This window comes from Pleurodeles waltl, chromosome 10 (genome assembly GCF_031143425.1).
Source record: "Pleurodeles waltl isolate 20211129_DDA chromosome 10, aPleWal1.hap1.20221129, whole genome shotgun sequence".
NCBI classification, from domain to species: domain Eukaryota; kingdom Metazoa; phylum Chordata; class Amphibia; order Caudata; family Salamandridae; genus Pleurodeles; species Pleurodeles waltl.
The window spans coordinates 160125527-160197615 of record NC_090449.1 but is presented as its reverse complement, the minus strand read 5'-3'; the positions used below and the strand labels follow the sequence as shown (position 1 = coordinate 160197615).

The 72089-nt window shown below is 42.1% G+C and overlaps 1 protein-coding gene across 1 annotated transcript; it reads right to left on the bottom strand.

Moving 5' to 3' along the window:
• Positions 1 to 23354: 23354 nt before the first annotated feature.
• Positions 23355 to 59867, bottom strand: SMCR8 (SMCR8-C9orf72 complex subunit). Its single transcript, XM_069210106.1, has 2 exons — positions 56850 to 59867; positions 23355 to 30504 (listed from the first exon to the last, which is right to left on the bottom strand). The coding sequence occupies exons 1-2, from the start codon at positions 59219 to 59221 to the stop codon at positions 30051 to 30053; spliced, it is 2826 nt and encodes a 941-aa protein (XP_069066207.1). The 5' UTR covers positions 59222 to 59867; the 3' UTR covers positions 23355 to 30050.
• Between the last annotated feature and the right edge of the window lie 12222 nt (positions 59868 to 72089).

The window sequence follows — 72089 nt, the reverse complement described above, 5'->3', positions numbered from 1 at the left end:
GAAAGAGATGAAACCTCTGCTTCCAGAGGGCAGGAGAACTTTGGTTCTAGCGGGCAAGCGCTGTCAGAGTGTTTACTTTTGCTTGGTGGGAGCAGTCAAAGCTTCCCTCCAAGCAAAAGCTAATAGTTATGTCCCAGGAGCCGGGCCGGGTGGGTTGAGATCCTTAGAGCCATGTATAGTTCCAGGTGGAGGGCTGTGTGGTCCCCTCCTACTTGCACGGGCTGCCCTGCCGAAGAGGTGATCTCTGGGGCAGAGAACGGCCGGGTGGGGTGGGGGGGTAGGGGGACATGCCCCAGGGAGGATGTGGTTTCCAGGGTGTGTGTGGGGAGTGGGAGGGTGGGGTCCACGCAGCCCACACTCTATATTTAGCTTGGCGCAGGGCATTGGGGGGGGGGGGGGGGTCTCGGGTCAGAGGGGGTCTGTGCTCCATGCACCCCCTCCAAGTCAAGTTATTTATAACGGAAGGCTGATTGCATGTGGTACTGTAACAAGAAGAGTGTGTGAGATCCTAGATTCTGTGCCAGGAGGCCCTGCACCTCTGGAACTGGCTGGATTGTCAGAACATCCCTGATTATACACCATCCGGCTGGTCTTTAAACACCACAGCAGATAATCTCTGCTGGAGACAACCAGTCGATCATGAATGGCAGCTACACTTGAATGCGGCACAGGTGTTTCTAGCAATGAGCAGAACCCTGGCTTTATCTCTTTACCACAAGGATGCCAATGTCAGCACTTTTTGCATGTGGGAGTTCCCAAGAAACCTCTCTCTCTGAGACTCACAACACCTATAGTGGGACATGGGACTCCTGTATGTCTTCACTGCCCCCACATTGATAAGAAGATCAGTAACAATTGGGCCCTATTCATCTTAGTGGCCCCACCTGGGCCAGGAGTGTGGAACCCAAAACCTTTAGGCATGAGCAGCAGTCCTACCATCAGCCTGCCATTTCAAGAGCATCTCCTGCCCCAGCATCAGAGCAGGGTTGGCATCCTGGCCTCAACAATCTACACCTTCATCTGTGGAGAAAGAATACAGTAAGCAGCAGCAGCAGCAGCTGCTCAATCTCCCAAATTACGTAGTGGATAGCAGCTAGGCGTCATACAAAATCTGTTTACACCGGATGCTGGGACATGTTTTTGGTGTGGCACCTATAATATGTAATCGTTCAAATCCACACTGACGGATGTCTTGCTGTTTGTTCTGTTGCTGGCCCAGCAAGGACTTTCAGTGGGCACTGTTAAAGGTTATTTGTTGGCCCTTTCAGCCTTTTTGCACTTGCTGGACCAGCCATTCTTGCTTAAATTACTGGTGTGATGCATTTTCTTAAGGGGTTGGCTCACAGGACCCCCCTTCAAAAACCTTTTATTTATTTTTCTGAACCTCAGGTGGACCTTAATCTGGTTCTTACTTTTCTTAATTGTACCCTGTTTGAACCATTGAACAACTTTCTCGTGATGCAGAAGACAGTTATTCTCAACACAATCAACTGAGGGATCTTCAAAAGAGGAAAAGAGGCGCCATTGCTTGGACCTCAATAAGGCGCTGAGCTTTTACATCAACGTCAAAAAACGTCAGGTGGAGTTCTCTGGGGGGGAAAAAAAGACATGGCATTACAGAAGAGGACGTTATCCCAGTGGATATTCCTCTGCATCAAGATATGTGATGCACTGATTAAGAAGTAGCCCCTCAGAGGGAATGGTAGGCTCACCTCGCCAGAGCTAAGGTTGCAACTACTATGCTGGCATTCTGGGTATCTGCTAAGCATCTATATAGGCATCAGAGCACATTGCCATAAAGTACTATTTTCTTGACAAGCAGCTCGACAGGAAGGGCATTTTGTATCCACCAGAAAGAGCATTACCAAGGTTGCGTTTCTTAATGTCCAGATGATGCACAAGAAGCCCTTAATACATTTGGAAAAGTTCCCTTTAGCAACTGATGAAGCACTAGGTGACAAGGCTATTTGTCCAATCAAGAACACCAGGGTAAAACATTAACTTGTCTTCTAGCTTCCTTAAATTGGGAAGACAAGTCTATGTCTGGTAACAATCATTACACTAGAATGGAGTCCATCACCAAAGGTGTACCATAACCTCACTTGCTGGCATTTGTCATGATGATCAAAGGAGATGCAGGCTCCAGCTTTGTCACTCAAGTAGGTCTTTGCAGAGTCACCACTACAGGGTGCCTCAGTGACTGACATCTCTGTGATCTGAACAGAATAGTTTATGAGCCAGGATCCCAGTAAATGAGCCAGATGAAACATGCAACCTTGCCAACATGAGTTTACTAGGTAATGTTGGAAACACTCAGAGTAAACTGACTGCCGTTGTCACTCAACAACAACCTCTCGGAAACAGAGTTCACAAACTTCACAATAGCTTAAACATCAGCCTTGTGCATCACTTCCATCGCTGGCCACTTAAAGAAATGGTCTACAATAGCTTTCAAATACTTCCCTTCTTCCTGAACTGGTCCCAGAACATCTATACCAATTCTTTCCCATGGTATGCTCAGATTGTTGACTAGGAGCAGCAGTGGTGAAAGGGTTGTCAAAATGATTGAATTCCACATAGTTTCAGATCTTCCTCTCCCTCATCCAAATCCAATCTGGGCCACAAGTACAAAGCCTTGATTCTGCAGTTTGTTTTAATTATACCCAAATGTTGCTCATGACAAATATCCAATATTCTCTGTAACATACACTCTGGGGAAATAGCACACCTACCCCTCAACAACCATCCACCCCCCCCACAGACAACTCATTCCACACTTTCCAAAACGCATTCAAATTCCTATCCACATCATTCCTTCCTGGCTAACAGCCTTACACAAAAATCAGTGACTCAATAGCACTTTGCCTTTTTCCAGTCCAGCCCGCCATTCTTCCTCACAAATTAGTTCAATTGTCACACCACCTCGAGACACAACAGCTATCCTACTCATTCTTTGAAATCTCAGTCACAGCCAAAGACATACAAAATAAGAAACGTTCCTTACTCTCAGTATGTATTGCACTACCTAAATGTAACTAAACAATCTCATTGACATGGAGGCAGTACACTGGTATGCCCCATGGAACACCTTTGTGGGGATCACTTTAGGTCATGGTCTAAGAACAATAGATGCAAACCCCTCACAAGCTAGTGAAAGTGTTCTAGACATCAAATTAATCCCAGAATAGCCCCTTCAGTGACAGATTACTTTTCATCCGCAGACGGAAAGCAACTTGCTGTTATGATTCTTTACCATCCTCATTCTAAGAAAGAACTGCTCAGAGAACTCTCACTGGCACTGGGCGTGATCACATTCAGGAACAAACACTGCAAGGCTAATAAAACAACAGATGTCTTCCATAATGCCATCAAACGTTGCCTGACAATCCTGCAATCAAACACATTTACAGCCATTCTTCAACAATTGCATAATGCAGCACTTTTTTTTCTTTCCAGAAAAGTAGTTTACAAGTTTTGATTAAAATTCTGTCAGTCCCATGAATACAAAAACATGATCTTAGTTCTCCTGGGCAGGTGCCTCTATGATGTCTTCTATCAAGTCCTTTTTAGGTCTGACCCTTTCAGAATTGACTTCATGTACATACCACTGTTTTTAGCAAACGTACCCTTTATGTATTCTGCTGCCAGTCCTTTCTTCTCCAGGACTTGCAAAACCTCTCTGAACTATGTGTTCCGACTTAATTCTTCCCATGACAAGATCACCCTCCTGGATAAACGTAACAGTCTTAATTTCTCAGAACACATTGTACATAGGCCTCGAGAATTATACTAACCAAAAGTGAACCCTCAAAAAGAAAATGTAAACACTGTAGTTACCATGCCAGAGTTACTTAAGGTAGGTTCTTTAGGTAGCAGCCCAGAGACGTCGTACAGGCACAGGACACTTCACAAAGCTCTCCCAACTGCCACCCATAAAATCCATAGCACCAGAGGTTCGAAGGTTACCTTATAACGCAAAGCTCTGCTAACCAATCACAATTTTCATTACACCACATTTTCCACTTTTACATGTTAAAAACTAAATAATAAACTTACATAAACTTGTATCTTATCACATATTTAAACTAATAAGTTACATTTTTATAAATGCATACAAATTCATAAATCTATAAAATATTAAAAAATAAAATAGATTACTTGTCTGTATGGTATTAAACTGTATTAACACACAAAATCATCAAACATCTTTGGTTAAGAAATAATCCTGCCAAACCTTCCAGTATTGATTTGGCAGTCATTGTTCATATTGTTTTGTAATCTTTGAGTACCAGATGTTCCACTGCCACACAGGGCATTCTGAACACACTTATCCATTTGTGCTTCGCAAGCATGCTCGCAGTCACGCCCCACCAATCTACCATATGAATTTACCTCCTCACATCTTCATCTTTTTCCAACCAATCAAAACTCTTGACATTCTCCCTTTCAGCGTGTCTATCATTCCTGCACTTGAAAACTCTGTCCGAATGCCACACTTTCCCATCATTTCATTTAACTGTCATACAGAACATTTCACACACAGAGTGGCTCTAAAAACCTGCTTTCTCCTTTCCAAACTTTTCTCTCTTTTCTTATACTAACCCAATTTCCACATTTCACATTAGACTCTCTAGTTCCGATTTTATTGTCATAGCACTCCTTATATGCTTGTTGGGCGTTATTGATTTTCATTCTCACCTAATCAGGAGACCGCTAAACTTGCTTTACAGACAATATCTAACCAAGATCCTTGCCGGGAGGTTCTCAACCTCTCATCAAGGAAAATGGGCTTCCTCCATGACGCTACTGGGAGTAATTCTGTAAGTATATATTAACTCAAATAACTCACATTCCCAATTCAAACACTACTTTTGGTCAAATGGATACTCCCTTTGATGACCCTGTTGGAGCGTTCCACCAAACTGGTGGTATTATGAATTATGCAATTTCTTTTAAAAAAACATTTTTTTTTTTTAATTTCTCAAAGATTAATTGAGGTCCATTGTTAGTAATCATAACCTTAGGTAGTGCTTCTCTCTCAAAAATTTGTTCTAAAAATGCAATAATCCTTTCACATTCTGCCTCATGCACTATTTTAATCTCTGGCCGCTTTGAAAAATAATCCATTGCAACCAGAATATATTTGTATACACCATCATCACATTCCCCTGGACCCACCACATCTAAACCTATCTTTTCCCTACACATATTGGGGCATGCAGTGGGCAATAAAGGTGGCCTAAATGTCTTCTTACACGTGTCAGACTTATTGCATTCCATGCAATCTCATATTTTTTTTCAATTTGTTTATCAAGTCCAGGCCAGCACTTGCTTTTGACTCTTGTTTAGTTGTGGTTACTCCAAGAAGCCCTTCATGACATAAATCTAGGATTTGTCTCCTATGAGACACTGGGGGTTACTGCTCTCCCACAACAGAGCATTGTATTATTATCTAAACATTGTTCATTTCTCACCTCCCAGAATATTTTTCATCTGTCCTTAGATTTTTCTTTTCTTTTTGGTTAGGCCGACCTTCATTTATATAACCAGCGATTCTTTTAAAACGGTCATCTTCATTCCACCCCTCAATTCCACTGTGTAATGTCAATACCTCTCATTCCCTCATCAAATAATCCACCCACACAGCTCTCCCCTCACATTAATAGGTAATGACCTTCTATTTAGAAAAACAGCCACTGTTCACGACTCCTGGCCGATACTGTTTGTCATCAGTAAAATCCAACAATTTTACCAACATCCTGCTTAATCTCTGAGATGCAATTTGTAAACCTGCAGTTGTTAAAATCCTTGTTAAAGGTTTATGGTCCGATCTTAACAAGACAAGAAGTCCCCATACAAATTGAAGAAAATGGCTCAATGTGCACACTCCGGCTACTGTCTCGCGTTATATAACACAGTATCTTTGTTCAGCTGGAGTTAAGGAACGTGATGCAAAGGCAGCTACCCATTTATTCTTCCCTTTATTACCTACATTGGTTGTCAATCTGGTTTTGCATTTAGTATCAAATCCCTTTAGAGATGCATTGCAAATATATATTTTTAAATTCTAAAATGCCCTTTGACACTCTTGACTACATAAATTTTGACTTCTTCTAGCGTAATGGTCGTATGTGATGTTTTTTTCAAGAAAGTTTAGAATGAACTTGGAACAGAATTCGATTAAACCTAGAAAAGCTCCTACATCTTCTTTTCCAGTCAGACACTGAGCATCTTTGATGGCTTCCAATAAAGCTTGTTTAGGTTTAATGCCATTCTTGCTGATACTATGTCCCCAGTATACCATTTACCCTTGAGCCATTTTGCACTTACTATATTCTATTGTCAAGCCTTTCCTTTGAAGAATTTCTAGAAACTGTTTCAACCCATTGTCATGCGCCTATCTATTTTTACTCATGACCAGGATGTCATCTTGGAGAAACATCACCTCAGCAATTCCACTTAAGATGTTACTCATAATCCCCTGGAACATCACTGCGGCTGATGCAAATTCCGAAAGGCACTCTGATAAAATGTTATGAACATTGTGTATTTCTTACTATCCTGGAGTACCAGCACCTGATAAGCAGATTTTACATCAGTGGTCAAAAACCAACACGTCTTTTGTTGCAGCAAACATTTCATTTATGCGTGGTAAGGGATACTGATCAACTACGATGTTTTTATTTAGTTCCCCAAGCTCCACACACATTCTTAACTTCCTGTTTGATCGCCTTACAACTATAAATAGAGAGACACACACACTCTGCTGACTCAACTTGCTCAATAAGGCCACCTTTCACCAGTTGTTTCAATTCATGATGAACTTCCTCCTTAATATAGAGAAGTATGTGACTAACCTTATAAACACAGGGATTCGGTGATGATTTTAATTCCATTTTGTTTACAAAATCATTCAGCAACCCACTTTACCCAAGAATACTTCAGGATAAGAATCTAATAATTGTTTCTTACATCAAGAGTATACTTTATTGTCAACACATGTTCTTGTCTGTTGGGGGTTCGAAAATATCAACTTGGTCAGTCCAACCTAAAACTGTAGGTCCCTTTTTGGATACCTACCATTGGCACTTGCATTCCTCTCTTTACAACTAAAATCCTAACTCCCGGAAACCCATGAATTTAATTCTGTTTCCCTTATAACTCTTAGCTACTACATCAGATTTGTCAAGATGTGTACCTAATTTTTCAAAAATGTACCTTTCCATACATCTTCATTCACTATGATAATGGGTGATCCCAAATCTGCAATTCACACACTGGTTTCTTTCTTTGAACTTAGAGTACACCTAAAATGTCATAATCAATCCAAAACATGTGATGTACATGTGTATTCTCTGAATCATCACTATTGGAGTCACTGTCCTCTCTAATACATTTAGCATTCATGTTGGTGTTGCTAGATTTCCTCCTGCAAACCTTTGCATAGTGACCCACAACGGAAACACTTGATTTCTTGCAGGGCACTTCTTGGAGAATGCCAAGCGGTCAGCACTCCCACACTTGTAACACTCTTTTGACCCACATTCAAAGGTTTAAATCTCCACCATCTTTACTTTTACGATCCTTGGTTTCTTATAATCCTTTTTTAGTTTCATCACCTTTCCTATTTTTTGTACTAGATATCTTGTTAAGTTCTTTTACCTCACCCCCAACTGCTTTGGCACATCTACCCGTAAGTTCTGCTTTCTTTACCAGAGTAATTACCTCCTTTAAGGGTGCCCCACCATTGACCTACAGTTTACCCTGAATATTTGGGTTGCTCGCATGCATAATGATTTGATCATGAATAAGTTCATTGTGAAGTGGTCCAAAACGACAAGTTAACGCCAGCACACACAGTGCAGCAACATAGTCATTAACACTTTCAGCTCTACCCCCATTTTCTCTGTAAAAAACGTGTAACTATGCACAGCAACACACACAATAGCTGAAAAATGCCTGCCAAGATCTTCCAGTGCATGTTTTAAGCCCCCCAGACCTAAACAATACAGTCATACTTTTTTTCGTATCAGTGAAAATCATCAAAAGTGCCGCTAAAATTACAAACGTACACTTTCCACGGCATAGTGGGCTCACCTTTCGAAGGTAAAAATGGATGGGGAATGGTTAAATTCAATGTGTTTAACACACACATGTATCACATCTTGTAATTGAGATGAAAGTAAACTAAGAGATTAAGCAGAAAAACTCTATGATTTGTCAGTTACTAAAATCAATCACAGCAGACCTGCATGGAAAATGTCACTTACCCAGTGTACATCTGTTCGTGGCATGAGACGCTGCAGATTCACATGCTGTGCATTATACTGCCATCTAGTGTTGGGCTCGGAGTGTTACAAGTTGTTTTTCTTCGAAAAAGTCTTTTCAAGTCACGAGACCGAGGGACTCCTCCCTTTCGGCTCCATTGCGCATGGGTGTCGACTCCACCTTAGATTGTTTTCCCCACAGAGGGTGAGGTAGGAGTTGTGAATATACTAAAAGTGCCCATGCAATGGAGTAAGTATGTATGTACAAAATGTGTATTAAATTAGTATTTATTTACAAATTTACAATTTTCATTCAACTTGTAATGGCTACAGGCTCCCGGGGAGGTGGGAGGGCGCATGTGAATCTGCAGCGTCTCATGCCACGAACAGATGTACACTGGGTAAGTGACATTTTCCGTTCAATGGCATGTGTAGCTGCAGATACACATGCTGTGCATAGACTAATAAGCAGTAATCTCCCCAAAAGCGGTGGCTTAGCCTGTAGGAGTTGAAGTTGTTTGAAATAATGTTCGTAATACAGCCTGTCCTACTGTGGCTTGTTGTGTTGTTAACACATCTACACAGTAATGTTTTGTGAATGTATGAGGCGTAGACCACGTGGCTGCCTTACAAATTTCTGTCATAGGTAGATTTCCTAGAAAAGCCATTGTGGTGCCTTTTTTCCTAGTGGAATACGTTCTTGGTGTAATAGGTAGATCTCTTTTTGCTTTAATATAGCAAGTTTGAATACATTTCACTATCCATCTGGCAATGCCTTGCTTGGATATAGGATTTCCTGCATGAGGTTTTTGGAAGGCTACAAACAATTGTTTTGTTTTGCGAAACTGTTTTGAACTGTCAGTGTAATACATTAGTGCTCTTTTTATATCTAATGTATGTAAGGCTCTTTCGGCTACTGAGTCTGGTTGTGGAAAGAAGACTGGGAGTTCCACTGTTTGGTTTAGGTGGAATGGTGATATAACCTTTGGTAAGAATTTGGGATTTGTACGTAGAACCACTTTATGTTTATGTATTTGTATAAAGGGTTCTTGTATAGTGAATGCTTGTATCTCAATTACTCTTCTAAGAGATGTGATAGCTATTAGGAAGGCTACCTTCCAAGTTAAGTATTGCATTTCATAAGAGTGCATGGGTTCAAATGGTGGTCCCATGAGTCGTGTTAATACAATATTAAGGTTCCACGAAGGAACTGGTGGTGTTCTCGGGGGTATGAGTCTCTTTAATCCCTCCATAAATTCTTTGATAACTGGGATTCTAAAAAGCGATGTTGAATGTGTAATCTGCAGATAGGCAGATATTGCTGTGAGATGTATTTTAATAGAAGAGAATGCTAGTTTAGACTTTAAGTGTACTTACAATGTTCTTTGCGGAAGCATGTAGCGGTTGAATTTGATTATTGTGGCAGTAGTAAACAAATCTTTTCCATTTGTTTGCATAACAATGTCTTGTAGTAGGTTTCCTAGCTTGTTTAATAACCTCCATACATTCTTGTGTAAGGTCTAAGTGTCCAAATTCTAAGACTTCAGGAGCCAGATTGCTAGATTGAGCGATGCTGGATTCGGGTGTCTGATCTGTTGTTTGTGTTGAGTTAACAGATCTGGCCTGTTTGGTAATTTGACGTGAGGTACTACTGATAAGTCCAGCAGTGTTGTGTACCACGGTTGGCGATCCCAAGTTGGTGCTATGAGTATTAGTTTGAATCTGTTTTGACTCAGTTTGTTTACCAGATAAGAAATGAGTGGGAGAGGGGGAAAAGCGTAAGCAAATATCCCTGACCAACTGATCCATAACGCATTGCCCTTGGACTGAGGGTGTGGGTACCTGGACGCGAAGTTTTGGCATTTTGTGTTTTCTTTTGTTGCGAATAGGTCTATTTTTGGTGTTCCCCAGCGTAGAAAGTAATCTTGTAGGATCTGGGGATGAATTTCCCATTTGTGTGTTTGTTGGTGATCTCAACTGAGATTGTCGGCTAAATGGTTTTGAATGCCTGGGATGTATTGTGCTATTAGGCGAATGTGATTGTGAATTGCCCAATGCCAAATTTTCTGTGCTAAGAGACACAGTTGTGACGAGTGTGTCCCTCCTTGTTTGTTGAGGTAATACATTGTCGTCATGTTGTCGGTTTTGACAAGAATGTGTTTGTGGGCTATCAGTGGTTGAAATGCTTTCAATGCTAAAAACACTGCCAACAGTTCTAAATGATTTATGTGCAGTTGTTTTTGTTGATTGTCCCATTGTCCCTGTATACTGCGCTGCTTGAGGTGTGCTCCCCACCCCATCATGGAAGCGTCGGTTGTGATCACATATTGAGGCACTGGGTCTTGGAATGGCCGCCCTTGGTTTAAATGTATATGGTTCCACCACTGAAGCGAGAAGTGTGTCTGGCGGTCTACCAACACTAGATCTTGGAGTTGACCCTGTGCTTGTGTCCATTGTTTTGCTAGGCACTGTTGTAAGGGCCGCATGTGTAATCTTGCATTTGGGACAATGGCTATGCATGAAGACATCATGCCCAGAAGTTTCATTACAACTCTCACTTGGTAGTGTTGTTTTGGCTGCATGTTTAATGCTATATTTTGGAACGCTTGTACCCTTTGCGGACTTGGAGTGGCAATCGATTTTTGTGTGTTGAGTGATGCTCCCAAGTATTGTTGTATCTGGGATGGCTGTAGATGTGATTTTTGGTAATTTATAGAAAACCCTAGTTTGTGTAGAGTTTCTATAACGTATTGCGTGTGAAGAAGACACTGCTGCTGAGTGCTGGTTTTTATTAACCAATCGTCTAAGTATGGGAATACGTGCATGTGCTGTCTCCTTATATGAGCGGCTACTACTGCAAGGCATTTTGTGAATACCCTTGGGGCTGTTGTTATTCCTAACGGTAACACCTTGAATTGATAATGCACGCCGTGGATTACAAACCTTAAGTATTTCCTGTGCGAAGGATTTATGGGTATGTGGAAATATGCATCCTTGAGATCTAACGTTGACATGTAGCCCTGTTTTTTGAGCAAGGGAATCGCGTCTTGAAGTGTTACCATGTGGAAGTGATCTGATTTGATGTAGAGATTCAGCGTTCTGAGGTCTAATATGGGTCTCAACGTTTTGTCTTTCTTTGGAATTAGGAAATATAGTGAGTAGACACCTGTTCCTTTTTGATGGTTGGGTACTAATTCTATTGCTTGTTTTTGTAACAATGCTTGGACTTCTAGTTGTAACAGGTCTAAGTGTTGTTTGGACATATTGTGTGCTCTTGGGGGCACATCTGGTGGGAAATTTATGAATTCTATGCAATAACCATGTTGGATAATGGCTAGGACCCATGCGTCCGTAGTTATGTTTGTCCAGTTTTTGTAGTATGCATTAAGTCTCCCCCCCCACTGGTGTTAAGTGTTGGGGTTTTGTGACATTGAAGTCACTGTTTGGTTTGACTTGTTTTAGGGCTTTGGAATTTTCCCCTTGCTCTTGGGAATTGTCCACCCCTGTATGAGCCTCGAAACCCTCCTCTCTGGTACTGCCCCTGATAGGTGGGTCTGGTTTGTGAGGTGGAAGGCTCTGGTGTTAGTGTACGAAACCCCCCTCTAAACTGTGGCTTTCTAAATGTGCCTCTGCTTTGTGGGGAGTAGCGCGCAATCATGGCTTTGGTCGTGTCTGTGTCCTTCTTTAATTTCTCAATTGCCGTGTCCACCTCCGGCCCAAACAATTGTTCCTGGTTAAAAGGCATGTTTAACACAGCTTGCTGGATTTCCGGTTTAAATCCTGAGCTCCGTAACCATGCATGCCTGCGAATGGTTACCGCATTATTGACTGTCCGTGCTGCTGTGTCTGCCGAGTCCAATGCGGACCTTATTTGGTTGTTGGAAATTGCTTGTCCTTCTTCAACAACCTGTTGGGCACGTTTCTGGTGTTCCTTGGGCAAGTGCTGTATAATGTGTTGCATCTCGTCCCAGTGTGCCCTGTCGTAGCGAGCCAGTACAGCTTGCGAGTTGGCGATCCGCCATTGATTGGCTGCCTGTGCTGCCACTCGTTTGCCCGCAGCATCGAACTCCCTACTCTCTTTGTCAGGCGGTGGTGTGTCCCCTGATGATTGAGAGTTTGCCCTCTTCCTTGCTGCTCCCACAACCACCGAATCTGGTGTCAGTTGCTGTGTTATAAACACAGGGTCCATAGGGGGGAGGTTTGTATTTTTTCTCCACCCTAGGCGTGATAGCCCTTCCTTTCACTGGCTCTTGGAAGACCTGCTTTGCGTGCTTGAGCATACCTGGGAGCATTGGCAGACTTTGGTAGGAACTGTGGGTGGATGCCAAGGTGTTAAATAGGAAATCGTCCTCTGTTGGCTCCAAATGCATTGCTACATTGTGGAATGTAACTGCCCTTGATAGTACCTGCGTGTATGCAGTACTGTCCTCTGGAGGTGACGGCCTTGCTGGGTAACAATCTGGACGGTTGTCGGAGACCGGTGCATCATATAAGTCCCATGCATCCGGGTCATCCTGTGTCATCCCCGTATGTGTAGGTGACTGCATTGGGGGTGTTGTTACCGGGAACAGCTGTGGTGAATGTAGTGGAGAAGGCTGTGGCGAAAACCTTGGTGGTGGTGTTTTGTCTCTTGCCACTTTAGCCTTTGGCTGCATTTCTGACTCCTGAAATGCCAGCTTTCTTTTGAGTTTAAGTGGAGGAAGAGTTTGAATTTTTCCAGTCTCTTTCTGGATATGCAGCCTCCTTTGGGTATGGTCTGGTTCCCCCATACTTATTTCCTGCTCAAATCTATGTTCATGCATTTGGCTGGAAAGTCCTTGCTCTTCCGTGTAAGAGCCTAATTTCGGCTCAGAGGCTGCTTTTTTCGGTACCAAAGGTTTCGAAAGAGTCTTTTTCGGTTCTGAGGTAACTTTTGTCACCTTCTGTGTATCGAACTCTCGGTGGCGAGATTGTTCGGAGACTGAATCTCGACCGGAGTCTGATGTCTTCGGCAGTTGTGTGGCCTTTTTCGGTGTCGATGGTTGGTCACCATGTTTTCGATGGGTTAAGCCATGGCCTGCTGGCGGTGGCATCCCCTTGGCCTTTACGATCTTGGAGTGAGTCTTGGACAGGGCAGTTTTACTCACAGTTTACTGCGTTGTCGTCGGTAGCTCACTTTCGGAGTCTTCTGAGTCCGTTCCTTGTATGGAGATTCTTTCCTCCTCTTCGACGTCGATCTGTTCTCTTGGTGTTGACGCCATTTGTAGTCTTCTGGCTCTTCGATCGCGTAGGGTCTTTTTCGATCGAAATGCCAGACAGACCTCGCAAGTATCCTCCCTGTGTTCGGGTGATAGACACAGATTACAGACCAAGTGTTGGTCCGTATAAGGATACTTCGCGCGGCACTCCGGACAGAAGCGGAAGGGGGTCCAGTCCATTAGTTTTGACGATGGACACGGTCGGGCCGACCAGGCCCCGCTAAAGAGTGGAAGCCCCGAAGGGCCGCCGGAGCGATTCTACTATTGGTGTCGATGTACTAATAATAATCCGGTACCGAGCGCGAACAATACTGTCGAATTTTCGATAATTAGCTAACTTTCCCGATTCGAAATACGGAGCGAAGAGGAACATGTCGGAACCCGATGGCGGAAAGAAAACAATCTAAGATGGGGTCGACGCCCATGCGCAATGGAGCCGAAAGGGAGGAGTCCCTCGGTCTCGTGGCTCAAAAAGACTTCTTAGAAGAAAAACAACTTGTAACACTCCGAGCCCAACACTAGATGGCAGGATAATGCACAGCATGTGTATCTGCAGCTACACATGCCATCTAGCATATTAATACATTTCCTTAGCTACAGGCCAGACAATTTCAAGTTCTTGATGTACAACACATACATCTGGTGCACCTAAATTCCCCAAAAGTCACACAGTTTGGTGCTCTTCTGCCCTGCTGTTATATTCTTTGTTCTAAATAAACCTGTTAAAGATATTGTGGGGAATGTACAACAACTTACCGCAAATTAGTGTTTCATGATAAAATCTGATGTACCCGATAAGGAAAGTTAACGCGTGGTATGCTGTTCGCGCTACTGCCACCTTTGTACGGGCAAAGGAACTTTCACTCATTAAGTCACAGCTGTCTGGACCGCAAACTACAATGGCGGCTCAAGTACAGCTGGTGTGTGCGTGCACCACAGCATATTGGGAGACTTGCCGCTCATGAACGTGTCACCTGAGGCTGCTGAAACACGTGTTACACATCACTGGAACACAAGCTTCAAATGGCAGCTCCTGGATATTGTTACTGGGGAAAATACTTCAAATATTCCCTTGGTTGCACAATGTCTTCACAATCTATCACTGTCGATAAGTCAGGCACAACACTCCTGCTGAACCCAACTCCACTACTGGGATGTGCCTTAATGCTTCATCACCGCTGCCGGATTTATGCCACTGCCTGACCATCACCACAGCTGGGGGTGTGACAACTCGTCACCAATTTTTCTGGTAACCACACCTGAGTTACTTAAGGTTGTTTCTTTATTTAGCAGTCCTAGACGCATCGTACAGGCACAGGACCCTTCGCACAACTCTCCCAACTGCCACCCAGGAAATCCCTCGAACCAGAGGTTCTAAGGTGCATAAATGTGGTTAACCTACTATCTGGATGCAGAGGGACCTTCAGGTGTCAGATTGACAGTAGTAAACCAACACATGCCTTTCATCATAGCTAAAACACCACTAATCTATGGTAGGGTGGGGAAGGGTGGCCAACCAAGATGGCCCGCAGGACACATCTTTAGTGCGCTCCGCCGTTTCGATTTCTTCTACAGGGATCCTGGGTGCCAGGCGGCAGTGCAACCCCACCCCCCACCCCCCGGCTATAGTGCGTGGAGGCCCCCGAAGAAGTCGGCGGGTCCTCCTGGTCTTTACACCCCGGTTGGAGCTCCCGGTCTGCTGAGGTGCGGGCCGGGCCTGGTCATGTGCTCGCAACTGGCACGCGATCGCTGAGTTTGTTGCATCCTTTGTCGGCGTGCATGGCTTTTTGACAGCCCCCAGTTCGAGTGGCTGAAGTCCACAGGGTGCTGGTTCGTACTGTGTCCCTCCCCCCACACCCTGGAGCTGGCAGAGAGGACACCCGGAATCAGGGCGGGCACTGGAGCTTGCTCGCCTTGCAACGGCGCACCAAGATGAAGGGGTTGGGGGGGGGGGGGGCTTGTTTGGCCCCCCAGCTCTGGATTGCCTGCACATGCATTGCTCTCCTGCATGCACAGAGGACTAGTTCTGCAGGATGTTTGTCTGCGGACCATGGGCGAAGGTGGTTTGGAGCCCCTGTTGGGTCTTGAGTGGGTGGACTGGCCTGGCGCACTTTTCTGCAGTGCCTGCTGGCGAGTGGTGACTGGGGAGGCCGATCTGGGGCCCGATTGATGGTTGTCCTTCAACGGTGGGGTGTTTGTTTTTCTGCTACTGGAGTGTGAGCAGAGGAGTAGAGGACTCAGACATGCGCAGTGTGCACACTTGACCCACGCTAGGCTGAAGTGGGCTGTGCAGGCGTCTGGGGCCCTTGCGGTGCACATTTGAGCTGAACAATGGATCTGCATACCTCTGGTGGTACCACACCCTGTTTTCCTTTGTGGTGGTAAGATGGGACGACAGCAGCAGACTGCGCCGTCGCAGGGCAACATAATGGTGCTATATACTACCTTTACTCCGCTTTCACAGAGGCAGACTCGCTTGGGAGTGACGGGAGAGGCATTGGAGGAACAGGCCAAGTGGAAAGAGGGTTGGGGGGGCAGGAGCCCACGCTTGCAGAGCTGTTGGCTGCCATACAGGGCTCCAGAGTGGCTCTGGAGGGAAAAATAGAGACTGTGGCTGTGGAGGTTAACCTTCTGCGAGCTGACCTTCGCAAGGTATCTGAAAAGGTCAAGGTGGCGGAGGGGTCTATTGTGGACTTGAAAACAGAAGTGGGCACATTGCGCAAGCAGATGGCTCAGGTCACATCTACTACCGGGACATTAGAGGCACGGCTGGAGGATTCAGAGGGCAGATCTCGGCGGAACAACGTGCGCCTCTTTGGCTTCCCGGAGCAGGTGGAAGGTTGCTCAGTGGAAAGCTTTGTTGAACAATGGATCGGAGATGTATTACAGCCGGAGGGGTTGTCCAGGGTGTTTGTAGTGGAGCGTGCTCATAGGGCGTTAGCTGCTCCTTCTCAGCCTGGGGCGCCGCCAAGGGCCATCATAGCGCGCCTCCTGAACTATAAAGACAGAGACTGTATCCTACAGACCGCCCGTGAGACCGATAGGGCTGTCTTTCAGAATAGCAAGATTTCCATTTTCCCAGACTAGATGAAAAAGGTCCAGCCTTCCCGAAAAGGATTTCTGAAGGTGAAGGCCAAGCTTCGTGCCATGAACATCAGATACATGTTACTGTACCCGGCACGGCTGAAGATGATCTCTGGAGGTAAAACCCAGTTCTTTGAGGAGCCTGAGGAAGTTAGGAGATGGCTGGAGATATGGGACAGGGTTGGCCCGGGTCCTTCTGGGAGGTCTGGACTCTCGCGGCAGAACTGAAATACAGCAGAATGCTATTATGGCGGTGGTGGATCCTGAGCAGGCGGCTGTGCTGGCTGGCCCTTCGGACATGGAGGATGGGGTGCTATCTGTTGCTTCTTGAATATGTGGACCTTTTCAGGGATACTGCTTGTGTGGCTTGGTTGGGGGCCGTGTGGACGGCATGTGGTCCGCGCCTTGCTTGACTGGGAGATATGAACCTCATCCGGAAGTTGTTTAAAGGGGCTTTATATGTCTGTGTACTATATTGTTGAGGGGGAAATGTGTATCCTAGATGATGTCTGGTTGGGGTGGAAGGCACCGTGTATGCTGGTGGGGACGGGGGTTGTTCACTTCCACAGTTGTGGGAGGCTTCTTGGGTGTTGGGGTTTGGGCTGTTGTCCAGGCAGCGGGCGTATATATAGATATACAGTATATTTTGATAAGCATGTCTTACTGTTCATCCTGGGTGGGTACAGGGGTTTGGGGGTGCAAAGTTTGCGCAAGTTCTCAACAGTTTGATGTTTATTATGGCAGTGCATTGATGTGTGTGAAATGGGTGGATGGGATTGGTCTTGCCTCCTTCTTTTGGGCGTGGGGCTGGAGGAGGGGCCCTAGTGGAAGGGGTGCATATGCAATCTTAACATGGGTCGACAGATTAATATACTGACATAGAATGTTAGGGGTCTGAAGAGCTACACTAGGCGTTACAGAGTACACTCCTTCCTGAGACGACATAGGGTTCATATTGCCTGTCTGAAGGAAACTCATTTGACAGTAGAGGAATCACAAAAGCTGGCTAGAAAGTGGCGGGTCAGGTGTTCTCTGCATCCTTTTCCTCCTATGCAAGGGGATTGTTGATCTGGATTACCCCTGGGATCTCGTTTAAACATATCTACAGCAAAGCTGACGTGGAAGGGAGATATATACATTTACATGGCACTTTGGATGGAATGCCCCTCACCATTCTAAATACTTACGCACATAATATAGATGATCCCTCATTTTATGACACCATACCTGAACTGTTGGGTGAGGGGGTAGTTTCCCCTCTGATATGGGCTGGAGATTATAATTGCATATTGGATGGCAAGGTAGATTGTTCTCCTAAATGGGGAACCAAACCATTAATGACAAGATATCTCACCTAGATTATGCATAATCTAGGATTCTGGGATGGATGGAGAGAACTGCAGTCGAAGATGAGGGAATACACCTGTCACTCTAAGACACACAATACATATAGCCAGTTGGATTGGTTCCTCTTGAGCGGACTGACTTATTCACAGGTATTGGATGTCAATCATTTAGGGAGGTTCTTGTCTGATCATGCACCAGTGCTGACGCAGGTGTTATGTGGATATGATGCTAATGTGTCTCGTGGGTGGCTTATGCCTCCCTCGTTTCTAATGGAGGCTGGCAGTCATAAGAAAATGGCAGCGGCCCTTAAGGACCATTTGGTTCTGAATTGGGGTACAAAAAATTCAAGAGGCATGGAATGGGATGCCATGAAGGCGGTCTTAAGGGGAGTGTGTGTTGGCACAGCATTTGGGGTAAACAAACAAATGGAACAGGAGCTCACAGGTTGGGAAAATTAACTGGAGGTAGCACAGCATTAGACACCGTTAACTTCAGAGGTTGAGCAAGAACAGCTTTGGGTGTTTAGGAAGGTTAGTGACTGCTGGGACACACTGGATAAGGTTACCCTTAGATCGTATAGACAGCATCTTCATAGGGAGGGTGACAAATCTGGTAAATTGTTGGCATGGCTCCTTAAGCAGGAGGTTGACTCTCCTCCCATCCTGCATGTTAGGAATGTGGAGAGGGTACAAGTCACTAATCACTGGGATGTTTTTCGGGTATTAGAAGAGCATTTGCAGGTTGTGTCCAGGTCTAGTCCTCCTGTTTCGGATATTAGATTAGGTGAGTTTATGGGCCGGATGAAACGTTCGCAGCTGGAGCCAGACCGCATGGATAGGCTAGAGGCTGAGATAACAGGTGAAGAGGTGGGTATGGCACCGGAGATGTTGTCGAAGTCTTAGTCGCCTGCTGGGGACAGTTTCGCGATCAAACTGCACCAAAAATTATTCCACTTCTACTGGGGGAGAGGTTGTTAGCGGTGTTTGAGGAAGCTCGGGATCGAAGTATTCTTCCTGAGACCATTCAACAGGGCGTTGTCGGTCTAATGCTTAAGCCTGGGGGGGGGACCCGATGACCCTTCTTCATATCGCACACTTACTATGCTCAATATGGATGTCAAGATTCTTCGCAAACTTTTTGACTACCCGACTGTGTGGAGTGATTCGGGGCCTGGTACACGAGGATCAATGCGGATTCATTCCCGGTCGCAGTACAACTTAAGCCATGTGGCTCATGTTTTACATGAAACAGCACGGGTATGGACGAATTGGCTTTATTATCACTGGATCTAGAGAAGGCTTTTGACACAGTGGAGTTGGAGTACTTATTGGCAGTTCTGCAGGGAATGGGATTTGGCCCTCAATTTTGTGCTTGGGTTCGTCTATTGTACACTACTCCCACTGAACGTGTTCAGGTGAGTGTTGAGCTATCGGATGTTTGGATGAGTAGGGGTACTAGGCAGGGGTGCCCATTGTCACCGCTTCTATTTGCTTTAGCGGTTGAGCAGCTAGCTGCCTGGCTGAGTGAGAAATTGGGGCCCTGGGGTATTCAGGTGGGATGGGCCACACGTTGTCTCCCATTATGCTGATGATACATTGCTGTACCTTCGAGAGCCAGGCATCTTGGTCCCTCGGTTATTGCAGTTGATGGAGGCTATATCTGGGCTCCAGGTAAATAGGAAGAAGTCACTGCTGTTTCCCCTAGGTTAGCTGTCTGATGCCCTGCCAGAGGCTCTGCCTGAGGTGGGGCTCCGGTGGGAACTTGAGTTTTCGATATCTGGGCATATGGGTTACACATACGGCGATGGCACATCTGAGGCAAAATATGGAAGGGGTGATGAAGTGTTTGGAGCGCTCTGTAATAAGCTGTCTCTATCCGTGATTGGAAGGGCAGCGGTGGCCAAGATGGCGTTCTTGCCACGGTGTGTTTACCTGGTTCAGAATTCTTTGTTTTGAAGGCTCAACTTTTTCGTCGCCTGGATAGCTTGTCGATTTCCTTGGTTTGGGCTGGCCATCGTAGGAGGGTGGCGTTGTCTACGTTGCCAAGGGATTTGGAAGATGGAGGCTTGGCACTCCCTAATATTAGACTCTGTTATTATGCTGGTCGTTTACAACATGCTGCTAAGTGGAAGACGCAGACTGATAATTGGAAGAAGCGGCTGTTTGCTGCATGTTTGGAGAGGAGGCATTGGTGCACGTATTAATGTCATGGCGACAGGTCTGTAACTCGTCCCCTACCTGGTTAAAAATACAGCTGGGATCTGGGAACAGGCAGTTAAGAGAATACTATGACATGTCCCCTTTGATAGGGAACTGAAAATCTTGAGTCTGGCCCCCTTTCGGGACATAATACTTGTATCTTGGAGAATGGGTGGCTGCTTGGTGGCAGGTGATTTATATCCCAATGTGAGTTTATTTCCTTTGGGGAGGCGTGAGTTACGTTTGCATTGAGCACTGGCCAGTTCTTGCAATATGCCAAGATTGAGAGTGTGGCCTAGGATGTCTGGTCTGGTTTCCCGGTGGTCCCTGTGGCGTCAAAGATGTTGAATGGGTTAATAAATTGCGGAGAGGATTTCCACCTCGTTACTCTGTTTTATAGAGTGATGCTCGGGGAGAGTGTGGGGATAGTGTGTGTGGCGAGTAGGGGGGGTGGGGGGGGGGGGGGGGGTGGGAGGGTGGAATTGTTTTTAGGCCATTTCTGCCCCCCTTGGGGGGAAGATTCGCCTATTTTGATTAGACCAATCTGCCCCAAGGGGGGACAGAAACCACTAGACGCCAGGGATTTTTTTTTTTTTAGGTCAGTTTCACGCAACGGGAGCGCCCCCTTAGGCAAGGGTCGTTCCCCTGGGGGGCAATTTTCTTTAAGGCCATTTCTGCCTGCCAATTTTTGTAAGACTCACAAACCCTCCAGGGGGGCCAAAACCCCACCAGACAAGATTTTTTCAAAAAGAGATTAAATGGGGACAAAGTTGTTCTGCCATGGGGCAATTACCTCTGATCCACTCCCCAGGAGCAGAAAGCCTATTTGATGTCAGGGAATAAAAAAAAAAATATATATATATATATATATATATATATATATATATATATATATATATATATATATCTATCTATCTATCTATCTCGTTGGCTGTTGTCTACCAACCAGTAGGGGCATGGTTATGCCCCCACCCCCAACTGAAGGGTTAACAGTCTTTCAGCTCTCCCCTGCACACTAAAACATGTTATCCCACAGAAAGCAAGCGGACATTTGATTATTTTGGTTTTACATTTGGACCATGAGCGCTTGGATAACTCTCAAAATCTTACCACTTGGAATGGTGAGGGTTGCACTTATTTGGACTTTGGGACGCTGCCATGTAGAAAAATCCAGAAGACCTAGATATATATGTAAACTAAACATCTGGGTGAGTCCAAGATGGTGTGCTTCACATGCACCCCACACTATTTTCTTACCCACAATGACCTTCAAACCTCCAATTTTGCTGGAAATCACATGTTTTTCCCACATTTTTGTGATGGGACCTTCCGGACTCTTCAGGAATCCACAAAATTCCTACCACCCAGCATTGTTGCATCTATACAGATAAAAATTCTGCTGCACTTGTCAGCCTAAATTTCTTTTTTTTTTTTTTTTTCAAACTGCCCTTTTGGATCCGCTTTGATTCCCCCTCCATTTCAGAAATGTTTGGGTTTGGTAGGTTTCCCTATATGGCTGCTGAGCCCAGGGCCAAAAATGCAGGTTAGTACCATTTTTATTGTGAGACCTGGGGGGAACACTGGGTGGAAGGAAATTTGTGGCTCCTCTTAGATTCCAGACCTTTCTGTCACTGAAATGTGAGGAAAAAGCGTTTTTTGGCCAAATATTGAGGTTTGCAAAGGATTCTGGGTAACAGAACCTTGTGAGAGCCCCACAAGTCACCCCATTTTGGATTCCCCTAGGTGTCTAGTTTTCAAAAGTGCACAGGTTTGGTAGGTATTCCTAGGTGGCGTCTGAGCTAGAGATCAAAATCCACAGCTAGGCACTTTCCAAAAAACACGTTAGTTTTCAATGTAAAAATGTGATGTCTCCATGTTGCACTTCCTGTCGCGGGCATTAGGCCTACCCATGCAAGTGAGGTACCATTTTTATCGGGAGACTTGGAGGAACACAGAATAGCAAAACAAGTGTTATTGACGCTTGTCTTGCTCTACATCTTTCCTTCCAAATGTAAGACATTGTGTAAAAAAGAAGTAAATTTGAGAAATGCCCTGTAATTCACATGCTAGTATGGGCACCCCAGAATTCAGAGTTGTGCAAATAACCACTTCTTCTCAACACCTTATCTTGTGCCCATTTTGGAATTACAAAGGTTTCCTTGATACCTATTTTTCAATCTTTATATTTCAGCAAATGAATTGCTGTATACCCGGTATACAATGAAAACCCATTGGAAGGTGCAGCTCATTTATTGGCTCAGGGTACCTATGGTTCTTGATGAACCTATGAGCCCTATATATCCCCACAACGAGAAGAGCCCAGCAGACATAACAGTATATTGCTTAAAAAAAATCTGACATCGCAGGAAAAGTTAGAAAAATGGCTGGCTTTTTTCACCTCAATTTCAATATTTTTTTATTTCAACTGTTATTTTCTGTAGAAAAACCTTGTAGGATCTACACAAATGACCCCTTGCTGAGTTCAGAATTTTGTCTACTTTTCAGAAATGGTTTGCTGTCCGGGATCCAGCATTGGTTTCACACCCATTTCTGTCACTAACTGGAAGGAGTCTGAAAGCACAAAAAATAGTAAAAATGGGTTATGTCCCAGTAAAATGCCAACATTGTGTTGAAAAATGTGGTTTTCTGATTCAAGTCTGCCTGTTCCTGAAAGCTGGGAAGATGGTGATTTTAGCACCACAAACACTTTGTTGATGCCATTTTTAGGGGAAAAAAAACACAAGCCTTCCTCTGCAGTCCTTTTTTCCCAAATAGCCAAAAAAGGTCTAGCACCTGAGGGGGGAAAAGCCTAGCAACGAAGGGGTTGATCTTCTTACCATAGACATTATTAATCCTGTATATTGAGCCCTCACATGAAGTACCCATAGTGACGAAAACAATGTGCAGAGGCACCATGTACAGCCTTCTCCATGCCTCGGCCTATTATACGCCCCTTTAAATGCACAATATTGTAAGAAAGTCCTCACCTTTAAAATGAGCTGGCCAGTGTAGGGAAAAAACAGATCTCCTTACCCAGCCCTGCAGCACCATCACCAACAACAGGCATTCTAGAATGTTGCCTTGTTTGATGATGTCAGCTGGGGTTTTGAGATGAATTGTGACATCATTCGCTCAATGAGTAATGTATATTTGCCCGTCTTCTACTCCATTTCTGTAGAAAGAATACATGCACTGGAGAGACAAGCTAAAATCAGTTGTAGTCAAATAAACTTTTATTGAAAACATTATAGTGCAAAAAAGAAATAACAAAGTCTTTTTATTATTTCCGTAAAATTAAGAATCTTAACAATAGCAGACATCTGAAAAAATATTCTTGGAAAATATGTCCTTTCTTTAATTTCAAAATTGATTTGAAATCAAATAAATGGTATTAAAATTACAATTTCATTAGTCATTTGGTGTCTCATATTTTGCCCTCAATTCTTATGTGGCAACATCTACAACAGTATATGCATGCTGACTTGTTGTCACTGTTCAGCCAAAAGACCTGTACACACAGATAAACAAGAAAATAAGCATGCAATACTACTGAATACTGAAATTAGATTCTTCACTGGCAACAGTAAGACCGAGAACTCATCGAAACCCATTGGTTTGGGATCTGCCACAAAGTCAGTATATTCACCCCTAACTTAAGTATCTCCGTGGTAGGTTTTAAAATAAACAGAAGATAATTTAAGTTTTTGCTATTCTCATCCTACAGGAATTCTACAGTTGTTTTCCTCCCATGTAGCACACTACTGAATAGCGAGTTCTAATCAATTTGTTAGTAGTGAGTAATGCAACAATTCCTTTTTTATTTCTTAATCTATCTAAGGCACCGCTTGAATGGTAGACATCACAGTTAAAAAGTAATTGTCAAGAAGCCAGTTTTATCTATAATGTCCTCTTTTCTTCTTTTAACTAAATTGCCCGGATGAAGCTACATTTTTGATTTTTTCTTTTTTTTAAATCACGTCTTAACAGTTAGTGTTACTACAGATCAATTATTATAACCCTAGTTTGTCTTTAACCAGCACAAGTGACGATAACCCTCAGTCAGGTTTGTGCTGATGGAAAAGCTTAACAGCCCTCCTCTCATTCAGACACAAGTAAGAATAAGTCTCCTCTAACTAGGAGCATGAGGGGTTATTTGCATACTTAAGTGGCCTGGAAGCCCTGCTCTGCAAGCAAATTTTAGATTTCTGTAGTATTAGCTGTGGTAAGCAGCAAGAGAGAAAATATGCAAGAAAAAAATGAGGTTCCGGCCTCTGAATCATTAGCCTGGAGTGACATGTGACATCCTCACTTTGTGAGGGTCATCTTGGAGCTACTGAAATGTCCATATTGCATGCACTCACTTAAGATGGCAAGAAGTGATGAAAGGAAGCAAATGCATAAAGCTCACAGAGCAGATATGGAGAAGGGCACACAAAGCCAGACAATGGTGATAGTTGAAAAATCAAGCTGAACGTAATCGTCAGTAAAGAACGTTCTCAAGTGCAACATATAAATTACAAAGGAAAAGGTGAAGTTTTATAACAATCAACATGATGCACAACACATAAAAGCTAGGACGCACTACAGTTTAGTGGACACCGTTTCTCATAATTCTGAGTCACTTCAGATCAGAGAAGTTTGAGGTGTCTAACTGGAACAGCTCCTGGCCCGCAAACATGCAGCTAGAGCATCTCTTCACAAATAATGGATGAAAGATATTCTACCATGACTTATGTCAGCAGATGCTAATGTTTTCCATTATATTGTTTGAGAAACAGTCTTCACGTACAGAAATACTTTTACAAAGGGGATAGAAACAGATCTCTACTATGCCATTAATCTCAGGCTTTTAATAGTGAATGCTTCAATATAAAATACTGTAAAACACAAATTATGGAGCATATTCGCATACTACCTTTAAGTTAGAGATACCTTTATAATTTCAGGTAAACACATTAAAATGTGGGACAATAAAAGTTTTTTTTATGTTTTTTGAAATGTCAACGGAAATAATTCAGCTTTGATGAATTCTCTTGTTTCCCTAAAAGCATCTTCTATATTTTAGACATTGAACCAGGCAACATAAAGAATCGGTTGACAGAGTTTTTTTTTTTTTTTTTTTTTTTTTACAAGTCATGCAATACTTTGTGCAATTTCATGAAGGTGAGAATCACATATGGGTAACGATGTACATGCACACAATTTAATGTGTATTTAAGTAACAAAGCAATACATTAATTCCATAGGATCTAGGTGGGACTTTCGGGTCAACCACCACAGCAAGGTGGCTTGTGAGGAGGAATCCATGTTAAATCAATCTAAAGGATCTACTTATATTGAAAACTAAACATTGGGCCTGTACATTTTATTCATAAATCAATATATTAAGATTTGTATTCCTAAATACTTTTCCAAGTCAGCGATTTGAATTTCCAGTTAGGCAAGCATCCCTTTTCTATTCAGACACATTTCTGGAATATTTTAGAATTCAGTCACAAAAGGATGGTCATTGTTTTTATTTTGGTGTCCCCACCTCCAATCATAAATGACATTTAGCAACATAGTGACCATGGTTCCAGTACAATCCTAGCCTATACTGGAGCGTGCAACAAACATTAAAATAGAGCAACACACTGAGGTACATTGATAAGACAGATTCCAGTTTTTGTCCTTCTTCAGAGTCCTTATGTAAACTATCAAAATCAATTTGAGCCAATTAGTCCACACATTTTTCCTGAACGTACAAATTCATCCAATTTTTTTTTTTTATCAAATAAGTTTTGTCAAGCTGTACTGTGGATGGTTGTACTGACAAATTTTGGATAGCATCACACAAGACAATGACGCAAATGTCACAATAACTTACAAACACAATGTTTTTGTTTTTCTACTGCGCTGAACCTGAATATATCTGATGAATGAGTCCAGGTATGGAATCCCTTCACCCAAAGAAATGGTAGCTTGTATAGTAGGATACAACTGTATAGGCACAGCATTGAAAAAGGGTAAGATATGCTACGGTTCCTTCAACCATAGGAATGTCATTGGGATGAAGGCAATCTGAACATCCTCCAGAAGAGGATCCAGCTGACAGACTGGCTTCTGTGGAACCTTTGAGATATGTCAAGCGTGTGATTAATGCAAACCCATGTTATGATGCAAGAGGCTAATAAAAACACCAATCTGTTACTTTCCAATTATGTGCCTAGGTTTTACAAAACCCTGCATACATGTTGCCTTTTGGTATTACACCTTTGAAAACATGACAGAACTTCTGATTCACAAAGGAAACTATGGCAAATACAATATGAAATTAAAAGTTCCTCCAGTAGAAATGTTTCAATGTGTTCCATTACAAAAGCCTGTGATGTTTTCGCCACACTTTAGTTCATTGAGCATGTTTGAAGAACACAGTTGCTAAATGTTAGGCGCACAAGGCTGGACTCTGAAAGCAGGGGGTTAGACACTTTGAAGGTCGGTATACACCTTCCCTGAAACAAGTTTTACCACAGCATTCAAGGCTGCAACCTTTAGATTTGAATGTGTGCAACACACAAAAAATAAAAACATCCCTCGAGCCCCTAATGTGTTGTGTCCCAGATAGTTCTATAACTTATCAGATGCTACTTCAAGCATTCTGTAGGATTCACTACTTTCTTTTCTCTACATACAAAATAAAATTTGTGGTATAGTGAAGATAGAAAAAAGTGCAAGCATGTTAGTGGTAACTGTATTTTGTAGTATAACAAAGTAATGTACAAGTAACAGGAGAAAGCAAGCTTTTACAGCGGATGTCGATTACTTCAAATCCTAGGGTACTCAATCTCATCCTATAAAAAGAAGATAGATCCAGATCTAGCGCGTAGAATTTTCAGAAGCCTATACATTTTTCTTCTTTTCTGCCCTTTTTTTAATCTAGGGAAATTGCAACGTTCATCTTTGATTTTGATCTTGGCTGGGGTTAAACTGCAACGTTCATCTTTGATCTGGGATTAAACAATCATTAAAAAAGTGGGCAGCATCTATGTATTAAGCATTTGTGATTATATAATGTTAGGATTAAGTATAAATTTGTTCCTAATGATATCAGTCAGAAACATGTCAATTATTTGCGTTTTTACGAGCATTTCCCCATATCTGTGTTTACTATGTGTGTGGGTGAAGAGAAAAGTATGTAAAACAAAAACAACAAAAAACACAGCATAATGGATAACATTCCATTTTCAAAATGAAACATTAAATTCGCATCTTTGAAATTCACAGGTTACAAACTACATGCAAATTGTTTTGATTGAGCTGGACAACTGGTCAACAAACTGTCACATGTTTAACAATGAAACAGGTGTATTCCTATACTCGAACAAATACATAAACCGTGGTTAAAGAGCTAAATTCACTTTCAATTACCTTTGGATTTTTTAAAATAAAACATTATAACCTGTGCAGCTTAAAATACCAGTTATGAACCTTAGTCATTAAGGAATGATCTGGTAGGCCATCACTTATGGCAAACAAGCTAGAGAGTTACAGAGAATTAGCCCAACAAATTTAAGAGCTACAAACAAAAGAAACATGAGAGACAAATGCAGAGAGGATAAAGCACATTTGCATTATCAAGGGACTTGGCATGAGTAAAGGGGAGGAGAGGACATAATTAGAAAATTCTGTCAGAGTTATTTTGTGGTGCTCAACTCTTTTCTTATTTAGCGATAATGGACCACAACATATACACTGACAAATCAACAACTGCGAAAGGGCACTGGCTTGCAAGTCCTGGCCAAAGGTGGCTTCATTGTAGAGCCATGTAGCAGACATCTATAAGTGCATGCTCCTTTAAGCTACTAGGTAAAGAACAAATTTCAAGCCATTTTAGATGCCATTCAACTTTCACCTATGGTGAGGTGAAGGGGGTATCTACACTGTGATAAAGGACAACTGATCAAAAACATTTCCATTTATGCCCATCAATACTACATCACTGGCATCATGCTACATGACCCTAATCCTCCTTTTCCCTTCCTGGACAACTAGTTAATGTAATTGGAGTAAACAAGTGTTTCAACCAAAAGCAAAGACCATGTTATCTGTAATTAGACAAATGTATTATTTTGTAAAGATATATTCTAAAGACTCACTGGTTTTTATTTCCATGTCTGAGAACTCCAGTGATGGTAACAACACTCACAAACACTAAATTCTAACCACTTTGTTTCATTTAACGGATTTCTTTGTATAAGTCAAGCCAATCAGTAAAATTAAAGCATGCATCTCACTATCACAGAAGGACACATTTAGATTCACGTAATGTCGAGCCTTAGGAAGGGAGGCAAGGGGAACAAAATCAAACGTTTTCCATAAGATAAATAGTGCAAATATAAATTCAAGAGGCGGGCACACAGTCCAGAAGCTAATTTACTACAAACGTGTACCCACTAAATCCAGTTAATGTAGCAAATAAAATATCACAATGGCAAAAAAAAAAAAAAAAAAAAAAAAAAAGAGCATAGCCACACCAAGATCAGGTATTAGAGTTCATGATGAATGTTGACATCGAGTTAAATTCGCAACATTGTTCAGACTAGCAAAAAGGTATATCTAAACACTGATTCAAAAGATGCAATGCAAATTGAACAAACATGACTTACAACACTAAAACCACAACACTCGCAATGTACGAGCATGGTTATCCAACCAATTCAATACATCAAATGGCAAGAACGTGGAAATCAACTTCAATAATGTTTAAAAAAACTAAATCACTGTTCTATAGGAGCATTTCATACAGATTTATACAGATGGAAACATTGCACAGGGTTAGGCGAATTCACCTGAATAATTTTACAATGAGAACAATGCACCGCTCAGTTCTGTAAACGTAAAGATCTTACAGAGGTAGTTGGTATGTTTTAAAGGCTCAAGATGCATGCAGAAAGGTACTCCGGCATGTTCAAATAAGCATACAGATTAACTTTCTCTACGGTCCTTAACTGCAGAAACTGCAAACATTTGCTTCTGGAGATAAACAGTTAATAAAATTAATATTTATTACTCCAAGTATTTGGTCTTGGAGCACTGAGCATGAAGCGAATATCTATGGCTTACATTCATAACCTATCTAATGAGGGCCTTTCATACACAATGCAGGTGCATTTCGCCTACATCTGTAATTAGGAACTTTACAAAACAAATGATAATGATATTTTCGAGTTCGCTAGTCATTTTGCATTAAAATTAATAAATAAAACCTTGTGCACGCCATCCTCCCTCAAAGGCATGCAGCATCCAGGCTAAGATAAGCAAAAGTGCAGCAATTACAACCAGTACGGTTCTTGATATTGACCTGAAGCTGGGGTGCACAAATCCACATTACATTCCAGTAGAAGTGAGAGCTTTTCACAAGCATTAACCAAGAGATAGGCTTCACATCTGCAGCTGACGGTCTTCAGCCTTACTCACCAGTAACAGCCTCTTAGGATCACTTAATATGATGATGGACAGGGGAGTGCTTGAAGCGGCTTATTGCTTGAGTGAAACATCTGACTTGGCAAGCCTTGGGAAAAGAGCTGGTCACTGCTGCCTTAAGGATAAACTGAAAAGTGTAGGGTCACAGACATTAGTTCTAGTAACTATTAGCGAGGAATTCTATACTGGCAGTAGGTTCGTTTTACAGACAAACATATAGAGATGTACAAATATAAAACAAACATTTTGTTCAAAATTAACCAGATTTAACATTTTGTTTTCTCCTGCACCAAATGAACAAAACAGTACAGGAAAAAGTCCAGTCCTCTTCTACAAAGCAGAAACAATACTCTTAGGAAGTGTGTATAACTGCTCACGTTCCCGTCAGTGCAAGCTTGACTTCCAAACCACATCGAAGGATGGCCTGTAGGAAACTGAGAAACTTCAGAACACATCTAGATTTTGTACAAAATGCTCGGAACATAGTCAAACCTGAGCAAAGGTTGAACATTTACCCCACATTCCTTGAGGTAATGAATTTTAAGCAGCTCTGCCAGATACTGTACCACCTTGACGTCTTCTGGGGCAAGTCCCAGTTGCAGCTGTAGGTAGTTCATTCTGCGAAAAGTGACATCTTCAGGGCTCTCCTTTTCACTCATGGGTATGTGCAAGCAATGACAAAAGCAGTAAAGAAATGCCTTGGAGTAGAGCTGGGTCAGCATGTTCTGGACATGCAGGTAGTAGGTACTCCCTCTTTTGATTTGCGTCCGGTGATCTGCCAGTTTGGAAAGCAGGGTTCCCTTGTACAGTGGGCAGCGTAGTGTTTTGCTGTCAGCATCAAGAACACTGGCATATCGGATGTACCGGTTTAGGAAGTGCAATGTGTTGGAACCAGATGAAGAAACCACTCTGCGATAGAAGAAAATATTTAAAAGAATAACATAATCCAGTTGCCATCATATAAAACAAGTTTCATCTGAAATATAATTTGTGTAAATTCACCTAACCATAGCACGGGTATGTGGATATACAGACAATTGGCCAACAGTGGAGTGTAACTCTTTTTCCACAAATAGAATTTAAAATTAGCCTCCAAGTCGGCGAAACCATTCCAATAAATTCGGATAGTCACAAAATTTACATAAAGAGAGAACTGGATGCATTCTTGAAAAAACACTAATTTGTCCAAAAGGATTATAAATTTATATAAATAACAGTCATGAGCTTTATTTGTGAACAATTCCTGGAACTGGACAAACCTTATCAAACTGATGTAAGCAAAATAGCTATGGGCTCAAATGCCATACTGCCCAACATTTGTAGTAGAGATATTGGATAAAGAACAACACGCTAACCCTACTGTACCAAATGCACTATAGGATTCAATGTCAGAGGATGCCAATTTTCCACTTCTAAGGTTTTGGTCAGTGGTCATACGGGTTCACTTCAAAATAACTGAATTGGTGGACAACAGTAGCTCAAAAATGAAAGCTCACGACTGACAACATGGCTACTGAGAAATCTAGTAATCTTAAATTTAACAAAATTTCTTCCCTCAAAAAAGTATTATGATTGAAACTCTACTCTTGAATCAACTTGCACCAAATGAATTATGGAAGAGGCCCTACAAAGCAAACAAAACCCAAATTGTATACAAAGTAGACAAATCTGACTCAATGGCCACCCCCCCCCCCCCCACCCAGCCCACAGATCATTGTACTTCAGCTTCTAACAGTTCTGCCCAAAAGTAATTTAGCACTTAGGCCATGAAGATCATGGAATGTTTTATCTGGAAACACTGTCATCACTGCATAAAGTACTGTTTCTTCTCTCCCCTTACACATTTTCTACTGTCTTAAGAAGCAACCTATGGTAGAAAATAAGTGCAAGCTTTTCAAGGGCCAAAGTTTCTATACTCAACTACTACACATCGATTCTAGGGTTGGAGGTCACGACCATACTCTCAAGAGAGCGTAGGAGACAAGGCTTTAGATTGCCACAATACACAGACATCAGGAATTATGATCTTGTGGCCTGGACTCATCTGATACAGGTGTCAATCTTAGTTTAGCTTAGCACAACAGAACTAATCTGTTGAAAGCATCAAAGCTTTATCCTGGACTGGCCCCAGTATCTCAGTCCCTGACTGCAGGCTTGAATCCCAGAAACGGGGACAGCACTGTAAGATGCAATTCACATGACTGTGACTGCTGGCCGGCTATCATATGTAAATATACCTGATTGTCACCCAACTTGCTACTCCGGGACCCAATGACCAGTGTAGGATGCGCTCATTTTTAAGTCTCCATCCGCTCTGCCAAGCGGTTATGGTTTGGCCCATGACACAGGCCAAGGAAAATAATAAAACCAAGCATTTGTAATATAATAGGTCTCACACATTTCGAACAATTGTCAGCTTTTGACAACAGCGTACTTGAGCAAAAAAAAAAAAAACACGAGTAGAAACTGAGAAAAGACGACAACCAAATAAAATAAAGTTAGCTTTAAAAAATAAAAAACACACCTTACAATTTTGTTTGTCCTGCGGGGCACATTTTTACCAGTCACAAGCCTTCTGTTTGCAGGGCTCTGGTTGTTAGAACAAAATAGTACCTCAATCACATCAGTAAGAGCGGATGGGCACTCAGTAAGTTGAAATCAATTAGTGCTTAATCCCTGCTCTACAAAGAGGAATGGAAATGATACCAGACATGCCTTGACGAATTACGAGGCTGTAAAGAAGGGTGCTACGCAAACCAACAAATGGTGAGCGACAGGCGAGCTCCAAGCCCTTTACTGGACACAACAGTGTCTCTCATGCGAGAGACGCAAGCATGTGCACTCGCAGGCTCAACCCTAAGAAAAATGAATAATAATGTTGTACCCAGAAACTGGAGATGCGAGTAGAACACCCACCAGGAGTCCTTGATCTTACTGGAGCACTCAGATTATGAGGCAAAGATACTTCCACTACATCTAACCATCTATTTAACCACCTGGGGCCAGTCCAGGATAAAGCTTTGATGCTTTCACCATGACACCAGGTCTCCTCACCATACCAGCTCTCCTCCCGGCCTAAATCATGGGTGGTGGCAGCAGTGTGTTTGGCAGAGACCAGCTGCATCTATCTAGTTAAAGTTTACTTCCACTGACCAACTCCCTTTAGATCTGCTACCAAGCTATGTGGCACCTGCTGCTTCTTAGAGAATGGCTAAACCTGCCATGTATTCTCTACACACCACAGATGCATGCCACACTAAATTCACATACAATCAAAACCTTTGAATTCTGTGCTGCAATAGGATTGGCTGAGGCCCCAGCAATGCTCTAATCGTAGGGGACTTTAAATGTTACGAGTCGTTCCCACTTCCAGAATATATCTTGCCACTGGAATGGCCATCAGTTGCATGCAGACTGAAATTCTGTACAAAATGTGTGTGTGTATGTGTGTATATATATATATATATGTATATATATATATATATCCTGCATTTACTGAAGGATTGTAAAGTTACCATCAAAGATGTGACCACATTAACCAGTAAGCGCAGATGAACAAGTTACACTCTCTACAGTACTCCATCTTAGATGGTCAATAGTAGTGCATGAGGTTGGAGGGTTTCCCCGGTATATGCCACAGTGTTGTAACGTTTCAGAGCAACGGTCACATTAGGTAAATCAAATGCTGTATTCAGATAACCAAGATCTGGGTGGAGACAAAGCTCCTCTCTCAAAAAAGTTATTCCTGAAGTGATTTTTGTTGATCATATTGGATGGGGCATCAACTGCGCTGTCAAGCCAGGCCAAAAAAAAAGCCAAGACAGAACGTCAGGCGAAAAATGCCTATCAATTCAGATCCTATGGTATATCCACCACCCACAGGCTACAGTTGTAATCAAGAACCCAACAGTGACAAGAGCCAAGCACGGATCTAGACAAAAAAGTGTAATTACTACTTTGGAACAGCAAAATAACCTGCTACACAAATTATTTCACTCTGCTCATCTGTTGTGCCTTTTAATTAACCATAATTACAAATCTTTGCAGAAGTGAAAGGTTTCATTCGGTATTCAGTAAATGATCAGGTTTAGCATTCTCTGAAAGCCCTGAAATTAAAAACTGATATCAGTCAGGTAATGCAATGATACACACATAATTTAATATAAAGAAATAGCAAAAGCCACATAAACATGAAGCAAACATCTAAAATACCATGTCATGCATGACATCTGAATAGCTCAGTTCATGCATGAAATACTTGATTAACCACTGCATACAGCAAACACAATTACCTTTTTAATCTAGCTCCTTAACATGTGATGGCAATTAGTAAGCCATCCCTAAAAACAAGCATTGCCAAAGCCATTAGGTCTCGCCTATGCATGAACTATTGGCTTTGCCAATATAATTTAGCCATGCTGTACACCTGCATGGCTACTTTTCAGCATTGCTAAAAGTTAGTGGGGTAAAGGAGAGTGGAGTAGAGTGGAGTGTTATGGAGTGGCGTAGAGTGGTGTAGACTAGAGTTCAGTGGCGTGAAGTGGAATGGAGTGAAGTGGAGTGTCATGGAGCAGTGTAGAGTGTTGTGAAGGGAATACAGAGTTGTAGAGTGGAAGGGCGTACAGAAGACTAAGTGGAGTAGACTGTCATAGAATGAAGTGTTGTGGCGTAGAGGGTGTTGTAAAATAGTGTGGTGTAGAGTGGAGAAGATTATCATAGTGAAGTGGCGTGTCGTAGAACACAGTGGAGTTAGGTGGCATGGAGTGGCAAAGAGGGAGTTTAGTAGAGTGTGGTAGAGTGAATTAGTATAGTAGAGCAACTGTGGAACAGAGCATTGTAGAGTGATGTGGCAGAGTGGTGTAGAAGTTAATGAGTAGTGTCATACAGTGGAGTATCATACAGTGGAGTGTTGTAGAGTGAAGTAGAGTTGCATAGAGTGAAGTGGCTTAAAGTATATTGGTGCAGAGTAGACTGCCGTATAGTGTATAGGTTTTGAGTAAAGTGGTGTAGAGTGCACTGGCGTAGAGTGCAGTGGTGTAGAGTAGAGAGGTGCAAAGACAACTACAGTGACAGTGTAGATTGTTTCTGTGTAGAGGGAAGTGGCGTAGACTGGAGTGATGCAGGGTAGAGTGCAGAGGTGTAGAGTGGCATAGAGTGCAGTGGTGTGGAGTGCAGCGTTGCATAATAGATTAGAGTGGAGTGATACAGAATGTAGTGGCGCAGAGTGCAGCAGAGTGGCATTAAGTGGTACAGACTAGAGTGAAGTGGCATAGAGTGGTGTAGAGTAGAATGCAGTGTTGCCGAGTAGAATACAGTGGTGTACAGTTCAGTGACAGAGCGCAATGGTGTAGAGTGGCGTAGCGTGCAGTGGCAGACTGCAGTCTTGCTCAGTAGTGTCAGAGCTCAGTGGTGCAGAGTAGAATGGTGCAAAGTAGAATTGTTTGATGTAGAGTGCAATGACAGTGCAATGGTATAGAGTGGCGTAGTGCGGAGAGGTCAGTATAGTGGAGTAGAGTTCAATGGAGCAGATTAGGTGGAACAGAGTGCACTGAATTTGAGTAAAGTGATGTTGAGTGCACTGACTGCAGTAGTTTAGAGGACAGTGGCGTACAGCGCAATGGCATAGAGAAGAGTTGCGTAGAGTGCTGCAGCATACAGTGCAGTGGTGTAGAGTGGAATCGTACAGAGTTGAATAGAGTGAAGTGGCATTGAGTAAATTGTTTCAGAGTAGAGTGACATGGAGTGGACTGGTACAGAGTAAAGTGGAGTGGACTGAAGTGGTGTAGAGAGGAAGAGTGCAGTGGTGCACAGTAGATTAGGGTGGTGTAGAGTGTAGTGGCGTAGAATACATTGCATAGAGTGCGCACAGTAGAGTGGCAGAAAGTGCAGTGATACAGAGTAGAGTGCAGTAGTGTAGAGCGCATTTGGTGTGGAGTGCAGTAGCATGGAGTGGTGCAGAGTAAAATGAAGTAGAATGCAGTAGTACACAGCAGATTGGCATAGAGTGCAGGGGTGTAGAATAGAGGAGCGGCACAGAGGAGATTGCAATACCGTAGAATGGAATGGCGCAGAGTGGAATAGAGTGGCATAGAGTCCAGTGGCAGAGTGCAGTAGCATAAAGAAGATTAAAGTGGCTTAGAGTTAGCTGACGTAGAGTGCAGTGGTGTGGAGCGATGCAGAGTAGAGTGGCTTACAAAGCACCGGCGTAGACAGCAATAGAGTGGCATAGAGTACAGTGGTGCAGACTAGAGTACAGTGGCATTGAGGTGCAGAAAAGAGTGAGGTAGAGTTCAGTGGTGGAGCGTGCAGTGTTGCAGAGTAAAGTGGTTCTGAGTTAAGTGCTGTGATACAGGGTAGAGTGCAGTGGCATAGAGTGAAGGGTTGCACAGTGCAGTGGTGTAGAGTGCATTGGCTTACAGTGTTATAGAGTAGAGTGGCGCAGAGCTCAGGGGTACACTGTGTAGTCGTAGAGTGCAGTGGTGTCTAACAGAGTGCAGTGGGGTGGAGTGCAGTGGTACAATGGCGCTCAATACAGTGACCTAGAGAGAAGTGGCGTAGAATAGAGTGGCCTAGAGAGAAGCTGTGTAGAAAAGAGTAGAATGGAGTGGCCTAGACAGCAGTGGTGTAGAATACAAAAAAAAAAAAACAGAGTGGCCTAGAGAATAGTGGCGTAGAATGCAGAGTAGAATAGAGTGGTGTAGAGTGCAGTGATACAGAGTACAATGACAGAGTGCAGAGGGGTAAATCGTGATAGAGTGTTGTAGCATAGAGTGCAGTGGTGCACAGTAGATTGGCATACAGTGCACCAAGTAAAGTGTTCTACACCCAATCCACACCAGAGTGGGCGCAGATTGGAGTGGGGTGGTGCACAGTGCAGTTGAGTGGAGTAGGCGGAAAGTGCAGTAACGAAGAGTAGAGTGGGGTAGAGTGCATTTGGTGTGGAATGCAGCAGTGTAGATTGGGGCAGAGTAAAGTAATGTAGAGTGAAGCAGTGCAGAGCCGTTTTTCACAGAGTACAGTGGCGTAGAATAGAGAAGCCGCAGAGAGGAGCTTGCAGTGGCGTAGAGTGGAATGGCGCAGAGTGGAATAGAGAGACAGAGTGCAGTGGCACAGCATAGAGTAGAACAGAGTGGCATAGAGTGCAGTGGTATAGCATACAGAGTAGAACAGAGTGGCATAGAGAGCACTGATGCAGAGTACAATGATTTAGAGTGCTGGGGGGCAAGGGGGGGTGTTGTAGAGTATAGTGCCATAGAGTGCAGTGGTGTAGAAGAGAGTGGCACAGAGTGCATTTGGTGTGGAGTGCAGCAGCTTAGAGTGGTGCAGAGTAAAGTGACGTAGAGTGCAGCAGTGCAGAGCAGATTTGTGTAGAGTGCAGTGGCGTAGAATAGAGAAACACCACAGAGAAGATTGCAGTGGCGTAGAGTGGAGTGGAATGGTGCAGTGTAGAATAGAGTGGCATAAAATACAGAGTAGAATAGAGTGGTGTAGAGTGCAGTGACAGAGTAAAATGGCTTAGAGTGCAGTAGGGTAAATTGTTGTAGAGTATAATAGCGTAGAGTGCAATGGTGCAGAGTAGATTGACACTGAGTAAAGTGGTGTAGAGTGCAGTGGCCCAGAGTGGAGTGGCGCAGAGCGGAGCATGGTAGAATACAGTGGCGTAGATTGCAGAGTACCTTGGAGTGACAGTGTGGATTGGCGTAGAATATACAGACGTGAAGTCGAGTGGCACTGAGTAAAGCATTGGCGTTGAGTGCAGTGTTGCAGGGTAGCGTGGTACTGAGTGCAGTTGCGAAGAGTACAGTGGTGCAGAGCAGTGTGGGTAGAGGGCATTGGTATAGAGTGGTTTGGAGTAGAGCGGCATAGAGTGAAGTGGTGTAGAGTGAAGTGGCGTGGCGTAGAGTGGAGTAGTGCAGAGTAGACTGCCGTTGTGATGAGAGGCTGAGTAGAGTGGAGCTGAATAGCGTTAAGAAAAGTATGGATAATGTGGTAGCATACTGCCATTATAAACACCACATCTTTAATTGAAATGAATGTTACATCTGCACAGAAATTTTTACTTTTAACTATCCACGCACACACAATAATGTGTAGAAATGTTAGCAGCTAGTGTACTGATTTGTTTTGATTGTGTTAAAGTGTTAGTTTGTCACTACATGATTACGGAAAATGAGCTTCATTTGTACTTTCCAAATTCAGATATAGTCTCAAATATCTGTACAGTTAATTCACAGACATTTAAAGTCAGTTGTACTAGGAAAAAATACATCATTGTACGGCCTTCCTCAGGCACACCTCCAGTAACCAACATGATTGTCACATAAAACCTCTCACTTTGAAGTCAGAAAAACATATGTAAACACTAAGTTTCCTTGGAAGACAGCCTAACATTTGACTTCTGTCTTTGAATACCCAGCAAATGTGACATGCTAAGAACAATATTTAAAGGCCTGTTTACAGAAATTGTACATTGGTGGAAGAATACAGTAAACAGGGTATGGGCAATGGAACGGACGAAGGCATGCTGAGTAGCCTAAAATGAAGAGACACCAAATAGAAAGTAAGCAAACCACAAAGCGATGGTAAGCAAAGACTGGAATGCATTTCCAGTGAAGCTTTTCCAATGTCCCCAAGATGTCCTTAGCAAACCAGACAGCTGTGCTGTCTGCTGGTAGGCTATGACCTATTAAAAAAAAAAAAAAAAGTGTAAAAATTAATTTTCACTATGATGAGTGCATTTAAATCCCGCACCAAGGCCAAAGGAATTCTGTGTAAGTGTCGTACATTTTGAGTGTTGGGTCAATATACTACACTACATGTTAAACAAAAAAAGAAAACGTCTGTTTAATGTGGCAGCAGAAATAATATCCTCAGTGTGACATTGTGGTAAATCATCTGAAAAAGGGCTGTCTGGTGCCGCTTATTAATTGAAAATTCTAATAGAAGACTGCAACGAAAGTGGTCTTATTCTATAAGATGCAAATAAAGTCGGACAACAGAAGGGCTTAACCTAGCACTAAGTGCTTTAGCTGCAGAAGAATGCCCTCTACTGATGTTAAAGGGAATGGTGGTCAAGGAAATCCTGCGTGATGGAGAACTTTTCAAAATGTAAAGAAAAGTAGGAAAAAAGGTTGGGGTTTTGTAGAATTCTTGACTTGGCTACTTTCGCAACATGAAAAGTACACAACAGAAACACCTTTCACTCTACACGAAATGTACATATAGCACATTCATATTCCTTGGTTGAGAAACTCTGTAGAGCTGAAACCCATTTGTAGGTCTGAAAGAACCCATCAACTGAGACCTCACCTTCCATTAATATAGGCACCAGGTATGCACTCCCCGTATGGCCTTCCTCTTTTGCAAGTGCCCTGTGAAAAGCAGAGGTCAAATTACTGCCTATTCTTAGAATTAAACCAATTCTCTACTGAGTGAAGTGCAAGCTCTTGCTTGTTTGTAGATGACACATACATATTCTTGCTTCCCTTCATCTGCACTCTCACTCGGAAGGAAAATATAGCAGACCCGGGGATTTGGAATTCCTATCACCCGACGCCCAGTACATATTGTTTGCAGTCTATGGAAACAAGTTTTCATGTTGATTTTGTCCTTGGGACAAGTAGGCCCAACCCATGCATCACAAACCCTTTGGCTGCCAGTTTACAGAGAAGGGAACTGTCTGAAGTTGAGGTAATTTGCGTGTCCATAAGTTAATGCTGTTCAAACTTGCATTTATGGTTCATTAATAAAAAGCCTTCATTATCAGGGGGGGTAGGGGGCACTGTAAATAAACTTTTTATGATCACACTGCACTAGTGACAGTGTGTCCAGAAAAAAAAAAAAAAAAAAGGAAAAAAGTGTACACACGTTTGAAAAGTTTAACAAATATGAGGCTAAGTTTAATGCTCTCTGATTAAATGCAAATGTTTGCAGAAGCTTGTAAGCAATAAAATGTTCATGAAAATATGCAGGTAGGAAAAAAAATAAAAAACACTTTTCACCACTATGAAATTTTAGGTGCTACTTCTTTGAAGCGTCATTTAGTAAAATGTGTTGATGCATGCTTGTATTTCTAAAAAATATTCCTAAAGACAAATCAGTGTAAGCATTTTCAACAAGATTATGGGAAGCATGAAAACAAACAAACACTGGCACAGCCAACCAATCCAAACATTTTTGTGACTCTCTTGGTTTCGTCAATGTGTGTCTTGTTTTGACATGCCTTTTGTAACACTTTATTGTTGTGGGAGCTGCCAGGCACTCACCATTGTAATAAACACTGGCAAAAAAGGAAAAAAAAAAAAAGAAAAAGTGTTTTAGGTCTCAAAAAGCACACATTGGCACCAGTGGCACAACAAAGGCCCTGCAGCCCCCCGCCGGGCCCCCCTCAGCACAGCACCTGCCCTGAGAGAGTATGGCAGGTGTGGGGGGGGGGGGGGGAGATTTAGGAGAGGCTCCATGCTCTTAGCAGGGGTGCCTCCTGTTTCATTATGTCACTGATTGCCACAGTAGTTCCTGGCACTGAAAAAAACTACTTTGTGTGCCAATATGCTCCTTGTGGGAGAGCAGAATGTGATCACTCACAGTAAAGCCAGCCAATAGACAGAGAGAGAGCACCAGAAATTTAATAAAAACAAAACGTCTTTGTTAATGCCAGACTTAATTAGGGATCCGATTCTTTAAAAAAAGTCACAAAAGTGAACCACTGGTTTATGTCTTTGAGTTAGTGGCTTTCATGAATTCACAAGAACTTACAGAAGTAGACCAGGAAATCATACTCCTAGAAAGTATCTGTGAATTGCATTTTAGCGCGAGCAAATATGCATGTGTAGATTTGGTCATGTGAAAATCTTTTGAGCGTTTATAAGTTCACTTTCCCTCCAACCATTTTTTTCCCCAACCCTGGAAGAACTCCTACTTCTGCCATTGTTAGGAGTAAATTTCCAACCTTTCTCATTATAGGAAAAGATTAGAGAAGAGCTGGTGAAAATCCTTAAAACATGCAAGTTATTAGGTTTGCAGACTCAAAGGCATTCCAACCCTGGATCTATTACTTACTGCTTCCTCTAGCCCCAGTATGTACATCTGCGGAATAGTGGTAACATAAGGAAATTGCTATAGTAGGGATTGAAATTGCAAGTATTCAAGCCCTACTGTAGTAGTAGCCCTGACATAATCAGAGAGGCTATAATCAGAGTTCTTACATAATGAGATTGCTTCCATAACTTGTCGCCACACTACATGGCACCAAAGGAACAAGTAGATTTATTTTTATTTATTTTTTACAGGACAAGTAGATTTAAGACGCAAGTATTTTACTAAATCCCACAACCCTGCAGACCACTTCAGAAACTGAAATATCACCATCTGTTTCAGTCAAGACTGCACGATCTCAAGCCCAACTCTCAAGCACTCACAGTCACTACTAGCTAGGAACAACCCTTGAACTAACACATTCAATGCAGTGGGTCAGACGATCTGTGAGAGTATAAGAATAGGTTCAGATTTAAGTTACAGGTATTATACTCCAAAGAAACTGAGGAAAATTGGGACAGTCCATCTCCAAATGACCTGAGATGCTGTGGGGTAGCCTTGACCTTTCTGCATAGAGTGGTTATGTCCTAAAACACAAATACACTGGCAAAGAATATATAACATACCCTATTAATAATCTTTCATGGCTCCCTAGAATTTAGGGCAGCCAGCAATTCCGGGACTCACCGAGGAAGATTGAGGATCCTGCACACTTATGAGGGTGGACCTCTTGATGGGTAAATGAGACCCTGCTCGACACTGGACAGAAAATAATGCCCATTCAGTGGGCAAGTGGCTGTGTGATATGGACTTTTGTTCTCATATTGAGGAGTAGTGTATAACTCTAGGAGGTGTCCCAGGAAACATAATAAACAAGCAATGGGAAAGCCAATAGGTCTGCTGTTGGCCCCCATATTTTAGGCTTTTTCAATGCATGTTTTGTTATGGTTTTTGCAAAACTGGGGAAAGTGTAGTACAATCATCAATCTTAAAAAAGGAAAAAAAAGGTTTTGAGTTTTAGGTCTCAAAAAGTATTCATAGTAGCCTTTGGTACTTAAGGGAACAACTTTTTACATGGATGTGCTCCTTAGGAAAGAGGAGGTAGCCAGTGCCTAAAGCCTGATGGGCCACTGCTGCATTCGGTATGCTGTGCGGGTGGAAAAAAAAAAAGTGAATACCGCAATAAAAGCTCAATGGGTGAAGAGGGATGGCAGAAAACCCCATTCGTATTTTATACAAATAGTTTGAGTAAAATCAAACTGTCTAGGCTTACACCGCACCTACAATAAGGACCATGGTGGCATCATTTTTGTGAATTTGATCCCTGGAGGGCATCATTTTCAAGAGACCCTTGTGTGTACAATGAACTTTTCATTCTCACTTTATGGAAACTTAATGACTAAATTATGTCATTAGTCAAACAGTTGTCCACCCCACTATTTTGGTGTAACAAAATCAGGCATCCTCTACAATCACAGGTTTGTTTCCACTAACCACCAAAGAAAGGGAAATGGATAAATTTTTTCCCAAAAAGATTCTAACTGTCATCAGAGGGGGCTAGGGGGGACCAATCCTTTCCTTCATGTTTTTAGGTTGCAAGCACTGTATGCAGAGAGTTCAAGCCTGGGGCCTAACTTCTTGGTTTACAAATAAAGACCAGGCGAAAGAAACCCATGGCTACAGGGAGTCCTTTAAATTTCCTAGGCCCTTGAGTCAAGTTGATGGAACATCTACCTGGAGAGGGTTAAGCCCTGTTCTACCAGAGGGCGCTGTTTGAAGAAATTAAATGAGGAAGAAGAGAACTATCTTCTTTGTAATGGCACAGTCCCAAATATAAGACTGATAAATTTACTGGTGACAAATAATGTCACACAACCAAGTGTAGGTGCACTTGCAAAATCTCAATGCTGTTGATCAAGTGAAGATAAGAGTTTCAATCAAGGAGTGTGAACACAGCAACAATAATTATGATTAGTGCCATTGAAAGAAAATGTAGATATTTAAACATAAATAAAAAACATAATTCAAAGCATGCTGATGCAAATTTCGGTGGTACATCAGCTGGTATGAGATGAAACAGATTTGAGGATAGTCTCTTACAGACAAAAGTCTTAGTTTTACATACAAACTTTTTTTTTCCACTCCTCCTCCTTTGCCTCTTTAGTCGTCTCCTTTATACCTAATTTTCTATATTCTTGAAAGTAGCAAGCTGTGCATTTAGAAATATCTTATTTGAATATTCAAGATCAATTATCTGTGCATCTGCACATGCCACCTTTTTTCTTTGCCTTCCACGCTCTGGTACTAATTTGTAACAAACCTCCCACTTCTTTTCATCTAGGTCTTCTTTATCAACGGACGATACACAGGAGTCTCTGGTTACATACGTCTGCCCCAAACCAGAGAGACGTGGGGCATGCACACCTCAGACATTCCCTTCATTTACTCCTTCTGAAAGGTAAGATTTAGTGATCCAGTGGGAATTTTCAGCATTTGAGATCCTATAGACTTTTATTTACATAATTTAATTATCTACTGAAGGGACCAATATGGCTCTGTGCTCCCTCCCATTAAGGGATTTTTCCCTGCTAAAACAGTGTTTTGTGGGTTTTTTTAGGAAAGGATTCTGCTCTCTCCTCAAATCTTCACGGAAAGAACTGTCTTAGGGTTTGCTGTCTCAAGTCTCTTGATGTATCAAGACCTACTAATATGGAAACAGCCAGTTTTATGGAGTAGAAAGACAAAAATCCTAAAGTACAATGATGCTTCATTTGATCATCTGGACAAGAGAGTACCTCCATACCATTCAAGTAAAAGTATCTAAACATACAGATAAATAAAATGAACATCGAGGCAAAGAGCAAAATTAGAATGTGCATCAGTTTAAGCTTAAGAAACAGGAGACTAAGGCGTATCAAGATTCAGTCAACAGAACCTATGCAGTTAGAATTTGTTTATTCTTCAGCTACAAAAAAAGAAATAACTAAAAAGATAAGCATAAAACCGGTCAGAAGCATTCCAATAGGTGCCCCCAAAAGCGTTTACATAGGTCGTGCAGTGCAGACTTTATTAAGTCAACTGTGCTTCAAATGGAATCAAGTAATGTATTTTCCTTACAATTCTGGCAATCTTGTGACAGTAATGCACCAGGCAAGGAAGCCACACATTTGTTAACATATTCAACACTTTGAAAGGCAACTAGAAGACTATAATGCATATTTGTATCTCATGAACATAACTATAAGCACAATTAATTTCCCACAAACAGTCGATCTTTTAATCTCAACACTTCATTATGGTAAAAAATGCTGGTACAATGGTAAGAGGTATGTTAGTGTAGGTGATAAGTTATTGCTTCCCATCTTGGAGTCATGTCATTAAGAAACCAAGTGGCTATATCAAATAAAAAAAGGCAATCTTCTCCACTCAATGTGGTAACATAAAATTCATATATTTTACTTGATTCCGGGGGAAACCAAGATCCCAAGTACTACCTCTGCATTATTGGTTGATAATATGTACACGGGTTCTAAAGCACAACGTTTTTAATTTGTATGGATTAGTGGCAGTAGGTGACTTGGAAGCAATATGCGGTCTACAATTGAACTAGCAGAATTACTCCACAATACACAACTATTAATAATGTCTACCCCAGGCCTTAATAGTACAGCACCAGCCCCACTCTTTTTACCTTACCGCTAAGTGACTTATTCTACCCTCCCCGCCCACCTCCTCCTACTACTGCTGCTGCTGCTTTCCTGTGCGGGGCACACTACTATCTCACGGGGCCTTACCTATTCCTTGAAACCAACACAACATTAATTTTTTTATTCTGTGGCTTCTCAAAACACTAACTCAGTAATAAAACCAGATCCTTGACATCTTTTCCTTTTTTACCAACATTATATGGACTACCTTTTCACTACTGATTACTATATGATTGCAGAATACCCAATTTCTTCCAAATCCCATAAATCTATATTTCCTAACTACTCAAGGTAACTTCACTTTACACACAGCAAACTTAAAATGGAGGACAAAGCTAGAAGTCTTGAGCGCCTGTCCCACATCGTAAGTAGCCCTTGCATTTACCCAAAGTATATATAGACTTTAATTCCTTCAAGTTCAGCAGCGGTCTTGCCAAAGTCTCATTATCTGCAATGTCACTCTTATCCAATTTGCAAACAACAGAGCAATTGGCAAGTCTAGTTGGACAGTGCAACCGTCTGTTAGCACTTCTTTAAAATATACAAAGTAGAATTTAGTTTAATCCAGAGTCATTTTCGTTCACCTCCTATGGAGAGCATGCATTACCACACAAAATACTATTTCACATGTCAAAAGTAAACAAAAATTATATTCTACATCTTATTGATAAATTGAATACAGAGAAGTATCAATTTTGTTTTGTACTTTTACTGTAACAGTGCTTTTTTAACTGCCTTAGTCAAGACTCAAAATGCAAGCCAGGCCTACAAGCTTTGCCTATGCTTGTTATGAATGGCACTTTTCTGAACTTCCATTTTCACAGTACATGTGCATGTACCATAAATAGAACGGATTACTTGTGTCCCCATTACAAACCTAGTAGTTAGTTTCCAAAACACTGAGCACTCTAATATTAAGTAAAAGAATGTTGCTCTGTTGCAACTTTTTGTATCAGCTCCCTGAAAAAGTAGTATGCATACCACAAAGTCTTTCTGGTATTGTGCAATAGTTAGCTTGGAATCAAGACTTAGGAATCAGTAACTAAAGCTGCTAACACAAATAACAAGGGTTACACGTATTCTAGAGGCAATGCATGTTAGCTTGTTAATGCTTAAACATAAGGAATGACAATTTCTAACTAAGGTGAACTTCAACCCTTCTATTTTAATTTAGTTTACTATCTCATAAATATATGCCCTATATCATTATTTGAATTAAAAATGTGTATGTGTTTTATTTTGTAGATTTTGAAAAGCCATACAATTGTCAGTTTAAAAAAAGTTAAGTATTGATACAGTGCTTTTCATGAGAAATCATACAGTTTCTGATTTAAAAAAACACTCACTTCTTCAACATAATTCCAAATTTGCCAGGTCCGAAGAAATAGCTTCTCAGGTTCATCTATGAAACAATAATCCTATCAACATGTGTTAGTGAAATCCATTCTTCTCAAATACTCTCTGATTAACACAAAATACTCAATTGCATCACCCACCCTCAATCAAGAAATTAACGGCTTGCCACGGACAGAAAAATCCCAAGCGCCCACTGGAAGTAGAGTACAAACATTCCAACTATTGACCCAATCACAACTTCAACTAAGAACAAGCATTGTAAATGCAATAGGTCTTGCATTTACTTGAGCTGGAGCTATTGGCATTGTAAATGCATAACTTGACTTTTTTTGCCACATTAACTGATCAACCCTGCTGCATATTTTGGTCCTTTCCTCACATAATTCCAAATTCCCTTCATATAATTAAAGGGCTAGTAGGCGTACTGGAATATATTTTTAAACAAGGCCCTTAAAACAAAAACTACTCTGAGGTGCAAAACATATTTACTTGGCAGTTGGTACAGGCAACACTGCCTGCGGGTAATGAATAAATAATTGTACTCCAAGAATGCGTGCTTACTGGATCCGTGTCCCTTTACTGCAGTCTGAAGAGGCAAACAAAACGCCCATGATTTTTCACACTGTTAAGGAGTGCCACCTCACATTGATATTAATGATCCTCACTCAGTCTTGAACTGAAATATTAGTTATAAAATATTGAACATTGTACAGCATAATCAACTGTATGCTCTCCTCTAGGTTAGTTTTATAAATACACTCACACACAGCTGAAGTTTCACAGACTCAAACGTGTGTAGTTCATCTAGTCAGGTATTTGCTTTGTAATCACAGCTTGTATCACTTTAGAAAAATAAAACTACACATCCCAGAATGCAAAGCTGAAACAAACGAAATGAGCAAATCGGGCATAGAACTAGGGAGCTGGACAACTCTAGGAATACTACTCCAAGGGCTGGTTTCCAGCTTGTATCATGATATAAAAATAAAACTACAAGTCACAAAATGAATATGTGCTTCAAAGAACGTGTACTAAGCAGATCAGAGTGCATATAATGTAAAAATATCAAAATAACTCTGGTGATTAAATGTTCTTTTTGGAGAGAGAACATACTTTTATCTAGTGGAAGCTTGAACTCATTATAAGGTAGCTCAGAGGGTTAATGTGCCTGCTGCAAAGAACGTTTGCTAGGCAAATCACAAAGTCCATATAATGTCAAAATAACTCTGGCGATTTATGTACTTTTTTGGAGAGAGAAGGTATTTTTGTCTAGTGGAAGGCTTGGCGACATCATAATGAAGCCCACAGCATTAATATGCCTGCTGCAAAGAACGTGTACTAAGCAGATTAGAGAGCATATAATGTAAAACTATATCCAAGCCCTTTTCTAACTACTACAGCGTCTCGCAAGCGATACGCATTCGCAGACTCGACCCTAAAAATTACTCATCATAGCGAGGGGTCGAGTAGATTTTTCGAGCCCTGATTTACATTTAGGGATATTCCATTAATCATGGCTCCCTTATATCCCTCTTGCTTTACCACTACTAGACGATACTCACAGAATTTAAAACAATTTATGCAAATATTGACCCCACAGGACCCTTACTGCTGAAAACTAATCCTAAAAATCCTCTATTCTGCCAAACTACTGGAACACACGATCTAGGACCAACTTGAACACACCTCTAAAATTTAACAATAAACATGTGTTTCAAACAGTCTACAACATCAGTTCCCAAACTGTGGACACATTCCCAGGGAGTCGCAGGCCTGGACCTGGCGGAGGGCACTTCTCCAGCTGAGGCCTCTGACAAACACATGTGTGTTTTTGAATGTATTACTTCCTTTGTGCAGCAGTTTTAAAAGCACTACAAAGTTCCTTGTACAACCAGCAGCTTCCGGGCAAAAAAAAAAAAAAACACAATATAACTCTAGTGATTCATGTACCTGCTGGAGAGAGATGGGAGTTTTGACTAGTGGCAGTTTTGACTCAAAGGTAGAGCAGATAGTTAGGATGCAAGAACATGTATCATGTAAAGAACAGTATTTTATGTGCACTGCCAGAGGGTTACTGTTTTTGTCACAGAAATACTTTTGTTACTGTGCAGTTTATAAGTCACAATTGTTATCTAGCACAGTGAGCTATGAACTGCCATTAAAGATCTGCATGTAAACTGCACAGCACAAATTAGAAAGTTGTTTTTCCCGTGTTTCATTTACCCTATATTGGTAAAAAGGTTTGCTTGCGTAGAAATACATTCTTGTGATTAAAGTCAACGCTAACCACTGTGTTGCATTCTGCATCCTGAGTTTGTCCTTATCCTGACCAAGCACTCTTAGAAAATGCCTACAAGTGTGGATGACATGATATGTGAATCATACACCTTGTAGTCCCCTGGAAAGTACTCCAACACCCTACACTGGTATGAGAGGTCCCTGAAAACAAATTAATTACATATGACAGAGAGGTTATGGAGCTATGAGGCCCTTATGGTTTTACTTCCTTTCCCCACCACATTTTTGTGAAAATCCTCTCTCAGACCTTTTCTACCTAAAAAAATAAAACAGAAATCGCTTGGGAAATGTAGAATGTGACCGGAGGCTTCAACTTTCCTAATTAAAACCAAACATTGAAAAGTTAGTCGCTGAGATGCAGTGCCAACCTTCCTATTAAAATGTTTCGATTTTTGCATATTTTTTCAATATAAAACAATTATATCTTTAATAATTCGAGTATTTGTTTGGTGTGTGCTTGTTTGTGTATTTTTGGCGAATTACTTTTTTAATGTTTGAAACGTAAAATCATACAAAATTGCTTTGGGGTCCTTGGCTTCCAGTAATGATTTAGAGTCAAGGGTTGGGGAACCACTGCCCTAGAAGCTTCAGAAAAGCCTGAATCTCCATGAAGAAGGTAGCCAAGAAACATAAATAGAATCCATAAATCTCTAAACTAAATACTTTATTTTCTAATGATCATATCATTTAATACCTTATAGGCCCATATTTAGACACTAGGAGTCGCATAGCTTCATTGTTTCACCTCCAGTATTCAACATCTACACCCGTCCTATAGCCTTAAGTATACAGTACCTTGGACACAAGCTGATTATTTTCAAATCATATCTGTGGGTAAAAGAAAAATCCAGCTTAGACTCCAGCTATATAATTTACCTTCCAGGAGAAGAGGTAAGATGTAATTAAACTATCTCACACTGAACCACGACAAACCTGAGACTGCCATGCAGTGAAAGGTTGCTCATCTCTGCCCGCAGGCCATGTAAACCTGAACTCTACCCCCATTCCCTAACCCTAAAGCAAGAAAAGATCTGGGAAGCCACGTGAATGCAGAACTCTTAACAATACCCCAAGTAAACAAAAAGTTCTCAAGCCTCCTATTTCTCACTAGAGATTGAAAATCCATCCAATTCCCTGAAAGAGATCTTTCAGATCCTTAAAGAGATCACAGAGTCTAAACTAGCCAGCTCTACTACAGAAGCCCCCGTAGAGCATAGTAACAACCTGGCACTCTTCTTCCAGAAGATGATTCACATATACTCCTCCTTCCCTGAAAAAAATCTGAACTCACTGGTGTCAAAATATATTGAGTGCTAGAAATTTCACAACCTCTTCTGGGACAAGCGTCAGTAGGTCTTCAATATTCAGTATGCTTCATCAGGCTCTTTTGTCCTTTATTGCATCTGGAAATACTCAGTAACAATCTCTCTAACATTTGAGAGCATATGGAACTTTCAGGCCTACTATAAAACAAATATTTTAATGAGAAATGTATCCTCATCCCATAGTTCTTCAACCTCCAGCAGGTCTTATCACCCATATGTTGCTTCTGAAGGGACCCCTCCCCCCCTTAGGAACTAGAGGTTCTAACATCTGAGCTTTATCAATCACACAGGAAACATAAAATTGTAGTGCTCTCAAAGTGCCTTCTTTCTCTGCTGTTTCAAAGACTTAAGCAGAGAATTTCAGTAGGTATGCCTGGAGACATTTATGTCCAACTCAACTAAATTTTACTTTAGGAGTGATAGGCATATCAATTTTCATCTGTCAGGTGTTTTGTTGAGCGGGTCCCTTCATTTGTTTGTCCCAACATCTTTCTTGCCTTGTAGCTGTGGCCTGCTTATGTTTGAGGAAGCTTCATTCTACAACATATAGCCCATACTAACGTTTTTTTAATTATTATCTATTCTTTCTTTTAGATGTAATGTTTTCTTATAAAAGAGAGCTGCGGTTTGCGTAATTGGTTAACATTGTGGAGTTAAGTTACACAAACCCCAGCTCATCCTTAAAAAAAAAAAAAAAAAAAAAAAAAATGAAAATGAGCTTGCACATTTTTTCATTTAAAAAAAAGAAGAAAAAAAAAAAACATTAACAACTGCGGCTTTAATATGCATTGTGATCACTTGTATGAGTTTTTGTTTTTTACTACAGCCGCTTAATGTTTTGAGCATATCATAAGGACGATGTGCATATACAAGTGCAAATACAGAAATCGTGTTTTAACTTTATTCTGCTAATTTTGTAATTAAATAACTATATTCTGATTACTTTTATTGAACATTCCTTGTTTGCCAGGCCATCTACCAGAGATGAAAGCAGTATGTGAAAACAGAAAGAAATAATATTGGAATAGTGATACAAATGACCTAGAAAATTACAAGTACCTGTGTACGATACGGCCTTCTTTTCATGATTTGTAACCAAGAAGGGACTCTCCTCTTAATATATAACTTTGTTAAAGTCTGAGATTGTTTACTATTCTCTGCAGATAACTGAAAATCTCTACTTCCTTCGGCTCCTCTAACCTCTTGCAGATACACAATGTGTTCTGTTATTTACGGACAACTTATAGTTCATTAATCATGCACTTAATCAGTTATCAGGAGCTGTATTATAGAAAGTGCCAGGGGGCGCAACAGACATATGCACCAGTTTTCTATGCTCCGAGGCACTGTGGTATTATGCAAGGGACTGCAGATGTTTGTGCAGCCCTTTCTGTAATGCTGAGAGCACTGGCACATGTACCACCAGTACTATCTTGAGAGTGTGGTCACTCATTTGCATGGGGGAGCGGTCCCATTCAATAAAGGAATCACTTTCCACTGAACCTGTGTCGTTTATGGACGCAGGTTCAGAGGCAAAAGTGGCCATCAGGAGGCTTCTTGACTGTGCACTACAAAAGATGTGATGCACATTCAGTGTGTTCCCCGAAGGCAGCCGTGTGGAGGGGTTAAAGGGATCTCACTGACCCACCCAGACATTCCCCTGTGGGCAGATACAGTCACTCACTGCACATGCCTGTAGGGGAATTTCTGGCCCCTCTCTGTAGTGTATGTGGTAGTCGTCTGTGCTAAGAAAGGCAGAAAGGCTGTTTTAAACAGCTGCTTAATCTTTCACCCCAGAGAAGTGCAAGATTATGACTGCTGAATGGGCAGTGCACATTATTTGTAATAGGAGTACTCTCCTTGTTTGTGCCCACCGCATATTTTTAAAGGTGCGCCATGGTGCAAATAGTGACAGTGTGCCATGTCTATAATACAGGGCCTGATTTGTACACATTCTCAGAAGTTAACTAACCGGTTCAATGGAGTTGAGAAAAGGACTGAGATGCATCCTCAGGTTGACGTGTTACGTACAGTGCCTAGGAGCTTTGCAAGGCCTCCTCACACAGGTGTGAAATAACTCAGGTTCGTCCTCAACATAACAGGGTGCTCATTCAGGACTAGCAGATTGCTTTGCCATTTCTCCACCCCCCGCACAGGCTTATTTTAGAAACCTTGTGTGCTTTATACTCATGGCTTGTGCTTAGAGATATTGTACCAAGCAGCTGAGGCAAAAGGCTTCCGCACTGAGAGCCAGCATTCTCTTCTACTGGCACCTTTCCGAAAAGCCAAGATCCGGAATATCTGGCAGCACACGCTGCCTCTGCAGTTCCTCTCGCTCCTCTCTGCCAGAAGGTCGAAACGTTTACAGAGGGCTTTTCGTCGTCAATCTATTTTCTTATAGTTTGAAAAAGGCATTTATCTTTGCTAATGTGATACTTCCATGGTTTCAGGACAGCAGGGGGGTTAATGGTGCTTCGGTTATATGCACTGTGCAGAATAGGAAATTGGATATTTCTGTGTATGCACATTTCAGGTCAAAAAGGTGACGTGTAATGATCGTTTACATAGAAAGGGGGGGGCAAATGTATCTCACAATCAGATAGGGACGTGTATGGGTGGGGGGGAAGTGGAGTGAGACAGGAAAGATTTAGAAGAGGACATTTGTTTTAATGTACTCCAAGCACCACATAGGCAACTGTATTGTTGAAACTATGTGTAATCCTTTTCTAAGTTTTCTTCTCTTCAAATCAAGCCTCATCCTAGAAACCACGCTTGTGATGCATGTTGAAAAACGACTGGTCATTGGAGTATCATCCTATCAATCAGTCACGACACTGTTGGTACACATACAGTCCTTGACAATTACACAATGGTGCTCTTTAGGCTATATGCAACAGTCAACCTATGGGAAGACACTGCAACCGTAATAAAACCACTAAAATAGAGTTCATTGTTATCTGGGTAAATACAATACTGGCTTGAAACAACTCTGAAATGATTAGAGATTCAAATGATTTGAGGAGAGAGGAGAGCACCTCCTCACCACTTTTGGTGCTGCTGTTTAACCAGTTCTTTGGGATTCTGACTTTCAAAGCCAATGACACAACTCTAAAGCAAATTAAGTACAATCGAAACCAAATAATAAACACTAAAGTATAGCAGTAAAAAAAGAAGATTCAACACAAATTAGATACAAGCTAATTCTGTTTAAGATATCTACTCATGCCGCTCTCTTTTGGCTGCTGATGGAAGGAAAATGGATGTCAAGTATTAAGATCTGAAAAGAGTTAAATGTTTACCTCCACGAAGCAAGTACTGCAGGTTCCTAATATAGACAACAGGGATCAATATAGGTCAATCACTGCCTACTCCCCGACAGAGATGCAGTTATGTTAAAAAAAAGTTGTGTAATTACTTCACTGTCTTTATGAACCAGGTCATCTTTTGACTGCAACTTTACACAATTCTTCCCCTCTTTCTTCAACCTCACTCAATGGAGGGACTCTTCTATTCAAGTCCATTTTGGATTATGTAAATTTCATCTGTCTCCAAATCCAGATTAACATTATTTTACTTCTACTGAAAGTTCAGAATGTAACTATATACTTTATATTCAGAATTAAAACAAGTAAACACTTCTGTCAACAGGCCAGTCGTTGTTTGAAGGTTGTGAAAACAAGCACAGACTTTACAGCCTTTGCCTCATACAAAAGACCGCTCATAACAATCTCAGAACAACAACATGACCAAAATGCAGAAACAGGCAACCACTCCACACACAGCTTTCCAAACTATATAACAGTCAGAACTGTAAAAATGCATGTATCACTAGAAAGGAACCAGCAGTCATCCATGTTAACAGCCTGCCCTCCGAATTGTAATGATGCTGGTTGTTTGTAGAACTCCTTAAGTCCACTTTAAAACGTTCGGAAAGGAGATAATCAAAGTTCAAGGAGGAGAGAGTGGAGGTGGAAAGAATGGTACAGGAGAGAGGGGAAGAAGGAAGGAAAGGAGAACGAAGGAGAACTGTGAATCAAATTACATTCCCAGAATTTTGTATTCACCCGACTGAACTCATTCATGTTCATTTTTACAGACAATTGAAAGACACCAGTGCAATTAGGCAAAGAGTCGTATGCACGCATCATTAACCTTGCTCTTTAAAAATGCAACTTGTTATGTACATCGTTACCATATAGCTCAGCTCCCACATGTTTTATCACTTCCTGAAACTACATAATCCCTACTCTAGGATGGTCAGCACTCACAAGAATAGTGAACACTGCACAGTGGGTTGTAGGCAGCTTTGAATAAAGATTTTGTTACAGTATCCAACACTGTTCATCCGTAAATTGGAAAATAATTAAAGGTGAAAAGGTTAGTATGCTTATATTTTAGGTGGAGGTCTACCAAACAGCACAGGTGTCTTGTTTGCCAAAGACATCTTGGGGATATTTGGAAAGCTGATCTAGAATGCCTTCGGCCCATTGCTTACCACATGCTTTATGGTTTGTAACTCACATTTGCTTATTTTTTATTTTCTGGCTTTATTTGTTTTAACCTGTCTGGCTTGAATTAGTTCATCCCATGGATCACATCCTGGTTACAGAAAGGGAGCACTGTGGTATAATACAGTAAACAGGCCTTTACATGTTGTTCTTATCTTGTAACATTTACCGTGCATTCAAAGACAGAGGTAAAATGTCAGGCTCTATCTTCCAAGGGAGCTTGAAGTTTACTTTTCTTTCTCGGACTTCAAAGTGACAGTGTTTATCTGACAATCTGGCAATGTGAAAGAAGTCCGTCCCCCTCCCCCCGCTTTGATTCTGTGTAGGGTTTTCTAGTGTGTTTCATTTGCTCTCCCTGTCTCCACTTCTGGGTTTTGCTAGCACTGCAACACCTTTTGATACTGTGCGCTCTTCAAATGTATTTTATTCACTTATTAAAGGTCTTTTTCTATCACACAACAAAATGTAAATGTCTGTAAACAAACTGTATAGATTTCTCGGAATGTATCAGAATTAGGAAAGCACAAATGAAGCACAGTTTTTGAATTTTTAAAGTGTGCTGGAAACAAATATTTGAATATGAGCAAACCAATTCAATACACTAGGTGATGCCATTTCTGCACATTGTTTGTGTGCTGTATAGTTTTATCAGTAAATCTGTATGTCTGTGCAAATGTAATGGTCATTTCAATTAAAAATATGTTGTCTGTAATGACAGTCCACTACTGCATCATGCATATTTCACTCTACAAAACTCTAGTCTATGCCCCCCCACAGCACTCTATTCCATGCCCCTCTATGGCACTTCATTTTAGGCCTTGCTCCTACACTCTACGCCTCTACACTACTCCATGCAATAACCGTCTACTCTAAGCCTCTCTACACCTTTCCAATCTACTGTACACCCCTCTACGACACTTCATGCCACTCTCCTCTCTGCCACTAATATTTAGCCACGCAGAACAGTAGCCACGCTGATGTACAATATGGCTAAAACACATTGGCAGTCAATAGCTCTTGCAGAGGGGAGAAGAAAATTGGCTTTGCCAATGCTTCTTTAAATCTAACAGTTGTATATAGTGGTGCTTTACCGCAGAAGGTACTAAGCTCTTTTACAATAAAAGATCAGAAAAAGCGAAATGCCCAATTTATAGTCAGGATGACTGTGAGAGGGGGGTCATACTCAGGAAAAAAAAAAAAAAACATTGGCTTGTGGAAAACGTATACAACATATATCCTAGAATAAAAGTGGAAAATACAGGTTAAGCTTAACTCCTAACAGCATACAAAGCGGACTTAGCCAATCCCCTTGATGTAATGGGTCACAAGTTATCACAAAACAATCTGTTTAAGCGCAGAATGGGTACAGGTGCCTAGCTACACCATACACAACTCATGTTAATCATTTGTGTCAACGAGGTTTCCATAGAACCAGACCAAATACGAACAGTGGCTGTCTTAACTCCTAGCCAGCAGCAGCATTTGACCACTTTGGTATCTCTAATATTTCCATAGTCCCTGCAGGTTGAGAACTGCTCCGGACTTCAACGCCTGAGGCCCACGGAGTTACTGGTTTGCTGACACTGGAAATCCAGTACTGTGTAATATAAAAGTCAGCATTTCCGGTATGAAAACCCACAAAATGTCAAAGAATATGCTTGTACTTTTACTCTAACCTCGAATTAAAAACAGCAGCATAGGGAAAAAAAATCTGCAAAGGCATCCTACATACATGACACCGGATGTTAGGGTGACAGACGTGCTATGGTACACAGGAAGTGCACAACGTGCATCCTAAGATCTAAAATCACTACAACTACATGCAACGAGGTTGCAGCAAGTCATATGGGAGTTCTACAACCGTATAAGGGGACTCAGTCTGCGAACACATGCAATGTGTTTATTCAATTCCTCAGCGTTTTGCAACTCCCAAATATTTAAGGTAGAGAGTTCTTAATGCCAAAGATTCAACCACCGTTCCTTTTCACAGCCAAGCGGTTAAACTCCTTTCGTAAATTCTCCCTAGACCGTACATTAAATCACATTGCTATCTGGAACCCGGTCTGTTGTCAATCATAAATCAGGACAACAACAGATTAATTTCAGGATTTCAAACGACCCAATGAAAGCAGTCGCTTGTACTTTGAGGAGCTGCTTTAAGGGACACTTCACTGTCCAACGATCTCAAGAATGTAAATATAACCAATAGAGAAAACAACACCACTTAAAAATCCACCAACTGTTTGAAGTGAGGCTCAAGGTTTTAGGCCTTCAACAAGACATGCTCTGTTCAGGCAAACGTATCCATACACATGCTAATTCTACATACAATAATGGCATCTGAATTTGAAGAACAAATTCTTATATTGAATAATATATGAAAACTTGACCCTCTGACAGTGCAACACACTACTGTGGCAAGGTTATTTTATATGTGCGCACCTACAGATATGTGAAAGATTATAAATTATGGTGTAATGGATACAAACCCCTAAAACCCCATGCGTCTTCACCGTAAAGTTAGGAGTGAGTAACAAATAAGGACAGGCTATTCGCAATTTAGAAAACAGTGGAACTAAACCTCTGGAGCACAACATTCGGACAAGAGAAAAAAAGCTATTCGTATTTATAAGTGACAAAAACAACTGGATACAAATGAACAAAGAAGAACAGCTCTAAAACAAGTGCTCGTTATTGTTCAGACATTAGCTCACATTCTGGCCTGCTTTGAGCGTAGTACATTTTAAGGAAATTGTCTATTGCATTATGTTGAGCTCTAGCTGTATTCAGGTGTTTAGTAGAGTAAATGAAACCAGGCGAATTTTTTTTTTTTTTTTTTTTTACTTATCCAAATACCCTGGCTCGTCCAGGTCTGAATCATATCAGTTTATGGTCTGGCTTTTTTTTTAAAGTTATACCCAAGAGCTTATAATGTCCCTGAACGCTCAATGAGACTGTCGGGTTTACATTAATTAATTTAACAATAATATCTACACAAGTACATCTTGATTTTGAAACTAATTTACCTCTGTAATCCGATAAGTTTCCATCTCTGAAAGTCCATGATTTGCAGAGGAGGCTCTGCCCAGTGTTTCACAGGTTTTGCGTAAGTGTCGTAATTTGGAACAAAGATTGACAATGCAGTCACGAGCTTCTTTACTATCAATTCTTCCTCTCCTAGTACTACCAGCGTCCTCCCACTAAGCAGCGAGTATATTGCAGGTTGGGCAAATGGATATTGTCTTATAAATCTCAATGCATTCTGGCCCGCCTTCCTCTTCTGTCTTTCTGACAGGTGGCTAACAGAACGAGCAGGTGAAGGAGTCTGGTCTGTACTTGCAGATGCGCTACTCATAAAACTTGTGGAATCTGAATGTTCATCCACACTTGTCCTACAGGCTTCACTGCTGCTTAAAAGGTTTGGATCAAATACATTAACTGAGGTAGCTCCCGAGACAAACACGGATGGATTTTCTCCATCTTCCACGGAGAAGTTCACATGACACCCATGGTCTACCTGTCTAAATGGCTGTGGTGGAACACTGACCACATTATCCTCTCCAGTAAGGCTTTGCTCATAGTCGGATTGTGGCCCTAGAAAGTGTGGGCTTTCTTTCCCAATACAACAGGCAGAATCCGATGCTAATGTGATCTCATTTTCAGAACCACAATATTCCTCTACAGTGCTTGTCTTTAAACTGAAATTTGTATCAAGTTGCAAGCCCTCATCCTCTTCGTCGTCTACATGTTCTTCTTCATTGATAGCACTTGGGTAACTTGCTTTAAAGTCTTCGGGAATCAAAGTATCAGAGGTACACGTACTAAGAACTTCAATACTGTCTTCGCTGACAGTCCTTTTGCTCACTGTCTTTCGTTTCAGCACTTGTGGACTTGAATGCATCGGCAAACATGGCTGGCTCTCAGAGTGAGTTAGAACTGAAGCAGACTTTTCAGTTCGCAAAATCTCAATACTTTCACCACTGCTTATACTGCCTTTCAGATCAACATCAAGAGCTTCAGAGTTCTCCTGGTTGTCATAAGCACTAGATTCAGTCACCTCAGTCTCCTGTGAATCGTCTTCAACAACATCTGGATCCATCTTAATGGGGACGGATTCTACACTAGATTTGTATGATTCCAAGCTTGCCGATACTTTTAAACTCTCAGGCTCTTCAAGTGATTTAGGGACATGATTGTCCAGCATGCTTTCTAGGTTAGGGTCATACTGGTTTTCAAGATTACGTTCATCACAAAGTGAGGAATCTTCAAAGAGAAAATTAGTAACATGCAGCTGTTTCAAAAGCGTTTTCTCAATTTGATTTTCAATGAGGTAACAAATATCACCTCTGTATGTCTTTTCAATTTGAGTCAACTGATCAACAGTTACAGTAAAAAAATAAAGATCACAGAGCTCTTCAAGAGTCTTCAGCTTCTTATCAAAGCACTTTGCCGACTTTGCCTTAATGAACTTGGGAGTGTAAGATGGTCTCCGTGGGAAAATACCTGTTTCACAATGATCTTCAGGCTGCTCATCAGATTCAAGAGTAACTGGTATTGAGTCCAAGACGGTATGGTCATGTGAACCATCTGGCTCATAAGGGTAGAAATCAGTCTCTTCACGTTTTCTGTATGGATAAGACTGGATTTGTTTCAAAAGGTCTTGATGCTCAATTATGGATTTTTCAACATTGGCCAATTCATTGGCCTTTTCAATAGCCTGAGTTGTATAAAATCCTTTGTCATTAGTTCTGATTTGCAATTCCATTTCATTGTGAAGTACAGCCCTGGTGTAGGCGAGATCTTTCAGTTTTTTTTCAAGTTCGTTGGCAAAAGCCTTTCTGTTACCAGTCTTCAGGCACTCTGAAGCTTTGGAGAACTCCGCAGAAATTTCCAAGAACTGCTGCATAATCTTATCTTCATCTGTCGTAATGTAAGCAATGCAGAAAGGTCGTACAAATCCCCTGGCTTCTAGATCGTAAAGGGTTAGATGGTGTACATAGGCGAAGGCACCTTCCTTGGAGTCCCCCAAGACCACTTTTGAGTCTTCGACGAAATTTAGTTTCGGGTATGCAGAGCCAGGAGGGTGCCCCACAAAGGAAGCCTGGTAGTCCACGGACATAATCCTTAATGAAAAGTAATTAAGATCAAAATTCTCATATACCTTGCCGTCATCCGGGATGGTGAGCAACGGCTGGGGCCCCACCTGCTCTGAAAATTCTGAAATGAGTATGAAATCTCTGGTGAACTTTGGAGCAGATAGCTTAGACCATGGGGAGGCATCATTGGCGAATGGAAAGAGTGGTATGGAGTATTCCTCAGGCAGTGAGGGGAAATCGATGCAGCTTTCCTGAAGAGGCTCCTCTTTGGTTAAAGCCACCACATCTGGGGCGCCGATCATATTGTCAGAAGGGTGAGGTGGGCATGGGCACAGAAAACCGGAACCCAGCAACTAAAAACAAAAGCAATACCGAGTCTGTGATTACGGGCTTTCAACCGAGAAACGGAAAACTAGGTAGGCTGTTAAAATGCTAGAGACGTGAACACGCAGAGAGAAAAAACAAAAGGATGGTAGTTAAGGACGGTGGGGTCGCCAGGGTTTTTAACTACATCGGTAGAGCCTGCGGTCAGGGAAGGATCGCGCCTGTATCAAAAGGAGGCAGGGACGGGTCCTTTCCGCCAAGGAGTAGAGTACTCTCCGGGGATATACGTGGACTTATCTGGAGTCCGCGGCAACACGCCACTGGGAAGCCCGGGTGAGGACGTGGGCAAGGATCAACGAGCTCTCTGGGGCAGTGTTAGGGGGTCCTCCGGTACATGGTTGGGACATCTGTAGGACAGGTATAAATAAGGGCCCATTCATGCCGGCCGTCACGAATCAGGAGGAAAGATAGAGATTGTGGCCCTACCTCCACCGACGGAGGTTTTTTTTAAAAAACAAATCCTACCGCTTGAGCCCTGCTTTCGAGTCTAAACCACTTCAAAAAAGTCAAGGCAGACGAAGCAATCGGAAAGCCAGTTTAAGGTGATTGGCAGGCTTGGTGACTGCAATAGTGGGGAGGGGCCGAGTGGCGAAGCGTTTCCGTAATATGCTGCTATTGGCTACAAAAACTCCCGCCCCGGATTAAACAGACTGTTTGCGCCGGAAGAGGCTTCCCCGCTCTCTTGGAACAAACAAGCTCGGCTGATCCGGAAGTAATCACTGCAGTGTGACCACCGGATTGTGAAAAATTACTGATGTGTTGTTCTTAATGCCGCTGTTCTCCAGCTGTCAGTTATTTTTGTGACTAAGGGTTTCTATTGTACATGCTCTGATTATGCCCAGTTCATTTGCAGAGATTTTGAGTTTTAAAGGCCATGACGAATGATGCCTTCTCTCCGTTAGAAAAATGCTTCCCATCGGTTGAACTTTAAAATTCTTCTGTGGCTGGATTCGTTAGAAGAACTTGTTCGTATTCAATTTTAATGTAGCCCTTCTGTTTTTGTTTACTTTAATTATCAGTCTGGGGGGCAATGAGGTAGCTCTATAACAAATGTTAGAAGTGTTTTCTTCTTACATTTACTGTTTAGAGTATGTACTGCCTGGGGGGGGGGGGGGGGGGGGGGGAAATACCGGCTTTAGGTGATTTTTCTATTTTCTGTACCAGCTAAGTAAGGCATTACAATTTGGGAGTTTTTTGTTGCCTTTATGGCTTGTGTCCCGTCGCCGGTGTTCGGAACACCGGCACAGAGACTCCGGGAGTGCCACTGTCTCGCTATTTGGTGGTGTTCCAATTTTAATCTGCTGAAAGAACATTCATCTTGCTCTCTTTTAGCTATTTTGTTCTGTGAAAGAGATACCAAGAGCGGAGGTGCCGCACAGGAGTAGACCTACTTCATGGTGCAGCTTCAGGAGCTGGTTCATTTATTGAGACGTAAATCCTACCACTTGCAATTAAACGTCCCTGAATGTGTTAATTAATACCATGCTGGGGCCCTGACCTTGGAGTATGCCCTTTGTGTTTATTTTTTCCCAATAATGTGTTTAATAGTGCTGACGTAACTGTCACTGCTGCTTGTTAAGAAGGATATACATTTAGCAACGTATTTTATTTTGATAAATATACCATTAGACTGGGCGCTTTTCCCCTCACTCAGATACTATCCAGTCCATTTTTCTAACCACACGCTTACTAGGAGCTATTACATTGAGCCTGTTACCCTGTCTTGCCAAAAATAGAGCAGAGGAATTCGTTCAAAAAGTGATTGACCAAGAGCACACAATTAGCCAAATCGGAGGCAGGCGTTAAAAACTCTGTCTTGTGATTCGACGCGTCCAACTAGTCCAATACACCACAACTGGGGTGGCAACTATTTTGCTAGCAAGACCAATGGTCTGCCTTTCCCAGGGATATGTCACTGTGTTTGGTGCTCTGTTCAGCCTTACATTACAGTGTTTAGTCCCAGAATGTTTAAGTGAAGTGGTAAAACGGAGGTTAGATGTCAAATATTCAATTCCATGGTTACAGCGTACCTTCTGGAGCAGGTCCTGTTGCAGTGGGTGGTTACTGGGTAGAATGCGTTTAAATACTGCTACTTACCAGTGGTGTTTTAAAGGTTGAGACTGTCATCCTATTGCATACCAAAGTTGATCATTTTTTTCAAATTGTGTATCAGAAGTTGCAATAGTGAGCAGCCAAGGGTTACTCTAGGAGGCGGAAAAAGGGAATAAAACTCAAATATGGTATGAATAATATTCAATATGACCAACCCACTGCCGAGTTGTATATTTCAAGATGGCCATATTAAGAGGAAGTTGATTCAGGGTGAAACCTCAAAAAGGCGCTACGTGACTCATAGTCCCGCTGCTTCCCACCAAAGGTGCTATGACGTCAATGTGCAAGCAAAGTGTCCTGTGAAGTCACAGTGCAGAGTTGGCCATCCTAATTTGAGCTCCAATCTATATACCGGTTACTGCACTAAGTTTCAACTCTTCACTGTTACCCCCTTTGGCAAGAAAAGTTTATAAATAAACAACTTTGTTATGCAAATAGAATGAACTAGTTTTCCCTGAAATGCAATTCGTAGGCAACAGTATTCATAGTGGATACTGCCAAGTAACCATCTACGGATCCAGGACCGAAGAGAGAGGTCTCACAATCTACTACTGCCTTTTTTCGCACAACATGAAAATATTGGGTGAGGTGAGAAATGTGCTCAATACTGGTAAACAGTACTTGTTAAAACGCCTTGATCACAGCCTCACCAAGCTGGGCAATTCACTGGAACAGGGTTGACACACCACTACATGTGGTCCAGTGGGTGCTTTCAACGCATGGAACTAAATGACTTGACATCTAATCCCAGCTTTACCTCTTTACTTAAATATACTGGAAGTAAGCACTGTATTATAAATCTGGACAGGGCTCTTAACACTGTGACATTTCCCTACGAAGGGTAATCCCTTACCATCAGAATCTCTGCCACCACAGCAGTAGGCTCATTGGAATCCGGAACCAGGAGACCATGTTTTTAATCCCGACTTCTCCAATTTTGTCTGAATAGTGGTCTCATAGGCAATCATTTTTTAAACATATTCCCCATTCTCATTCTTATACTAAGCTTGTCAGTTTTTATAAATAATCTAAAAGTCCCTATTGTGTGATTAAAAAAACTGGACTGGATAGTACTGCGGGGTGGGAGAGCTTGACAGGCCCCAGTTTCATGGTCTGTTCACCAAAACTCACCAAAATATAATATGTTGGTAAAGTTATTTCCTTTCTAGCAAGTAGTACTGAATTGCTGTTTTGGATCTCCTAGTTCACTAAAACGTTTGGTCTTGGGCAAATCATACTCTCTCTGTGCCCTAATCTGACAATATGTGAGCACTTTGAAAGAGGCTGAATGATTAAACGACAAGGGCATATTCCCAGGACAGGCCTACAGTATGGTTTTCAAACACACATTCAAGGCTGTTTACCTGTAAATGCTCATTTTCCTTATTAGCATCTCTAAGGCAAATATGTCCTTGAAGCTCAGTTGTGCTGGACACCTCTAGACTGCAAAGTCGTTCTCCGGTCACATAGTATGCAAATGTTTGCTACAGTCAGATACCTATTAACAGCTCATACAATGCTGAAAGAAGAGGATGCAATATCCTGCCACCCAAGCAGTTTGTGGGATACCACTAGTAGCTAAAATCCTCCTGATCAGCTCTTGTCTTGCTTGTCCTGCATCCAGCAAAAATAGGATATTTGGCGCTCCACACCAGTTATCTGTGGGCAACTGGTCAAACTACCCAAATGTGGGGAAGACCTGCAGAAAACAATAGGGTTAGCCATTGTAACCTGCTGTGAAGAACCAGCTACTGTTCCATAGGCCTACAGTAGATCTAGTGTCTAGTTTTCATATATGTTTGTATTTGATAAGCTTCACTGGATGGGACTGAGATAGGGCCAATTTCCTCAGCTACTACTTTGTTTAAAAAAAAGCTTGTTTTGGGGGAAAATTAAAATCTGACAATATTGTGCTTTGGCACATTCCTGTCGCGGATGTTGGGCCCATACACAAAAGTGGAGTTTCGGTTTTAGCAGGACAAGTATGGAAATGCAGAATCATAACAAATTTGCGCACCCCCACAGATTCTCAATCTTTCCGTCTCAGAAATGTCAGGAAAATTATTATTTCCTATGTTTGAAGGGTATTGTTGATGACAAAAGTAAGTGGGATCCACACTAGGCACATCACCCTGGACTCCCACGAGTGTGTAGTTTTCAGAAATGTCTGGATTGTGTGGCTGTCCCTGAGTAGCATCTGAGCTAGAGCCCAAATTCCACACCTACCCACATTGTAACTCAAGCATTGGCAAACCCAAAAGGTTTCGCCTAAGCAAAAAATCAATAGGCTTTGTCAATTTTTTTTACATGTTGCACAGCAGTTGACCTGCTGTGCAACATGACAAAGTAAAAAAATAAAAGCAACATGACATGGCCTGAATTGATTGCGTCATAGCAATTTTTGTTTAACTTTATGTTGCACAGCCGCTCAACTACTGTGCAAAATGTAAGAAAACACGGCCAAAGCCAGTGCATTTCACATAAGCGAAACCTATTGGCTTAGCCAATGCTTGTTTAATACAAAAAAATCACACCCAGTAGGGATTATGTGCAGCACATTTTTTGACTGCGTTATATTTTCATGAGTGAGTTAATGCACCTGTTGTGGAGATCTTTGTAACCTGCAAGGTAAAGCTTTCTAGCTGAGTCAGAGAGCTTTATGGATGTTTGTACCTGCATGCCACAGATTTAAATTCCAGTGTGACCTAATTGTATTAGAATGAAAACTGACATTTAGGTTAGCTGGTCACAGCTAGTTCATTGACGTATTCGGATAAAGGTACAGAGGAATACATTTCTTTAACTGTACACTTTTCCATGGCAAATAGGCAAATGCACACGTTAGCTCATCTTAAAAGTACACATTTTGTGTCACTGCTCAGAAAATCAAGCATGATGCCAAATTGTCTCTATTTCACCTTTCAAGCCCCGTTTGGAGGCCCCGGCTCATATGTTTGAGCACTACGAGGCTACACATTGGACAGCAACATGCTATAGAAATGTCAAGTAACAAATTATATTTCACAGGTCCCAAGCTCAATGCGTTAATGAACCTGCTAGAGATGTGTTTGTAGGCTCAAAATCAAGTTTTCAACTCCAGCTGACATAGCTCTGTGGGCTGAGCTTATGCATAGGTTTCAGGTTAAAATTTCAACTGGGCCAGCTCAATGTTATCCTTCCTAGGTTAACTACATGAGCCCACGTCTTATGGGTGATAGTGTCTCTCATTATTTATAGGTAAGACGAGTTTGAAAGTGTTATATTAAACACACAGTTATCTGGCATATCCTATCACATGATTGTTGTATTTTTTTGCATCACCCTTGTATCTTCGGAATGTTGGGAGTTAACAAATTGAGGTCAGTGAGAGGAAAATGAGGTAAGCATGGTGCTGGCCGGAGGTCATTAAACAGAAATCAACCATCACAAGGAGCTATGGGCGAGATGTACAAAGGCTCTTACCAGTCGCAAATGGCCCACCGGGCTGTTTGCTACTGGTTAAATGCCTTTTGGCATGTACCATCCCCATTTTGCAAGTCACTAACTGATTACTTACTCGCAAAATGTGTTTGCGACTCACTGTTTATGGAGGGGCGTGCCAAGGGCGTCCCTTCCTAATTGCGACTCGCAGGGAGATGTAAGAGTGTTTTGCGATCAGAAATGCAGGCGTATTCGCACTTACCACCAATTTCAAGTTGGTGGTAACCCATTTGCAAACGGGAAGGGGACCCCAAAGGACCCCTTGCCCTTTATGAATGGGGTGCAAACATTTTTTAGGAGTAGACAACGGAAACATTTCATTCTTGTTTTTGAAACTCATAAGGAAACGGGCTGCATTTACAATCATGCTTTATTCTAAAGCTGTCACAGACATGGTGGTCTGCTGACGCCAGCAGACCACCATCCCTGTGTGTGCATCCATTCCTAAATGGGTCGCAATTTGCTACCTGCCTCATTAATATTAATGAGGAAGTTCCTTTGGGAACCACTAACTGTGTAGAGGACACTGTTGTGCAGTTTGAATTGCAACTCGCAATTTGCGATTCACAAGAATTTTGCAAATTGTGAGCCGCGTTACAAAATGATAGTACATCCGGCCCCAAATTTAGTGGGGAAAAACAAAGGAGCTATCACATTCATGACAGTGTAAGTCACTATTACTTGTTCAAGTTCAGAGAGCTGCTTCTGTGTTGATCCTTTCAGTCTCTGAACCTGCTGCCTCTCCCCATGTACTTGTAGAAGTCATTCCTGTCCCTTGGGAAGCCATAAGCCACCTTGAGCCAGTGCTGTGCCCCCACTGTCTTCTTCACAACACCACCACTGGTGCTCACAATGCCCGCTGCCATTACGACTCCACTAGCAAGCTAATTTGCCAGACACGTAAGGAGACCTGATGACCTTAAAAGCATAACTAGAGTGGAGACTTGGAAGGGGGATTTTACCGATTCCTAGAACGCCCGATTTTAATTGCCCAGGAGTGTCTCAAGAAGTACTACAAAATCTGAGTGGGATGGGGGAATATCGCAGGATAATGCTAGAGCCATGTCCCCTGAAGAAGGGGTCTTTGGAAACAGAAATTAGAGCATTCACATCTTGAGCTGGTTCTTGTAGGAGGAAGCGGCCCATGTGTTGCAAGGTGTGGAATGCTTGCTTTTCCTTTATCTTATAATCACCTAAGTGGGTGTCGCTACCAATAGATGTTTTGTTACTTATCTTGTTGTGTTTGGTATTTTCATTACATTGTGGTCAGTTCCTGGCATACAGCATTTGTGAAGACTACCCTTCTAGCCCAAGTATGTGTGAGACTTGTCGATTATGCCAACTGATGGCAATACCTAATCAAAATAGTATCGGGAAAAAAAACATGACTAAAGAAACAAGTATGTCGTCCATGGAAATAAAATATGGCTGGCACGTACCACACAGTATATTATGGGATGGCCATATTAAGCAGGAATGAATTTAAGAGTGAATGAGCAACCTGAGACAACGGCTGTGACTGGAGCATGATGGGGGCAGTTTAAACGCGTGTTAAGAGGGCAGGCAAGTGGCAAAGTATTGTCATACTTTTGAATAGATATTTTTTTTATTCATTCAACGCTTTCATAACATGAAATCGATTTCAAATTATTCAATGACACTTTGTAAAAAGTGAAGCTTTGGGAATGCTTGTGTAATTAGTCGTGCCAGTAAACAATCATGGTGTTGTATGCTTTTTAGGGGAGGTAGGCTGTCTGAGGGCTCTCTACAAAACTGACCAATCCAAGATGACTCCCAGGGCATCTTCTAATATGCAACCAACTCTTCTGCCGCTTTCATCCACTAACTAGCTCACAAATACCACAACCATCTTTGAAAAGGTCTCTCTCTGTCGCATGCTGGCTACCATTTAATGATAAGTGATCTCCCCTAGGTGTGACACTGCACTGAGTGGTAGCTGTCATAGCTGGAATCACGAGGCCCGGTTTGGAGTTATAGAAGGAGACAAAAATCAGTTGTTATAATCGTATAACTATCCCTTTAACACTAATTGGATTCATCCAGCTTCCACCACCACTAGAATGTTTGCACTCGTGGACTACTACAACAGTTATTTATTTTAAAAAGTACCTTCATAAGCATGCAGCCAGTAGAAGGATACTGGCCACTGGAAGCAGTACTTACTCCAGGCTCCACAGCACAACAACAGAGGTGAGGAGGAGACGCTGCCCAGCAAGGAAAAAAAAGTGATGGTAAATGAAGTCACGTGCGAGCCAGTCAATGGTAAAGAAAGTGACATGGGAGCCATGTAGGGGCCAATAAATGGTATGTAACGCTAAGTAATGGGCAGGGTCTAAGCCCCTTTTAAGGTTTATTTTTTTAAATACAAGAGATTTTGAAGCATAGTCCAAATGTTGTGCAGCCAAAACCTAAACAAGCCTTTGCAATGCAATAGGTCTCACATTTGCTTGAGTTAGAGCTATTGGCATTGTAAATTAATAACTGGACTTTGCTAGCCACACAAATTGGTCAAGCTTGCCTCATAATTTCGTCTTTCCCTGCCATATAATTCTAGTGGCCCTGCATATAACCTAAATCACTTCCATTTACCTTCTTCCTCTAACTGCTGCAAAAATGAAAATGTTGCAATTTAGCATCTTAATTTAAATCTGCTATGCTAATTCCAATAGAATTCCACGTTCCCCACCCCATCATCAGAATTTTTGGCTGGTTAACACAATTCCTCAAAAAAAGACACAAGCCAGCTACAGAGGAGAAATAAACTAGAAGGGTCACCCAAACATTTCAAGAGTGTTCAGACAGTAATAGTGTAATAAGAATGTTAAATTGGCCTGAATTATGGTCATAATTGTAACAAGGAAAGATTATTAAAACATATACAATTATCATATAAACCTTTATCAGAAATAAACGTTTGACATTAGACTGTAAGGCTCAAAACAGCCCTAGAGGGCACGTCACAAAAATATTATTTGTATGAAACATGGTCATGTAACCATATTTTTTTCCCCTAAAGGAAAAACCCTATGAAAAAAAACAGGAGAAAGTACTGCAGTGTAAAAATATACTTAGCCCCTAGAGGGTATTTTTGAGTCTAGCAGGCCTAGTTTAATGATATGACAAACAAAGCCTTTGTGGGGATCCAGAGATTAATTGACAGAAAGAGTGTGTTTGAAGGTGGTTCCATTGCCCCGGGACCACCACAGGCTTAGTTATAAGCAAAAATGTTTTGTAAAACAAATGCCCTACAAAGCATTATGTGGCAATTTTTTGTGCAGTGCGATGGCATTGGACTCAGCTCCATGTCGAGCCGAGTACAATGCCCTGCACGTTTTACACTGGGCTGACCAGTGGGAACCTTGGTTTCTGCTGATCAGCCCAGTGAAAAACTCCTACTGGGGCAGGTGGAGCGACCACCAACTCTGCGGCAGTCTCCTCACCATGGGTCTGGCGGTCAGATTTTCTGACTGCCAAACTCGTAATCAGGCTCTAAGTCAGAATAAAACATGCTTGGAAATGTTTTTGAAAAATCCCAATGCTCCTTTCACTGGTCACCCACATCAGGTTAAATCAGTTCACAAACACATTCCTGAGGATCTGAATTTGGTTCTAGATAGATTCCCAGATATTTTGGTTGTGGGTAACCCAAAATGTTGTCTCCTTTTACGAACGCATATACCTTACCTTCAATATACCTCCCTTTGATTTCAATTAGGGCATGGAAATAACCTATACTCGTTGTCAAATGCTCCCCCAAAACCCACCAGATTTGATGTCCGTTTTTCGCAAGGTCACATTACACTCAAATACATTGTTGAACACCTGTTGATAAAAAACAACCTAATCTGGAACATGAATCAAACATAAGTTTGAGTTCTTGGTTTTCACTTTTTGACCAAGTCAATTGGATTAGCTTTGCACATGTTCTAAACTTGTAACATCCTCATACACCACTTTTTCAGCTTCTTGCACTCCCCCACCACTTCTACAGCACTTCCTGAAATGCCCTTGTCCCCTACACTTATTGCATGAACCTCTGAAGGCAAGGCATTTATTAGAGTTGGCTTAGAGACCAACTAAACCAAAAGAGAAGCATATTACTTTGAACAGCATCTTAGATTTCATTTTGGGATTGGGCTGTACACACTTTCATCTCCATGCTTTTTTTTCAGTACCTAAATCTTTTACAGAGCTTAACATGTTTTCAACTCGCATGCAGTTGCAATAGCATCAGCAAGTTGTGGTTCATCTTTAAGACATAGATCTCCCCTTTCTGGGGAAAACAAACTGAAACCTTAACATTTCATCAACTATCTTACCAAACTTGCCTCTGACTGACAATTTACTCAACACTGTTATTTATTCATTCACAGATTTGGGCATATGGTAACAGCATACATAGGTAAATGTTCACCTCCCAATCCTTTAAAATGGGAGTTTATCAAATATGTATATAAATGTCGCGCCGCGGGCGCGAGCACTGGCCGCCGCGGCGCGGCACTTTGGAGACGCTGGCGCCCGCAAACAGGCCGCTGGGGAAGCCGTGGCTCGAGTCAGTGGTCGCAGCACTCGCCGCGCCCCCTTTCTTCGTCCGCCGCTTCCAGGGCAGACGCGGCAGGGGAAGAGACTCCGAGTTGGGTCTCAAACCTGCCGCGCATAGCGCATTCAGCGCGCTTAACACTCCTTTTAATTTACACATGTTTGGGACACCGAGGTAAACCCTCTTTGACCTCACTTACCGGTCACACTGGCAAAAGCCGAATGCATGCACATGATTGCCTTTTATGCATGCTTTTCCCTTTCCCAGTATGCTGTTCACATCCTCTCTTCCCTGCATGCATTACTTCTCTTTTCTAGATGCATGTTCTCTATCATCAATCATGACTTTTCCCCAATCCAAGATGGTGGTATTTCTACTTCCTGTTTTTCACTTCCTATCTAGGGGGTATATAAGGGAAATCTAGCTTCTTTCTCATTGCGTTGCAACACTCCTGTGGTGGTAGTCACGCTCCGGCTGGTTTCCTCTTGTGAAGCCAGTTATTCTTGACCTGTCTTTCGTCTCCAGTATTCCTGAACTCCAGTATCTTCCGTCCTAACGTCCTTGTGTCCTCCTTCTGTTTCAGGGAGTCCCTGTTGGAGGTTTTTTACCCTTTTGGGGGTTTTTCCTCTGGGACTCCTTCTGGAGGGCATGGACTGTAGTGGCTTACTATTGTCAAACATCACTGTGGCTACCGGAAGGGGTCGCCCTTACCTCGGCCAAAGCAGGACCTGCAGAAACTGGGGCCGTTCACCACCTCTCACCAACCTCGACGGTAAGCCCAGGGTGAATCGTGACAGATTGCAACGCCAAAAACTCCAGTTGCAGTCCGGAACCATGGATAATCCAGTGATGAATACAAAACCAACAAGCCAGACCCTGCTCATGACTATACAACAACAGGCTCAAGAACTCCAACAGCTACGTACCGAAACCACTGTCTACCGACAAGCCTTTGCCTCTAGAACCACTGATGTTCCCACGGTATCCGCCACTACACCTCGTGTCTCCGGGGATCCTAACAAATTGAGAGAATTCCTGGATGCCTTGACGGTCTATTTCGCATTTCGCCCCTCACAATTTGTGCAAGAAAAGACCAAGGTGGGGTATTTGATTTAGCGCCCTATCTGGCCCAGCCTTAGCATGGGCAACTCCTTTAGTGACAAGCAATGACTCTAGCCTGTCTAATTATTCCAACTTTGTCACTACCTTTAAATAGATGTTTGAGCGCCCTGGACTTGAGTCTTCAGCAGAAGAAGCTCTCTGCGATATCCAACAAGGAAATCAGGATGTATTACAATACATCACTCGTTTCAGACAATTGGCAGCAGAGACGTCCTGGGGGGAACGTACCTTGGTGACTCTGTTTCGCAGGGGTCTCAGAGAGGACATTAAGGATGAACTGGTGCAATCTGCCAGAATAGAGAATCTTAAGGGGTTGATGGATCAGACTTTGACGATAGAATATCGGTTAAATGAGCGAAGAATGGAGAAAAAGAAAAGTCGTTTACCATCACACTCAGTGACGTCTCGCACCTTCCCTCATCGTACCGAAGAAGTTCGTCCTGAAACTAAGGGTGCTACCGAGGAAGAGCCGATGCAAATCGATATTGCTCGAGGGCCTTTATCATCTATTGAACGAGAAAACAGACGAAGGAAGGGACTTTGTCTGTATTGTGGTGCGGCTGGTCACCTAATTCGCACCTGTCCCGTCCATCCAGCCAAGCCTTTGGGAAACGCCAATTACCGTCCTCAGTGAGAAGGGTGAGGACGGGATATCGCAAAATACCTTCCATTTGTTCTTCTAGGGAGGAAGGAACTGCTCTTTTCCTTTTACCAGTTATCCTCCACTTAACTGATGGTCGGGAAGAAAGAACTCTGGCCTTGTTGGACTGTGGAGCCAGTGGTATCTACTTAGATGAAGCGTGGGCAAGGGAAATACAGATTGTGCAAATACCTAAGGAGGTACCAGAACAAGTCCACATGGTGGATGGATCGCTCTTGGCCTCAGGACCCGTACAGTATACCACCCCTACCTTTTGTCTCCAATTCGGGAAACACCAAGAAAATCTTTTGTTCGATTTAATTTCGTCACCACATCACGTTATGATCCTGGGAATTCCATGGCTCACACGGCATAACCCTTACATCAACTGGGAAACAAGAACTATTTCTTTATCCTCTCACTTCTGCCAACACCACTGCTACCTAGCAGGAGACTATTGGTCCCCAAAAAGTCTATTAACAGCACCCCCTAAGGTGGGATGTTCTATTAACGTCCTACAGGGAGTACCCAGTCATTATCAAGAATATGCCGATGTATTCCAGAAACCAGAAAGACCTGAACTGCCACCCCATAGAGAATACGATTGCGCCATTCCTTTGGAACCAGATGCTGTGGTTCCTTTTGGGCGAATGTACTCTCTAACAGAACCTGAGAAGCAGATCCTTAAGGAATACCTAGAGGAGAACATACAGAGTGGATTGATTGCTCCCTCCTCTTCACCTGCAGGGGCCCCTCTCTTCTTTGGGCCTAAGAAGATGAAAGACTTGCGTCCCTGTATTGACTTTAGAGGATTAAACAAATTCACTACTAAGGATCGGGACCCACTACCTCTTATTAAGGACATCTTGGA

What these genes read in the sequence shown, in the direction of transcription:
- SMCR8 (XM_069210106.1), bottom strand. Translation starts at nt 59,221, where the DNA reads ATGATCGGCGCCCCAGATGTGGTGGCTTTAACCAAAGAGGAGCCTCTT. An exon ending in AAACTTATCGGATTACAGAG is followed by an intron (nt 30,505 to 56,849) that starts GTAAATTAGTTT and finishes CTTCTATCGCAG; the next exon opens with AGTGGTTTCTTCATCTGGTT.